The 72,089-nt window shown below is 45.6% G+C and overlaps 1 protein-coding gene across 1 annotated transcript; it reads right to left on the reverse strand.

Moving 5' to 3' along the window:
- Window positions 1-28,238: 28,238 nt before the first annotated feature.
- On the reverse strand, window positions 28,239-28,634 carry LOC307094448 (ribosomal protein uL24-like; the record flags this gene model as incomplete). The annotated part of the gene is made up of 1 exon (XM_079763276.1): window positions 28,239-28,634. The coding sequence occupies one exon, from the start codon at window positions 28,632-28,634 to the stop codon at window positions 28,239-28,241; it is 396 nt and encodes a 131-aa protein (XP_079619402.1).
- Between the last annotated feature and the right edge of the window lie 43,455 nt (window positions 28,635-72,089).

The following is a 72,089-nucleotide window of genomic DNA, read 5'->3' on the forward strand; positions in this document are numbered from 1 at the left end:
CAACCACTGAGCCACACGGGCCAGGCCACTCTTATATAAATTGATCACATATATTTTGAGTACTGTTATGTGCAAAGCCTTTGAATAGGCTCCGAGGAGAGTCAGACAAAGATAAGTAAGTAAGACTAAATGTCCTGGCTTTACTCAGGACCATGGTCTCTGACTTCAGTGACCTTTCTGTGGATGTAGGACTATTTCCTAATTTCTGTAAGAGTTTACTGACGCAATGACCCCTTAGTTTTGTGCCCCCATTCTTCACTCTGAGCATACTAGCTATTTGGCTAGTATCTAGCACTCTGCCTGTTGTTTGGTTGGTTCTCAATAAGTATTTGCTGAATGACAACTAAATGGACCTCTTGGATAGAGCCATAAATATCCCTCTTTCTAGGTCCTGGGAGGAGGGTCCCTATTGGTCAGTTGCTTGAGCACCTATCATGTGTGAGCCACTGTGCTCGATGACTTAGATACATCAGCTCTACCCTTTACAACAATGCTGCCTGGTGCATCAGTTTGCAGATGAGAGAAGGGCAAGCAGAGAAGGTAACAAATTGTTCTAGGGGCACAGAACCAGGAAGGGGCACTCCAGGATTCAAAACCACCTTTTTCAGTCTTCGGAGCCATGGTGTTTCCCCCACTGTTGATGACCAGGTGCGACGATCTGACCATTGGGCCAGTGTTTCTACCCACTGGTGAGAATATAAGAAAAGTCAAACAGTGGAGGTGAAGTCACAGGCCAGAAGCCTGCTGGAACGGGGAGATCTCCATGATGCTTTGGGTCACTGCTGAGGAGAGTTTGGGGCTCTGGGTCCGACCAGGGCTCCTCTCTTCCGCTATGGCCCTGGGTAACCCTCAAGCCAAGAGCTCCCATTACCTTCTCGGGGATCACAGGTGCAAACAGCATAGAAACAGGCCTGCAAGCTCTCTACTTGCAGGTGGGCCCAGCCTTAACTTGGAACTCCGATTCCGATGTGTCCCAAGGATCCTGGACATTCTCCCTAAGAGCAATGACTTTCAGCAGCAGCCGTCCCCTAGGCCTGAAGAGAAGCAGTGACCTCAAGGTGAAAGTCTCCATATCCCATTACCAATCCAATTACCTGGCACTTGCAGGTTAGATGAGAACTGCCAGACCGTAACCCCACCATGGATCATTTAGTTCTGTGTCTTGTCTCTGACAGTAGTCAGGCCTGAGAGTCCCACTCAGACGCTTCGTGTCATCAGTCTGCAGATTCAGCAGCAGGCTTTTCTTTAAATGAAGGAGTAGAGCGAGTCGTGGAAATGGTGAGCAGCACAGAAACCCACTGTATTACTGCACTCGCACCAGTTCCAGCTCTGATACCCATATTCGCAAGTTTATTGAATGAATATTTATTGAGCAGCTACTATATGCTAGGCAATGCTAGATGCTGGGCATACAATGGTGAGAGATTTCTGTTCTCATGGGCTTTCATTGTAATGGGGGAATACAGGCAATAAGCAATTAAACAGATGGATATATATATTATGATAATTGTTTCAAGTCATATGGAAAATAAACAACATAGCATGATAAAGAGGTTGGATAGTGATGGAGAATTGGTACCCTGACTATCAGTGGCCAGGGAAGGTCTCTCCAACAAGGTGACATTTCAACAGAGTCTTGAAGGCATTGCAGGGGCATGAGGAGGCTTTTTGAAGGAAGATATGTGGGAGATATCTGCCTTTTGTCTTCTATATTGAGGGTTGGAGAGGTCTTGGTGCTAGAAGCAGAAAAAGAACCAAGTGCAAAATAGAAATATATTTGGTTGCTTGAGGAATAAAAAGGTGGCAGATGTAGTTGGGGAGGAGGACGTGAAGAGAGAGGTAGAGATGATTTCAGGAAGATTGTAGGGATCCAGATCACGGAGGCTCTATGGACCATGACATGACTTTGGCTTTTCTTCTGAGTGACTCGGGAAGCCATTTGGAGGGTTGTGAGCAGTATAGTTACTAAGCATCCATTAAGCAGGTCTTCAGACAAATATTTGTTGAATGAATATATGAGATACTTGTTGGACGACAGAGAGAACAAATATCACTGAATTACACAAGTAACTACTCAGACACAAAGGGTTTCTAGAATAACATACTATGTCCATATTTGCTCAGGAGAAATGTCTTCCCTCTGAAAAAGTGATTAGCTGTCGGCTACTTTGCCCCTTATCCTCAAGTGGAGGGCGGATCTTGTTGCTAAGGGCTGAAAAGCAACAGCATAGAGGGCAGGCCATGAAGTCCATTATCTCTTGGGTATCAGCGATTCTCCTGCCTTCTCAGGAGTAGCAGCCCCTCCCCACCCCAATGATGCTTTCTCTTGAGGATGCTCCTCACTGAGCTTGATTTGAGGCATCCTTTCTGTCTCTGCCCAAGTACCTACCTTGTCTCAGGGCTTGGCATTCTGCATCACAGTCCCACCCTTTTTTAAAAAAAGTATTTTTTTATTGATTTCAGAGGAATGGAGAGGGAGAGAGAGAGAGATAGAAACATCAATGATGAGAGAGAATCATTGATTGGCTGCCTCCTGCATGCCTCACACTGGGGATAAAGCCTGCAACCCAGGCATGTGTCTTGACCAGGAATCTCACCGTGACCTCCTGGTTCATAGGTCAATGCTCAACCACTGAGCAACACTGGCCCGGCCCAACCCTACTTGAGTCTTAAAACAAGTTCATTCTTTCAGAGTCTTCCTCAAACAGAAGGGGCAGCTTAATCCCTTACTTGGGCATTCCCTGTTTGCACTGTCTCCTGTTCGAATGTCACCTGGCCAAAGATGCCTTTCTTTACTCTTCTCCCTGACTCTTTTTCTTGCAGGATCAAAAACTTCCCTCTTCCCTGATTCACAGTTTGACTGAGGTGCCTGAGCCATGGTTTTGCACTCATTGCTCTTCCAGAAGCAAAGTTTCTTGATGCCAAGAACATGATTTTCATCTTCGTCTTTAGCACCCAGCCCGGTGCCTGCACACGGTGCTCACATAAATTTTTTCTTTCACGTCCTTCTTTCCTTTTTATGCTTCTTCCCTCCTTTTATCCTTGTTTTATTCTTTTTAAAATTGATTTTAGGAAGAGAGAAAGGGAGAGGAATAGAGAGATAGGAACATTAATGAAAGATAAGCATCATCCATTGGCTGCCTCCCGCACACCCCCTACTGGGGATCAAGTCTGAAACTCAACATGTGCCTTGATCAGGTATAAACCAGTGACCTCTTGGTTCATGGGTCAATGCTCAACCACTGAGTCACACCAGCTGCGCTCTTGCTTTTGTTGTTAATTAGTCTTTGGGCACGTCACATACGTGCCAGGTTCCAATCAGATGATTAGATTTTTTAAAAAGCTTTTGTTTTTGTTTATTATACAGGTAACACATGATCACCATCAAACAATGACAAAATATAGGTAAGCCCTCTGGGTATAAAAATCAGCTCTATTTTACCATCCCTAGAAAACTGTTAATATTTTGATGGCTATCTTTCTGAGCACTTTTTCTAAAATGTAGGCTTTTTAGAGGCCTTGATTGCTGGGCTGCTTGCAAAAACCAGGGAAGAGGAGGAGGGTGGGGTTGAGGGCATGTGTTTGGGGGAAGGGCAGATGTGGTAGGATGGCATTGATGAGGCTGCCTACAGTCTGACTCTGATCCACCCATGGCATTTCTTTTCCTTGTCAGACCTAAGGCCCAGGCTCACCACCCATCACCATCTATCTTGTGGGATAGAGCTGTCAAAGCCACCAGCAGTGTGGCATTCTCACGTCAAACACTGGCACCTCTGAACTCCCCTTTCCCTTCTACCCCCCTTGCATGTCACCTCCTGTCCCAGACTTCCCGGGGCCTTCTGTGCCTGCCCTGGACGGTCCCAGGCATCTTGCCTACACATCTGACATCCCTCAGTCACAGAATGCAACATGTATCCGCCTGCACCGGGGACTTCCTGGGCTTGCCTCATTTTCCCACCTGAATGTTACTACTTAATTGACTGAACCCACAGAAAACAAACATGTGCTGATCGATAGAGAAATAATTTTGCAAATTGTGGGCATAAATCTTTAGAGATCTGTGTGCACTGCCATTTGTTAACATGCTGAAAAGGTAATTCAATTTTCTTTATTAAAACACAATTGCTTTATCTATTACTGGTCTAGGCAGAGGCCAGCAGGCAGGGTGTGGGGAGGAGTCGGGGAGGAGGTTTGGAATACTTTTTTTGCCTCTTCATGCAGCAGTCATTCGTTAGTCTAACCAGGGTCAAGTGTTGGGAGGAGATGAGAGTTTCCAGTCTGGCAAATGCTTTCATGTTAGAAGAAAGAAGTGGCCATGGGCTGGTGTGACCATGTAGGAAAGACCAACTTGAGATTGTGGAAGGGGCATTAGACAGAAAACAAGAAATCTTTTATCTTCATCATTCTAGATGGTCTTAGGCGACCCTGCTAGCGGTTCTCAACCTGCTGTAGAGCCTAAGACCATTGGAAAACACAGATATTTACATTACGATTCATTAACAGTAGCAAAATTACAGTTATGAAGTAGCAACGAAATAATTTTATGGTTGGGGGTCACCACAACATGAGGAACTGTATTAAAGGGTCGCGGCATTAGAAAGGTTGAGAACCACTGTATCTAGACGGTATCAGCCAGGGTAAGTTAGATTTATGCTGTGGTAACAAATTCAACACCTCAGTGGCTTCGGATAGTTTTATTTCTTGCTTATACTACATAGCATTGTTTGTCAGTGGCTTCAAATAAAGTTTTATTTCTTGCTTACACTGTATAGCGTTGTTTGTCAGAGGGGACCAGGCTGATGAAGGATCCCCTTCTCAAATTTGGCTCTTTCACATAGCAGATAAAGACAGATGTCAATCACATTTTGGCGACATTAGTTTCTTCTGCTCTCATTTCATTGGCCAAGGAAATGGGGCTGAGGAAGCGCCATCTCATCACATGCCCTGATGGTGGAGAGGCAGAGCACTTGTGAGTGGTTCGAATGACAGCCTGCAACCTGGGACCTCTGGCTTAAGGTGCCTTACAGTGCATGGTGATGTTGTGTCACCTCGTCTGTGAGCACTGGGTGGATACTACTTTTTAAAAATATATATATTTTTATTGATTTCAGAGAGGAAGGGAGAGAAAGAGAGATATAGAAATATCAACGATGAGAGAGAATCATTGATTGGCTGCCTCCTGCATGCCCCCTACAGGGGATTGAGCTTGCAACCTGGGCATGTGCCCTTGACCGGAATTGAACCTGGGACCCTTCAGTCTGCAGGCCAGTGCTCTATCCACTGAGCCAAACCAGCTAGGGCTGCGGTTTCTTCTTTGGATTTGATATGACAAAAGGACAGAAACAAAGATTCAGAGGACCGGGGGACACTGTGTGCTGTGGTGGACCAGGGCATGGGAAGGGGGGCAGTTCGTCCATTGCCAAGTCCCGGCTGTCCTCAAGGTCCCTCAGACAAGCATGGGCACGCTCCCACTTCTCAGTAACTCACTGTGTGCCAGGAGCTCTTCTCAGCTTATTTCATTTAATCCTCTCACCATCAACACTTTGCAAAAGAGAAAACCGAGGAACAGGGCATTTAAGGAACGTGTCTAAACACACACAGGCAAAAGCAACAGAGCCAGAACGTGCACCAAGGCGGTGACTTCACACCCTCCACACATATTTGTAATCTCGTTGGGGCCGGAACACTTGGAAAGTCACATAAGATCGTGGGGTGCCCACGTAGTAATATCAAAACAGCACACAGAAGCCACCAGGAGGTGATTTCCAACCCCCGGGCCCCAGTGGCCTGCTGCAGCGATTTCTCTGGCTCATATGATTGCAGGGCCCTCTTCCCTGAGGTCCTGGCAGGCAGGAACTGTCTCCATCATTTCTGTTTCCCAGCATTCAATCACCCCCTGCATCTGGTACATACTAGGGGCTCGTTAACTATTTGCTGAGAGAATAAGCATGGTGAGATCTGGACTCTCTCTTTTATAAAGGATTTGAAAAATCTGGGGCTAGGTCACTAGGTAATTTAAAGAATGGGAACTAAAATTCCAAAATTTGAGGTGGCTTGGAGTAAAATATAGTTTGATTTTTTTAAAACCAAAATATATATATATTTCAAATGTATTTTTATTGATTTTAGAGATAGAGAGGAAGAGAGAAAAACATCCATGTGAGAGAGAAACATTGATTGGCTGCATCCTGCATGCCCTCTACTGGGGATCCAGCCTGCAATTTGGGCAGGTGCCCTGACCAGCAATCAAACCAGAGACCTTTTGGTGCATGGGACAATGCTCAACCAACTGAGCCACACTGTCCAGGGCTAAATATATTTTTTATTGATTGATTATTTTAGGGAAAGAGAGAGGATGTGGGGGGGAGAGAGAAACATTGATTTTTGTTATTCTACTTATTTATGCATTTATTGGTTTCTTCTTATATGTGCCCTGACTGGGGATCAAACTTGCAACCTTGGTCAGGGCCAGTCTGATTTTTTTTTAACCAAGAAAAGAAGGCTGGGAGATGTAAGAATGGATGTACCTTCAGAGCTTTTACAGCAAGCATGTCAAACTCAAAGCCTAACATGGGCCAAGTAAACAAAGTTTAAGTATGTGGGCCGCAAAAAAACCAAAAGCTTCAATTTTCATAGAAACATAGGTTTATTTCAATAGAGACATGCTGAATACAAAGAGCTGAAATAAATGAGTAATCATTAACATAAAATAATAGAACATTTTAATAAAAATTAATGTTTTTTCTTGAACGTTAACTTACCAGACACTGAATAACTGCACAAATTAATAAGTGAAACGCAAATAAACCTATTTTTCTTGTTCTCCAAAAGCGAAATATTTCCTGTTGTGCACACCAAGTAAGTCAGTCCAAGACTAATGACGTGGCAATCAGCTACTAAAATATTCACTGCTAGTATTAGTGGAGAGAAATGGTGCACCTGCTCATAAGGCACGTAGAGAAATGAATGCAACAGGATTATGGTATCAGTCATTAACGAAGGTTGTAGTTCGTTATTAATAACTAGGGGCCCAGGGCATGAATTCATGAACCTTGAAAGGAACTGTGGGCCTCGAGGCTGTGGTGAGCATAGGGGCAGGTCTCAGCCCATCCTCTGTGCCCCCGCTGGGCCCCTCCCACTGCAGCCCCCCAGTCCCTTGTCTGCCAGCAGCCCCACTCCCTCTGCTGCTCCCATGTGCTGATGGTGCCAGCCCCACTTGCACCCACTGACGGCATGGAGCGATTGGGGCCGGTGCCAGCAGCGGGTGCGGACGGGGCCAGCACTGTCAGTGGGTGCGAGCAGCAGCTGCTGCCCCAATTGCCCCTCAGGAGCAGAGGGAGGTGGAGAAGCCCTCAGGGGCGATCGGACCGGCACTGGGTGCCAGCAGCGGGTGTGAGCGATGGGCGGGACTGCAGCATGTGGGAGCAAAGAATTTTCAATAACCACCAGAGGCTCACCCTGATGACAGCAAACCGGTGCCCTGCCTTGGTCTGGCACCCCCGCTCACCTGCTCCACCATCCAGCCATGGCCGACGCTTGCCACGTTCCATGCGTGCCCCCTGGTGGCTGGCGCATGTCATAGCGATGGGTTGTGTTCCACTTTGGTCTATTTGCATATTGGGGTTTTATATATATAGATGATGTATAACAGGATATTGTAAAAATTAAGTTACACAATTTTTATTAAAACGTTGCTTACATACCATTATATTGGCTGGGCCACAAATATATTTGTTGTGGGCTACGAGTTTGACATGCTTGTTTTACAGAATTTTGACCTGGTGGACAAATTTCCCGAGCACTCACTGTGTGTGGAGCTCTGCTGTACGCCCGGCGGCTATGGGCTGCAGAACAAAGACCCACCATCCTGCAGCATGCCCTGTGCTCTTGCCCTGTGCCTGGCACAGGAGGGAGCGTGGTCTGCAAGGGTCTGGGACTCTCCTGGCCCTTGCCCTGAGTGTAATGAACAGGGAAACATCCCCAGGACCTGGAGTCTTTAAACATGGGAGATGTCTTTTTTTAGGGCCCTGCTCAGAGAGGAGAGGAACTCACTTATATATAATATAGCTAATGAAATCAAGTTTGTTTTTAAAAAATTCTGTTCTGTTTTTTTTTTTCCAGCCGTTTTTAAAATATATTTTTTATTGACTTCAGAGAGGAAGGGAGAGGGAGAGAGAGAGAGAGAAACATCAATGATGAGAGAGAATCATTGATTGGCTGCTTCCTGCACACCCCACACTGGAGATGGAGCCAGCATGTGTCCTGAGCAGGAATCGAACCAACGACATCTTGGTTCCTAGGTTGACACTCAACCGCTGAGCCACACTGGCCAGGCTCAGCAGTTTTAAATGGAATCCCCGGGTTCTGTGGGGCTGCTGGAGCTGGGGAGAGGGGGAGGTGTTAAGAAGGGAAGGCTTAGAGAGAAGTTCAAGATTCCCTATTCACCTTGATTAGAATAGCTCTGTTTTGTTCTGTATATTGAGGGTCCACACAGGAGACCTGCAAATTCTGGCTCTGTTCCTTCTTGCCTGTGTGTTTTTGGACAGGTTCTTAAGCTCTCTGTTCCTCAGTTTTTTCTTGGGAAAAAATAAAAGGATCTGCTCCTTCAAGCCCACAAACACGAATGGCTTAGCAAGTACTGGTGTAGGACTTTGACTTGTTTGTGTCTCCCTCACAAGCATTATGGGAGCTTTGAGGGAGGGAAACTTGCTTCTGGGAAATCGCTTGCTGCATTGATTCCTGAAAGCAAAACATTCTCTACGCAGATGTGCCGAGGACAGCCTCTAGGTGGGCTGAAGGGGAGATCCTGGACTCGTCAGCCAAAGAACTAGGAGCACGTCACGCACAGGCTTGGCGAGGGAGGGGATCAGAGCTTCCCTGTAGACAGTGGCTCTAGATTCTAGAACAAAGGGGAGTGGGTGGGAGAGGCATCAACAGCACACGGTGGCTGCTTGGGGTGGAGGAGGAGGCCAAGGGGATGGCCCCCCCATCCCTCCTAGACTGATGAACAGACAGACAGACATGGTGGGAAACAGCAGGCTCTGAGGCAGGGAACTTGGGTTCAAATCCTAGTTACATGATGTCATGGCTGTGAGATGGCTGACATTCTAAAACGTCTGCATATAGAAGCTGGGCATGTGCGTAAGTATTAACTGGCAGTGTCAATAGAGGTATTGACCACAGGCTCAACACATTTTAGCTGAAATCATTTTGAAGCGAAACAAACAAACCTATTGCAAAGAAAGTCATTGCTAGAAGGACACACTCCTGCCTTGCAGACGTGTGCTTGCTCATGGGACAAGATAGGACAGGAAACGCTGGCATGGAGAGCATGGGTCAGTGCAAGCGTGTGGGGGAGGTGGGTAGAAACGCCCTGGAAAAGCCGCTGTGGGTGAGGGGAATTTGCTCAGAGGCACAAAAGGAGGGAGTTAGGAATTAGGAGGGTCTGGAGGCCTGGTCCCTGGTGTCACGGGAAGCCGTCTGTCTGTCCATCAGCTGTGGCACGAGCATGAGCTCCAATCTCAGAGGCCAGGCTCTGGGTTGGCTGTGAAGAATGGGCCAAGGCTTCGAAGGGCCTTTTTGGAGATGGTCGGCGAGAGGTGATGGAGGGTTCTGAGGGAGTCGGTGGTTCCAGCTGACAAGATGATGGAGTAGTGAATAAAAAAAGAAAGGAGAGGAAGGAGGAAACCCGTGATAAATCCACCTTTGGCAGCCGGTGGAGACAGATAAGCACTCCTCCTCGGCATTAAAGATGGCTTTTCTCCCCTTTGCTTCTTCAAGTTTATTGAAAATGACAGCAGGTGGCTTTTTCCTGCTTGGCCTCCTGTACATGGGACTCTGAGCTTTCCTGCTGGGCCTTCCTCCACCTGGTTTTGTGTCCATGTACATGGATGTGGGGAACTATAGGGAAGAACATCCTGTGCTGGGTAGAACCCGAAGATGCTGCAGGGAGGGTCTCTCCAAGGACCAGCTCAGCCCTTGTCCCTGGTTGGCTTCTTTCAACATGCGAGCCCAGTGTCTACACGAATCACTGGTCTTTCTTCCTCCTTCCCTCCCTTATCCTTTTCTTCTTATCATTTCTTCTGTAAGTACTTAAAATTCAACTTCACTCTTAACGCTTCCTTTATGTGTAAAGTAGCTCTAAATCATTCTCTGCACTGTAGTGATGAGAAACCTAGGATTCAGAGCATTACTGAGGATTAGTAACACAAAACCCCCAATAATAGCTATTATTAAAAAAGAAGGACATTTATTTCACTCTCATTTTAAATAATGTTTGGAAGCTGGCAGTGCATGGGTAGTATGATGACTAATGAAATTGTTATGTATATAGACTCCGCCATTATGAGGTGTGGCCCTCATCCGAATGGGTCCAGGAAGGCCACTAGAAACAACTCCAGGCATTACATATATACTGTCCTGTACTAAGATAGTCTGTCATATATATGTGAAATAGTTCAAGAAGGGGCAAAATCTCACATACAACTTGGTCACACGCCATACCTAGCTTCAAGGGGGACTGGAAAATACCAGGAACTGAATAGTTGGGAAGGCAAGTAGAAGTGTTATCAGAGAAAAACATGTCTTGTCTTCCTCGGTTGTTGCTGGGGGTGTTCCTTGCAGTATCCCGAGAAAAGAAATTTTCTGACACTTACACAGGAGAAGAGGTGATTTTTATTTGCAATGAATTAAATCCCCGCGTTTCCAAAGTCTCATTTCCCTTAATCCAGTCATAGAAGAAGTATAGCTGGGGTTTCAGTAGAGCTAGAATCAGAGCCAGTGTCTGGAGTTTCCAGTCCATGTTGGAGTCAGGTCCAGTCCAGCATTAGACTAGTTGCAGTCCGTTAGTCCATGGTGTGTGTGGGGGGGTCTGCTTGGCCATGGGCCATAGGGGTGGATGAAAGGAAGCAGGAGCTAAAGGGCCCTGCAAGCTAGGAGCTAAGCGCAACCCACCGAGAGTGAACTTCCTCTTTTTGGGTTGTTGTTTTTTAAAAATATATTTTTATTGATGTCAGAGAGGAAGGGAGAGGGAGAGAGAAACATCAATGATGAGAGAGAATCATTGATCGGCTGTCTCCTGCATGCCCCCTACTGTGGACTGAACCCACAACCTGGGCATGTGCTCTGACTGGGAATTGAACCATGACCTCCTGGTTCATAGGTTGATACTCAACCACTGAGTCACACCTGCTGGTAAAGAAAGTGAACTTCTTTGTTCAGGGGATTAAATATTCCAATTTCTGTGTGCTTGCAGTGGCCACGCCCATTATGGCCAACCATCTCTGTCCCCAGGTGTGATTGACAGGCAAGTATCTTCCCTATATCATAACAACTTTACTGGGCATGCATCTATCTTCCTTGTCCAGTACTCTTCCCCCAGTGTTTTACAGAGAACATGCCTATAATGTCTGGCCTCCCCTTTGCTCCTTTCCTATCCTATATCCTACCTAATAAAAGAGTAATGTGCTAATTGACCGTACCTTCGCTATGCCCACAGCCAATCAGGGCGCTATGCAAATTAACCCAGCAAAGATGGCGGCCCCCACGCACTGCCCGCCCCCATCACACAAGTCCCGCCGCCTGTGCCTCCCACCTCCCGATCTGCCGCTGCTGAGGGGGGACCAATTGAGGGGGGACCGATTGGGCCGGCGAGAGGCGCGGGCGGCAGGACTTGGGGCAGCTGATCGGGCTGGTGGGAGGCAGGGTCCTCCCACTGCTCCGATTGGAGGGTGGCCAGAGCCAAGGCCTGGGTCCCTGGTGCCGGAGGAAAACTGGTGCTGGCAGCCAGGTGAAGGAAGGTCTATTGCACGAATCTTCGTGCAACGGGCCTCTAGCAGAATATAAGAATAATGTGCAAATTGACCCTAACAGCAGAACGACCAGTCGCTATGATGTGCACTGACCACCAGGGGGCAGACGCTCAACACAGGGGCTGCCACCTGTTGGTCAATGCGCTCCCACAGGGGGAGCTCTGCTCACCTGCAAGCCTGGCTGACAGCTATGAGCGCAGCAGTGTGGCTGGAGCCTCTCCTGCCTTCTCAGCAGTGCTAAGGATGTCCCTTGGGGAGCGGGCCTAAGCCGCAGTCAGACATCCCCCGAGGGCTCCTGGGAGCGGGCCTAAGCCAGCAGGTGGACATCCCCAGAGGGATCACGGACTGCGAGGAGGGCACAGGTCAGGCTGAGGGACCCCTCAAGTGCATGAATTTTTATGCACTGAGCCTCTAGTAATTAATAACTAGCTAATTATAATAGTACCATTAGGACATCTAAACTGTCCTGTACTAAGAGATGCACATTTGGGTTTTAGGTGTACAGGCTGTGTCCTGGGGGAGGAGTGTCAATTCTTGGAAGTCAATGCCTAGGAATTTCTGGCTGGATAGGGAGGTGGCTCAGAGATGGTGGCAGTTAGGAGGAGGTAAAGGCGAGAGTCCCTGATTCATCCCTAATAATTCCTAAAGCAGAAATCTGACCTCTGGAGAAAGGCTGCCCGAGTCTCCGAGAAGGTCAACTTCCACCTCAGCTTTCTCTTCCTGAAAACTGGGCTTGCTATTTGATAAATAAATCATGCAATCTTTCCTTCACACCCTGCCCCAAATGAAAACATTCGCCACTTCACAACTGGTCACTGTGAGCCCCTGACAATCAATTACCCAGCGGAGATGAAATTATTGTTTAATGGCTCCTGGAATGGTCTCCCACTCAGACATTCATCACAATCAATAATGCATCAGCAGGGACAAAAGAAATTACCTGCCTCCTGCTAAGTGAAAGAGCCCATTTATATGCAGCCTGGCCCCTTCGTGCCTCCTGAGCAGGCCACCACAGGTGGGTTTCCACATTGTGGGGCTCCTCACTCCAGGGAGATGGGAAGTAGGCTCTTGGGTGAGTATGTATGCAGCGACCAACTCAGGCTGGACAAAGTCAAGGCAGGTCTCGTGGGCAGGCCAGAGATGGGGATGGTGAACGCCCTCTAATGCCTGGTTGAATTACTATTGGGTGCTGACTATTGGCCAGGTGCTATGTGAGGCCCTGGAAATACACAGATAAATGAACCAGTTACCGCTTCCCCTCCCCATACTTCTTCAATGTACATTATGTCTCTATGATTTTTCTATAGAGATGGACAGGAAATATTTTCTTTTTTTAAAATATATTTTTATTGATTTCAGAGAGGAAAGGAGAGAGAGATAGAAATATCAATGATGAGAGAGAACCATTGCTTGGCTGCCTCCTGCATGCCCCCTCTCCCCCCAACCCGCCCCCCCCCCCCCGCCACTAGGGACTGAGCCTGCAACCTTGGCACGTGCCCTTGACCGGAATCGAACTTGGGACCCTTCAGTCCTCAGGCTGATGCTCTATCCACTGAACCAAACCAGCTCGGGCAGAAATCATTTTCTTATAGATATTTTGTAGGCCACTAGGTTGGCTCCTGATGAATTGTGGCTCTGCAGAGTGACCATTCCTTAGGAATAACCATGGATGACATTTTTACCTCTTAGATCTGAGTTTCCTCACCCATAACATGGGCTTAAAACACTGACCTTAGAGGATTGTTAGAGGATTAAATGAAAGACCTTATGTGATGTCCATAATAGACATTTCTTTCCCTTTCCACCCATGTTTGGGAAAATATTCTATTGAGAGTGTGATTTATCCTGATATTGCTGGTGAACCAAATTAATTTAAACAAGAGAAGATTAAGAGAGGAATCATATTTAAATGTCAAGTCCCCAAATCTTGCAGAACTTTCATGCTATTTTGATGTTTATATATCGGCAAATAACATGAAGATATCAGTTCTATGATTAGATCAGCTCAGAGGCATTTTAACCAAACCAGAACCCAAGATACAAAATTTCTCCTCCTTCCCTCCCTCTGTTCATTCATCCATCTATTTGCTTGCTCGTTAATCAAATTGCTATTGGGTGCTGACTGTTGGCCAGGTGCTACGTGAGGCCCTGGAAATACACAGATAAAAATACACCACCTCCCAGATCGCTCAAAAAGCTTGCAGCATGGCGGAGAAAAGGAGTTCTAATAAGTCATCCCGGAGTAGAACAGTGAGAACCAAGTCTCTGGATAGGCATGGAAGGCTTCTGTGAGGCGGGGAAGGCTGAGCTCTCTCACCGGAGGGCAGGACTTTGCTGCCGCACAAGGTAGGGAGGGCCTGAGAAGGGTGTGTGTGTGTTTCTGCCTGCTTGCTCATGATTTCCCTCATCAGTCCCTTATTTTTCCCCCCAATCTCAACATTTTGTGCTGTGCCCACTTCACAGATGGGTAAACTAATCCCAGGGAAGCCAGTGATTTGTCTGAAGTCATGGAGAGGTTGGTCATAGAGCTGGAACTGGAATTCACTTTTCCTGATTCCCAGCCTGGAGCTTTGCACCCTTTGCTGTGCCTGTGGATTGCCTTAGAGAGAAGGAGCAGGTTTATTTAACAGGCATTGGCCCTCATCAGGATTCGTACCTGCTAAGCTATGGGGAGAAAGGGCTGACATAACCATGAGCACGCTCTCAACATAAGACATGCAAATAAATGATAGCAGTGCCGTGGAGTGGGCGTTTAGTAGAAGGAGTATCCTAACGTAGTAAGGATGCATGAAGAAAGGAACAGTCAACTTTACAGGGTGAGGAGAAAGCTTTCCAGATACGCTGGCCTCTGAGAAGTTAGTAACAGCTGTCTTTACTGGGATACACATCGCCCCACTCCCAGTGGCCTGGAAGTAACAGCACATTCTAAGATTATGTAATGTCAACATCACACCTGTTTGTTAACCAGCTGCCTCGCCTTCTTGCCACGTGGGCTTCCTGGCTAGAACTTAAATTTATTTCTTCAACTACACGTGTAATCTGTCCCTGTCTGAGGTTCCTTTGGAGCCGAGTCTGGGTGCTTGGCAATAGTGAAGCGACTAGGCCTGCGTACATGCAGCGCTCTCTGCCAGTGTAGGAGTGTTTTATTATGATTAAAAAAACGTTATTCCTTAGAACAACAATCTATACTGGTAATTATGTGCTGAGGCCCATCAGCTCTGTGCTCTGAAGGGTGCAACATTATTGTCGAGAGCGCTCGATTGCTTGCCTCTTGCTTTACAATCTGGTTTGCACGTTAGGCTCCATCCTAAATATTAATGGAGAAAGCAAGAGTGAGACGGGGGTAAATCCAGAAGCACGGATGGGCTCCCCCTGCAGATCCCTGCTTCCCAGCAGACATGGGCAAGGCGAGCCCCGACCACAGCAGCTGCAGGCACCTCCCCCTGACAATGAACCCCATGAAAGGCGAGGCTTCTGAACAGAGAGGGAGACGCAGGGAGAGGCCGCCACAGCCAGGGCAGAGCCTCCGGCCTTTGATCATGTTGGATGCCTCCCCGCCAACTTGATCTTGAATTTATTTTCCCATTGGCTAACCGTCCTGAGCACTCATTACTTTCAGTTAACGAGACCTCCTTCTTGCTTATTCCCTTTCTTTCCGACTCCCCTGTCTCCTGCTCCCTCTCTCCCTGACTCCTTTTCAACACAAACACGGGGACTTATTTCCGTCATAGTTTTACAAAACCCAAATCAAGGAAGTACATTTCTCTGTGACTTGTTTTTCTCTTAACAATGTATCACAGAAATTCCTCTGGGTCGATAGATATAGATCGAGCAAGAACACATTCGTTTTAGTCGTTGAAAAATGTTTTGCGGTGTGAGTTCTACCGGGCGCTTCACCGTCCCCCCTGGAGGGCGTTCCGTTTCTTTCCACTCAGCGTCCCCACAAACGACGCTGCAGTGCATGTCTTCGTACATACACTCTCTAGCTCTCCGCTTTCATTCTTAGATTTCAGTGCTAATAAGTGTGATTTATGGGCAAAGTATATGTATATTTTGAATTTTAATGGCTCTTGATCTTGCCAGATCATTATAGCTATTCACATCCCCACCAGCAATGTTTGAGAGCACCTTACTTCTGGGATTTTTATCAGGTTAAAATCTCTTTTTTAAAATGCAACTACTCTGAATTAAATAGAACCAGAGGCATGGATACAGACTGCTGGATATCAGAGGGGCGGGGGTGGAGGATTGGATAAAATAAGGTGAAGAGAGTAGTCAAAGATCGTATATGCGTAGCCCATGGACCCAGTCAATAGTGTGGTGATGGCCAGGGGAGGGGTGGCAGGGACTGGGTGGAGGTGGGCAAAGAGGGATTGAAATGGGGGACATCTGTAATAGTGACAACAATGAAAAAAGAATTGGAGGACTGATAAAATATAATAAAGTAATTTAACCACCCCCTAAAAATTGCAAATACTCTGGAAAGGTGTTTAACTAGTAGTCAAAATAACAATGCCTACAGTTTATATAATCTTTCTGCAGTTTATGAAGTGTTTTTATCACAATTATTGTCTCACCCAACCCCCATAGGAGTCCTTCTGGATGGTTTTTATAGAAGCAAGAACTCCAGGATTGGAGTGCAGTAACCTTCCCAGACCAGATGATTGGTTGATGTCAGAGGGACATCAGAGCCAGACCGGGTGACTACAGGGCACTCTTCCTATACACAGCTCTGTCTCTCCAGGTAAGTGGATCAGTTAACCTCAAGGTGCAATGAAAAGAGTTCTGTGTCTGTGCTCGTGGCCTGGCCCTGCGACTGACTACCTGGCCAGCTTTGGGCAAATTATTTCACTTCCTGTGCCACCAGTGACTTATCTGCAGAATGAGGGGTCAAGTGAGACGCTCTCCCAGGTCCCTTCTGCCTCTAACAACAATGGCTCTGACAGGACTGACAGGGTACAGAGGCCCAAGGAAAGGGGAATGAAATCTAAGGGTACAGCAGGGAAAAGGAGGAAGGAATTCTTAGAACATGCAGAAAAAAAAATCATAGAACATGGTACAAGTTACAAGTCTTTGCATATCATGGATTAAGGCCATCGAGTTTGAAATGTCTAGCGCAGTAGTCGGCAAACTGCGGCTTGTGAGCCACATGCAGCTCTTTGGCCCCTTGAGTGTGGCTCTTCCACAAAATAACACGTGCGGGCGCGCACGTACAGCGCGATTGAAACTTCGCGGCCCATGCGCAGAAGTCGGTTTTCGGCTCTCAAAAGAAATTTCAGTCGTTGTACTGTTGATATTTGGCTCTGTTGACTAATGAGTTTGCCGACCACTGGTCTAGCGCCGTGGTCGGCAAACTGCGGCTCGCGAGCCACATGCGGCTCTTTGGCCCCTTGAGTGTGGCTCTTCCACAAAATACCACAGCCTGGGCGAGTCTATTTTGAAGAAGTGGCGTTAGAAGAAGTTTAAGTTTAAAAAATTTGGCTCTCAAAAGAAATTTCAATCGTTGTACTGTTTACTTGACTCTGTTGACTAATGAGTTTGCCGACCACTGGTCTAGCGTAACGCCTGGACCACAGCACCTGGCACTTGGGATTGTTGATACTATTTACAGTGGAGCTGGTAAGAGCCAGAAATGGGAAACACTTGGTTTCTTCTTTCAGCGACTTGGGGAAAATACATAAATGATCTTGGAGCACGTGTGCACAGTTACTTATAAATCCTGGCATTTAAAGACATATACCTGCCAGACGGAGCATTAGGAGCTTGAAATACATCGAGCTATTTTCCCTGGAGATGGTCACATTCCCATTCTGTCCAAGGGAGTTTCTGGCAAATTCTTTAGGACAGATAGACTTCCACCTGCTCAGTTGACTGTGGAGGTGACTTTTAGAAGCCGCATCTTGAGGTGAGGGCTTTTTCATACAACCCACTGTAGGTCCAGTGTCACCCATTCTGTTGATCATGTTTTTCTGAGTATAGAAGTAAGACATAATAATTATCAAGGTCAAAGTTACCATCAACAGGAGCATAAATAGCCTCTAAGTCATTAAAAACAGTTTTTTAAGACATAGTTGAGCCCGGCCAGCGTTGCTCAGCGGTTGAGCATCAACCTATGAACCAGGAGATCATGGTTCAGTTTCCAGTTGGGGCATATGCCTGGGTTGTGGGCTCAATCCCCAGTGGGGGGTGTGCAGAAGGCAGCTGATCAATGATTCTCATCATTGATGTTTCTATCATTCTCCCTCTCCCTTCCTCTCTGAAATCAATAAAAAGATATTAAACATACAGTTGAGGTCATCCTGTGTGTATACTTGTGTGTATAATTTTAAGTCCTATTTCTCCAACTAACATTATAACATCAGCATTTCTTTTTTTTTTTTACTCCCCCAACCTAGATAAGATTTTCTATCCAGCTTCTTCCATCATGGGCAGGTAGAGAAGCTGGGAGGGGAAATATGTTTACAGCTGCCCATTGTCTTTCAAGGCAATGACTGCCCTTTCACTGTTGAAACCAGGTTCCCTTGGATCCAGCCTGTGAACAATCAAATGAGGGGCAGAGCTGAGGGAGGGCAGATGGGAGTGGGCCCTGGATTGAGGCTGGTCTGGGGAAAAGGGCCCAAGAGTGCCCACTCCCTGCAACACGTGTCCCTTATTGTCTTGGAGAAGACAACGTGATGCAATGGAGACTGTTGGGTACAGATGCTTTGATTTGGTTTATTTCCCTATGAAAAATATATCAAGATATAGGAGGATTGGGCTGAAGAGGCATCTTTTAAAATGTCTGCATATTTACGCAATTGAATTTTAACTTTGCACTCGCTTGCTTTTTTCGATTCCTTTATTCTACTGCTAACCGAGTCACACTCGACATCCGAGTGCAAAGGGTTAAAACTGTATGTGAAAATAGTTTAAAACTGTAAAGTGACACCTGAATAACACTAAAATCATCATTGCCATTCAATTTAACTTTGTTGTTTGGGGACCTCATGTTTAGTCTGTATTTTAAATACTTGTGAATGTTGATTAGGTCACATCTGTTTCTTTATCTGTAAAATTAGTAGGATTATTAATGCCTACTTTTTTTTATTTTTTGAGGACCCAATAAAATAATGTAGATAAAATGCTTTGTAAATTATAAAGTAGTAATCAGATGTCAGTAATAATAATAATACGTTATTATTAACTTAGCTGTCCTTTCTACCTTTCCATTATCTGAAACTATTCAAGCAAGCCTTCTGTATCTCCAATCAATTTATACTGATGAGTATTGGAGATGCCCGCACAATGAAAGAATAGGCCTGGTTGTGTGGTTCACGCTGACTCCTTATACATTGCTTGATGGGTAAAGTGGAGGGACTAATGCCATCTCTGGACACTTCATGACTTTATGGCTCTGACACTTAGAATATGTATTATTGTATATGTATAATGTATATTATATGTTTAAGTGTATTGATTAAGTGGTATAATGCTTGCCATATCACCATGGCTTACTAATGATTATTGTTAGTTGAAGGTCACCTTTCGCTCCATGATAAAAGGCCAATTATCACATGTTTTGGCTGACCAAAGAGGACAGGTTCTGATTGGCTAGTGGAGAAACCTGGGGCTGCTAACGCATGTTTCTCTAGAAAAGCCTAATGGAGTGAATGATAGTAAGATTGCTAAAACACTTCTAAATATGATTACCTTTATTAATAATCATGCAACTGAGAAAATGCTGAGCCCGTGGATTAGATTATGGGACTCAGATTTTTAAACTCAACATAGCAGGCCAAGCATCTGCTCTCAAGTCATTTGAGGGAAAACTAAGGCAAGGAGCAGGTTTTTGGTTCGGGTTCTGTCTCATATGCACAGTGTGGGGGAGGAGCAGGCATCTTACCCCCCCCCCCCCCCACTTGCATGGAGCTGGCATTGAACTTGGGATTCACCTCACAGTGCACTCCTGGGCTGTTATCCCACTCAGCCTGCTGCAGACTGGGGGGTGGGGAGCGGGGGGGGGGGGGGGCTGCTCTGCTACCGCAGGAGGGCTCTCCAGGCAGGGGGTTTAGTTAAGTCTGGGGGAGGGAAGTTCCATTTGAGGTCAGGCTTCTTACAGACAAGATGCGGAGCCTTGGGAATTGAAGCCATGTTTCTGAGCAACGCTGGCAAATGAAGCTGGGGATGGAGGGGTGGAGCTGAGCAGGCACCGAGGTCAAACCTGGGAAAGGAGAAGAAAGAGAGCGAGGCAAATAGAAATAGCACTGTGCCTGTGTGTCGCTGTAATCTAACATGACTTTCCCCTCTGTCGGCGAAGGGGGGCACATGATGTTAACATTCATTATCATGTCATATTCGATTGACTGCCAGAATTTATTATACTTTCTGCTGTTACGCACAGAATACTGACAAAACCCATTCCCTTGCCCAAGAAAGGTCTCTGCTTTCTAATCTTCACAGAATAACAGGGAGGTGGAAGGCCATCAATACCAGAGTAATGAGTGTCGGAGTGAGGCCGGGCCCGCAGCACCTTCATTCCAGAAGCAGAGGAAAAGGAGGGAAGAAGAGGCGATGGAGGATGTGTGTCTGCCGCGGGATAATAAAGCACGCAGGTGGGGCTGGGTGTTTAACCAGGTGCAGAGCTGCCGCTGATGGGGTCATTGGCTGTGGGTGTGTCGGTGCGGAGGGTCAACCATGTGGCTCAAACCATGTTCCAGTGAGAGCTGAGGACAGCGATACAGGAAGGAGGAGAAGCCATTCCCACCGTGACTGTAATCCAGTTTACCGGTGTACGTGCATTTGGCTTAAGTTCATTAATTAGCTCAAAAATTATTTATTGAGCATCCCTCCTGGGCCAGGCATTGTGCCAAGCTCCCCGGGAAACAGGAATAGACAGACACAATTCTTCAAATGTAACAGTCTCATGGGGCCCGGGGACAGACAATCTAACAGCTATTGGACAACGTGCTAAATGGGGTAATGGAGTTTCCGGGAGTCACTCAAATACTTATTAAAACGATTTGTTTAAGACACTGAGCTAGACGCTGGAAATATGGGAATACATAAACAGGCTCTCTGTCCTCTGGGACTGCGCGGGGAGTGCTGGGAGCACAAGCAGGGAGGCCCTAGCACAGATCCCACCTGAAGGGGAATGACACAGGAGCAGTGCTGGCGTGGACTCTTGGCTGGTAACTAACAACCAGGTAGATGTGGGATGGCAAGGGTTCAGGAAGAGGGACCCGTGTGTCAAAGGCTCAGAGAAATGTCTGGTTGAGAAGCTTCAGCAAGTACGGGGCGTGCTGGAGCACAGGGTGAGTGAGCAGAGGTGGCTGGCGAGTCACCAGGCCCACCCTGCAGAGGGCCATCAGCGGAAGGTGTATGGCCTTGGGGAAGTCACTTTTTCAGGCAGCATTTGCTTTCTGGCCTGTCCATTGCCCCCTATTTAGGGTTCCTTTGCCTATTTCCACCCTGCTCCCTCTCCACCTCATCCTACAGTTCATTTCTTTAAAAAAATTTTTTTTAATTGATTTCAGAGAGAAAGAGAGAGATAGAAACATCAGTGATGAGAGAGAATCATTGATTGGCTGCCTCCTCCACGCCTCCCACTGGGGATCGAGCCTGCAACCCAGACATGTGCCCTTGACTGGAATTGAACCTAGGACCCTTCAGTCTGCGGGCTGATGCTCTATCCACTGAGCCAAACCAGCTAGGGCCTTACAGTGCATTTCAATCAGCGTTTTCATCTGAGATAAATATTAGGTGACAAAACCTGATGAGCCCAAGGGGGCTTACATTTTAATGGAGGCACTACATCTTGGTCAGGCTCCAGACCGTAGGCCCCAGAGAACTGAGTGGGAGGAAGGGGGCGGCCCTAGTTTTCCCAGCACCTCTCAAATGAAGCTTCCTGCTCATAACCCTCATCTGCGTATGGGAGGTGAGAACAGAGAAAGTGAATCCTGGGTGCCCAAAGTTCAGGTAAATCTGTGATTAAAGAAATCAGGCTGCTAAAGGCCAGAGCTGTGTGGGGGCCTGAATCCCCAAGGACAGTACACAGGCATAGATTCTTGCCTTATTGTTTGGAGACAGAAAACTTCCTGAGAGGTTTTGTTTTGTACGTTTATCTTAGTCCTGAGGAACAGCATGAGGAGTCTAAATATCCTCGGGGGGTGGGGGGCAGAGACTCAATGTTGTAAATGCTAAAGGGGTAGCTCTCAGATGGACAACTGGGGTTATTTATATTAGGGTGATTCAGATTTGCTGGAGCCCTAAGGGTGGGTCAACTGAGGTAAAGTAATTTTACCAGTTTCCTGTAAACCTACGGATATATTTGCATCTTTGTTTGTATAAATTAGAATGATCATTTACATATACATTTGCATACTGTATAAACTCTGTGTACATAAGATGAAATTAATTCTTTGCTCTGATATGTAAGTTGTAGCTGACAAGTACAGCAATGAGGTATTGTGGAAATGGCTCAGGCTTTGAAGCCTCTTCCTGCATCCACCATTTATTAACTATATGACTTCTCTTGGAGTCTCTGTGTTTTGTTTTGTTTTGTTTTGTTTTGTTTTCATAAATAAAAATAGATAAAATTATATTCACCTTACCTACCTATAGTTTAATGCTCAGAGACTTGAATAATAGAGACAGGTGCCTAGCACAATGCCTGCACAAGGAAAGTGTGCACTATAAATTTGTTCTTTTGACCTCTCAGGATTGTGGCCCAAAGTGAGAAGAGCATGAAGAATAGTCTTCAGCAGCAGCCCCTGTCTTCCCTAGTCTAGTTCTCCAAGAAAGGGGCAGGGGGTTGTGAGATAAAAAATAAGCCTGCCTGACTGCATGGCTTGACTCCCCCACCATTTTAGGAAACATCCCCATCCTCAGGGTCTCATTCCTCTTCTTAACCAGTGTGGATTCCATGTGCAAGATGAATCTGCATATGCCGGGAACTCTCCATTTCTTTGCTCCTCTATTATTTCTTCATGCTCACCTGGGAGAGTCTGTCCCGAGCTCACTTCATGTGTGGATCATGACTGAAGCTACTGAAGAAGCCTGGAGGAGAAGACTCATGACCATGGGGTGGTAGGTGGAACTTCTCAGAAGCAGATGCCCAATGGAGTTTGAAGTGGGCAGGGGAAAGGGTAACCCATCTGAAAGATAAAGCTGAAGAGGGACCAGGGTGGTCAAGGAAAACTTTCAGAATGAGGTGAATTGGATACACGTGAGAGAGGAGGGAGGGCCTTGGATTCTGCCGCAATTCTGAGAAAGTCTTGGCCAGCCCAATGAGGAGCACGGTGCAGAGCAGTCCCATGAGGAGACCTTTCTCTGTGCTCAGTTATGGGCTAGGATCTGCCAAGAAGAGCATGGCTTTGACTCAAATGCCTGTCAGATCCCACTGCACAGGGAGGCTGTTAGCTAATTGCCCTCCTCCAGCTGACTCAAGTTCTCTCTTGAAAGGGGGTCTGAGTTACATACCTCCCATGGCTACTGCACAGACTACTGGGGTTCCTTTAAATTGAGACCAAAAATATCAAATGGATATTTAGCACTGCTGGCCAATCCTACAATTCCCTTAGTCCAGTGGTCGGCAAACTCAGTCAACAGAGCGGCAAACCGCGGCTCGCGAGCTGCAGTTTGCTGACCACTGCCTTAGTTGATCAGTTTTCCCACATCTTCATTTCTCGCCTAAAGTAACAAAACTCCCTCTTCTACCCTCAGATAATTTTATACTTTTTTCACTGAGACAATAGCAGTACTCAGAAATAATCCAGCACTCTAACCCTATCACAATCCCTTCATCTGCACCCACATATTCTGCCTTTGTTCCCATTAGAGTTGATGAGCTTTGTGCTTGCCCCATCTAAAGCAGACCCTCCCACTTGTGTACTAGATTTCCCTCCTGCTTCAGTGCTCAAGACCCTTGCTCCTCACACCTCATCACCCAGCAGGGATGTCTAGTTAGCATCTTACTTCTGCATTCCTCTCAGTAATACTCCTTGAGATGGTTGTCTGTACTCCATTTCTTTATTTCCAGATTTTTATTGATCTCAATCTACTGAAGATTTTGTTGTCTCCACCCCACGAGTGAAATTGTTTTGTCAAGGTTATCCATCTCACGTTACATCTTACTTCTCATCCACATTTTGCCGTGTTATTTTGCTCCTCCTTCTTGGAAAACTTTCTTCACTTGGTTTCACAGACTCCGCTCTTGGTTTCCTCCTTCTCCTTGGTCATGCCTGAGTTTCCACTCCTAGTATCTCCTAATCACCGCAATCTCTTAAATCGGAATGCTGCATGGCTAAGTTTTCATACCTCTGTCCTACCTAAATTTACTTCCTACTTCCATGGCTTTAAATAACAACTATTTACTGATGTCTTCCATCTCTATCCCTGTCCTACTACTTAGAAATGCCTCCTCTCACCTGGCCAGGCCTCTCACTCCCTGTAACCCACACGATTACTCTTCATAGCCCTAGGAATCACCTGGCCTATGTAACCTAGGTAACCTATGGTTTGATTATTCTTCATCTTTACACTGGAATGAATTTTTTTGTTTTTGTTGTTTTTTGTTTCTTTGCTCACCACTGAACCTCCAGCTCCTAGAATAGTGAAGAACACTTAGAAAGGCCTCAGAAAATGTTAAATGTTGAGGAAATCAAGTAACTTCTTTGTCTTCAAGGAGCTTAGAAGTCACATGTGGAGACCAGGTAGCTATATACAGTAGTTTGTTTTATCCTTTCAGGAACCTTGTTAAAAATGGCTTGATTTGACTTGTATTTATTTGCTCTAGTTACACGTGGGAATCAAGGGAAAAGAAAGTCCCAAATGTAGTGATAGGAAAGAGTCTCCAGAGGGCTTCCTTCCAATCACTGAAGCTGGCAGACCCCAGTGCTTTCTGTTTGGCTTAAGTAGATCAGTATAGTCAAAAGCATATGGAGAGGGGGAGAGTACTGGGTTTGCAAATGCTCTTGTCTTGCAGTGGTGGTGTGTGGGTTGAGGTAGAGTGTTCAGTCATAGCGAACACTTCTTCCTGAGAATTCGATGATAAAAATGAGTTTGAAATATCATGGCTCTACCAGCAGATTGTTTTATTCTTTATTAAATTTCCAGCACAGAGCCTAATGCCTGTCACACGGTAGGCACCCAATATATATCAGCAAAATAATCAATTCTATTGTGTATTACACATGCGGCTTCTGTTGAAGACAAATAGTACATTAGCCTCTGTTGAGGCTAATGCTACAGATGGGAATCCTGGCCAAGTCTGGGTAGGGCTGTCGGCAACGTGTAAAGGTGTGTTCTGGAGAAGTCTTATCGCCCCTCCTGCCTATACCTCTCTAAGATGGCTAAGACCGCTGTGGTTGAAAACAGCAGAGACCTAATAAGAACTGGCTGAAGCAAAGTGGCCACCCTGATGTAAGTACCTTGGGGTATCTTATGGGATTCGTGGAGTCTGAATAGCAAAGCAGATCTGGAAAGGCAAAGAGGCAGCTGTGTCTCTGGAGGAAGCATAGCTGGTACTTGAAATGCTGGCAGGAGCCTCTTCATCTTGCATATCAGTTTTTCCCTGCTGTGGGTTGGCATCTTTGTCTCATGTTGGATATCAATTTCTACATATGGCAAAAAACATGGCCACCTGTAACACTCAAGATTTATGGCTTTAGTGAAATGAAGGAGGCCCATATGAATCTCTCATAAACTCCAGTAATCGAGGAGAAGGGAACTGTTGGTCCAACTGGTTATATGTGTAGCATCCTGAGCAAATCAACTGTGGTTAGAAGGTGGACTTGGACATGAACGCAGTAGCTCACATGGAACTGGAAAATTTGGGGGATGGGGATGTGGTTCTCAAAGAAGGGCAGTCACATACCTGTTAGCCTCATCCACCTTTTAGGTGAAGCTAATCCACATTTAATCCCTCTGAAGGACAGTAGCTGTGTTTTTCTCCAGGTGGCCACTCCTATCTATTGCTGATTGGCCTTTGCCCAAGGGCAACACATCCATATTCTTGATAACTTTGCACTAGTTCAGAAGGAAATGTGTGTTTGATTAGTTTATTTTCTAGGTAACTTGAGGTTGGTAAACTTGGAGATTGAAGGAGATAGTGATGGAGGCAGAAGCTGACAGGGTGCATTGGGAGATGACACAAGGTAGATGTGAGCTCAGAAGATGGCAAAAGCCACGTGCTGCTCAGTTATAAGGGCGCAAAGCCATGTGCGAGCAAAGGAAGGTGCCCAGTGACAGAAGACTGGAACTGATGCGCAGGCAGAAGCTGATTGCCATGACAGAGGTGGAGGTGGGATGGGTGAGAGATGTGATCCTCAGAGAAGGACTAACAGCTGGTTCCCAGAGCTTCCTAGGTTCTTATTGACATCCCAGTCTCAGTTTCGGTCTTCCCATCATATTAGAGTGAACTCTTTTATAGAAGTAAGCTTGGCCTCTGGTTCTCAAACAGAAGACTTTTGAAGGAAAAGTTTGTCCTTATGGTTTTCCATCCCCACGTCACTGGTGGTGTGCTCTGTCCCCCGGCTCAGGCCAGTTCTGGAGAACAGATAAGGAATTCAAGGGACTGGGTATTTATGGTGAAAGTTAAGAAGAGAAAGAGGACTTCCCCCCATTTTATAGATGAGGCAACTCTAAGAGTATGAGATGGTGATACAGTTAACACTTGGCTAGAGGATAGTCAGTGAGTGAAGGATTCCAACTCCAGTGACTTCCATCACAGTGGCCTCCCCTTTGGTTACTTGCACTAAAACGGTTACTGTCTTAAGACTCTACCTGATCTAATAGATAACATTGACAAGAAAAACTCTAAAAAGACAGTGCACTTTTATTTAGGCAACTTAAGCATCCTGCATTATGAAGTTTACATGTTTACCTGTTATGTGCCACACACACGCACACACACACACACACACACACACACCCTCAAGTAGAGAAAAACAACACAGTTCTACATTAGACCATTATTGCCCTCTGAAAATATGTTTTGATTAAGATATATATTTTTCCACAGTGATTGACTAACTTTAATGAACACTATTGAGGATACCCTTTTTAAAGATGATCTTAACTAAATTTTACTACTTAATTTAAATTTAACAATAATTGCTTAATCAACACCTCCAGTGGGTTGGATTCTGTCTACTTGCTCTACGACCCCCCACAAAAAAGGTATTGTTTACATCCTCATCCCTAGAATCTGTGAATGTGACCTTATTTGGGAAAAGTGTCTTTGCATATGTAACAGTTGAAGATCTGATATGCTAGTATCTGGGTGGACCCTTGATCCAAAGGCAGTATCCTTATAAGAGATGGAAGAGGAGAGGACATCACACAGAGAGCAGGAGGCTGTGTGAAGACAGAGGCAGAAATTGGAGTTAAGTGGTCACAAACCAAGGAACACCTAGAGCTCTCGGAAGGGGGAAGAGGCAGGAAGATTCTCCCCCAGAGGCTTCCAAAGGAGCCAGAGCCTGTGGACACTTTGATTTTGAACTTCTGAACTTCAGAACTGCGGGGGAATTAATGTCTGTTGTTTTAAGTCACAGAGTGTGCGCTAATTTGGTACTGCAGCCACAATATTAATACAGTGCACTTCCCTTTGCTTTTAAGAAAATCTTTCATTTCTTTTGCCTCTACTTTCTCGGGCTAATTCACAATATTTATTTTATGATTTGGCCATTTTTTTTAAAGCATGTATTAAGTATTTACTATGTGTCAGGCATCATGTCAAGTGCTTTATAGGATTATCTCCTTTAAAATTCACTATGAACTTATAAATGTACCAGAGGCCTGGTGCATGAAATTCGTGCTTGCACTCTCTCGCCATCTGGGACCTTTGGGACATCCCTCTCACAATCCAGGACCGCTGGCTCCTAACCACTGGCCTGCCTGCATGATCGCCCCTAACCACTCTGCCTGTCTTCCTGATGGCCCCTAACCACTCGCCTGCCTGCCTGATTTCACCCCTAAAACTCAAGCTTCTTTTTTTTATTTTTAATATTTATGTTTCTTCTTTATTTTTTATTTTAAAATTCAAGCTTCTTGAGAACATGAGGCATTTAATATTATTCCATATTCCTTACAGAGAGCTAAGCATGGTAAACATAGCAAATACTTAATACTTATGGGCTTCTATACAAACACTTTCCAACCAGGAATATTTTATTTATTTATTTATTTATTTATTTATTTATTTACTTACTTACTTACTTTTTTTATTTTTGAATTAAGAAACATTTCCAATTTTTATTCATAAAATTAATCCAAGCAGCAACAATAGATATACAGAGCCACATATCAATAACCAGGAAGGAAACAATATTCCAGAGACATTTTGAACAATTTTAAAGGAATACATACCAGGCTAAAAACCTATAGCTAAATTGTCATTATACGACAGGTTACATTTATTCCTGCATTTTCTCAGTAAGTTCTTCCTTATATTTACCTTTCTCTTTTTCCAACTTGTCGAGATTTGGCTTTGCGTTCAAGAATTTTTTTCCAATCTTTGTCCAGTTTTAGCCTGGTGATAACCATCTTGCCGGGGTGAATGCCCACATGGACAGGTGTGCCGTTAGCCTTTTCACGCTGCACCCGCTCGATGCAGATGACATGTTTCTTTCTGTACTCCTGTACTACCTTGCCGACTTGCTGACCTTTGTCATGTCTTCGAACATGCTCATCGTCCTTGCGGATGGGCATGGAGCAGACATTGTACTTGTGCTGCAGCTCCTTGGAGAGCAGGGGAGACATGATCTTGCGGTGCATGTGGGAGGGGGCATTGAAGTGGCCTTTGCAGTTTTGGCTGCGGTCCGAGGTCACAAAGGGGTTGAACTTCATGGTGAGCGTCTGGCGCCGGAAGTGCTCCCCAACCAGGAATGTTTTAATAGGCAGTCTCCAAAAACTTGAACTGGAAAACCTAAAAGTAGAGTGCTCAGATTTCAGGCATCAGGTGCTGTTAGCAGGATTTCTATCCCAATGAAACTCTAATTCTGAGCTCTCAACAGCCTGGACAAACTGCCCTTCACTATCTCCAAAGTTTCTTATTCATCACTATCCCATTTTCCTCTGCTTCAAACCAAGATCAGAAACCTTTAATTCTGATCGTCCTCGCCGCAAGGGAACAGCAAACCTCAATCGAAATAATTTCCCACCAGAAGTCACGTCCAAATACTGCCAGACTGAGGACTACAGGGCTGACTACGCACATGCGCAATAACAGGTTCACGTTCTAGCGGTGGGCGCCCAGGTGTCCCCCACAATCCCACAATCCTCCGGTCGTACACTTCCGGTTCTTCTAGCTCCTCCTCAAGTGGTGTTTCCTTCAGTCCCGTTGCAAGTCCAGGGCCTCTAGTTGGAGAGGATTTTTCTGTTCTTTGGCGTTGACAGCTGTTTGCTATTTGCAATCAGTGAAGTTTTGGGGGTACTGCCGCTACATGAACATGTGGGTCCCAAGCGCCCTCATGAAGCAGCCGCCCCTTCAGTCCACGGCTGGCGCCGTCCTGGTTCGCAATGAGGAAGGTACTGTGATGAGCCCTTTTCTAATCTGCTCTTCTTCTTCCTTCCCCAGCACACTCCAAACCTACTCGGGCCGCCCACCCCAACCCTGCAGATCCTTAAGACCTTCCCCCCTATTTCTTCGACTTTCCCTCATCAAACTTGCACCCTATCCCGTTGCCTAGGGGCGCCTCTAACTGCTCCCTGGGGGGGGGGGGGGGGGGGCAGGCCAGCCTGGGCAAGGGGCTTGGTGTTCTGGTCTCTGGTCGTTCCAGTCGTTATGGTAGCTGGCGTTTTATATTTTATATATAGATAGCATTATTACCTTCTTTTATGTGCAGGAAACCTTAGTTAGAAAGACTAAACTATTTTCCAGCAATCACAAAGCTGGGAAGTGCAATGATCAAGATTTGAACCCAGGCCATCTGAGTCAAGAGCCCACAGTTGTACCCTCCAGGAATGACTTTGGAATCTAAAGACCTGTTTTGGCTGCTTTAAGCATTTAGAGACCTAGGCATTTCAGAAAACTCTGCTTCTTTGGCTAGTTACTTAATTGCCTGAACTAATCTGTATAGGATGTCACCTGCTACCTGTCCCTGGCATCCAGGTGCCTCCCTTGCAAAATAAATAAATAAATAAAAGCTGCCTCCCTCCATGCACGTTCTCTTAGCATTTCAGCCCACTTTAAGCTCTCTTCTGTGTCCTATGCCTTTATTCTAAAATTACACAAGAGGTAGATGCAGAGATGGTTCCAATGTGACATACCCTCAACACCTCTTCTCCATTACACTGAAGATATAATAAAATGACCAGTCTTCTCATCTCTCAATTGGCAGATGGAGTTATTATTCTTATTTTTTTCATGTAATAGTAGAAATCATCCTTTAGATTTTCCAGTGAAGGACTTCTGGCACTTGTATGAAAGGGTTAGGGCTAAGCTTGCTTTTTCTCTCTCTTAAATTTACTGAACATTTAACATAGAATTTGAATATGGGAAACTTTTGTCAAACGTGCTTACACAGCAGTTTTCTTACATCAAACATGGCCGGTTAGGATGAATCCTTAACTTGATTGTTTTCTTGGCATAAGCCATTATCTCTGGTTCTAAGTAGATAGGAAACTGAGCAAAGCACTTAAACTTTACCACCCCTTCCCTGGGATTCTACCATGTTTGTTATTATTTGTGATATCTAAACCCCCTGGCTATCCTGATCACTTACAGTCCCCTTTCTACCTATACCCTTACAAGTGATACAAAGGGTATTTGAAGACAACCTAACAACCTCCTAAGACATTGAAGAAGCAGGAGAGTAAAGTGGGCATCATGGTTAAATACCACTCCCCCTCACATCACACACAGGCACACACATGCACGCACATACACACGTGTGTGCACACACGTGCGTATATATAACTCCGAAATATTACACACATACACATACTCACACTCACACCAGAAATTAAAAAATGTATATCTAGTCAGGATTATTTATGTAAATGCTTTAAAGAATGTGCCTAAAGATTTTTTTTTCTCAGCAGCCTTTTGAGCAGTCTCTATCTTTTTCATCTGTTTTCATCTAAGCAGTACTTTAATGTCTTTTAACTGTATAGTTTTACGTGTCACCACTGATGTTAGTCATCAGATAAGCACAGCGGAGTGCTGGCATCGATCTTCTTTATAGGGCATATATATACAAAGTTGCTTCCACATTTGTACATGTGCTCCATATTTTTGGGACCTGAAACTGACAGGAGAAATAATAAACCAACTTTGTAAAGTAACAGATTCCCAATAGTTTAAGGCATTGAGGAAATCTTGACAACCCTCTTTATTATGATGTATAGGCCACATTCATACAGCAGCAGACATTTATTTTGTTGCTACCAAGTTCTAGGCACTCTGATAGGCATTGGGGATACCACCGTGATTAAAATATGGGTTCTGCTGGAGACTTTTAGAGTCCTGAGAGGCAGGCCTGGGGATAAATGAGATGAAACAAAACAATGCAATGATTTAAATGGAGCATCGTGGGAGCAGAGAGGAGAGAGCAACCAACATTTTGCAAGAGTAGGGTCAGCGAAAGCTTCAGAGCATAAGCACATTCGGTGGCTTCCTAAGAACAAAGAGTTAACCAAGGTAGATTCAGAGCTGAAAATAGCATTTATTCTACTTGAAAAAATAGGACAGTAAGTGCGTGACAAATTGCTCCATGTTTATTTCTTCCTTAAGAAATGGAAATATTACAAGTCACTGTGAACAATTTTTCCTGCTTGCCAAGGTCTGACCCTATCTCATGTGGGAGAGGAAAATAATGAAAAGGAGCTATGATAGCTGCCTTCAAATATTTGAGGTGCTGTCATGTGGAGAAGAAATAACACTTGCTCAGGGATCCTCCAGAGGGCCATGGTTGGGACCCAAAGGCAAAAATTATGAGGAGGGAGATTTTAACTTCACGCGAGAAAGAACTCTCTCTCATGGAACTGGCTGTCTTGTGAGTCAGTGAGCTCCCCGTCACCTGAAGGTTTCAACCAGAGCCAGAAGAAATAACCAAGCCCAGGTTTCTTCTCTGTAATTGATTTCAGAGAGAAAGGGAGAGGGAGATAAAGATAGAAATATCAATGATGAGAGAGAATCATTGATTGGTTGCCTCCTGCATGCTCCCCAATGGGGATCGAGCCTGCAAGCCGGGCATGTGCCCTGACCAGGAATTGAACCATGACCTCCTGATTCATAGATCAACGCTCAACCACTGAGCCATGCCGGCCGTGCTAACCCAATGCTTTTATCATTGGATACATGGATTTGTGCTTGATTGGGGAGTAGAAGAGGTTTTGGGAGAAAGGGTGAGGCAAGAAGGCACAGAGGTGGTGTTTAGAACAAAGGATTCTCACTTCTTTCTCAAGACCTTCAAGTGGAATAATTCTACCTTAATATCCACTCAAACTCCTTTACATTTCTGGATGGTAAGAGGTATGGGTATTATCGCTCCGATCCTATAGAGCAGGAAGCCTCTGAAACGCAGCAAGGATAACATCTACCTTCCATTAAGCTAGGAGCAGGGGACTTATTTCATTCTGAGATGGCGCTGCCTGCAGATTCTCAGAAGAAAGGAAGGCAGAAGGGCAAGGTAGTGTTTACTTCTAAAGCCCGATTTTCCATACAGGGCCCGCCAAGGATTCAGTGCCGCGCTTCAAGTGAATAAATCCCTCCAGTGTCAGAGACATAAGACGTTGTCAAGCTGCCTGTGAGACAATGTGATCATAAAGTCTCAGAACTGAAAACCCCCCAGTCACCTTGGTAAGAAAATAATCCTCTCTCAAGTGATGCTTTGTAGTTTAATGGAGTTGCTCCCTATCTGGGAAATGAAATCTGGGGTTGCGCTGCGGGAGGGGCTGGGCAGCCGAGGAAGGATGCTTCCTGCTTCCTCTCTCACTCCCGGGCCTCCCTGGGCTGACCCCAATCTGCTTTTATAGCCCCAGTTCCCATAACTGTCCTATACGAAACACATGCCGCAGCCAAACTGTATATGCAGCCTGCCCAGGAAGGCCGTGGAGAACAGTTCCAGCCAAGAAAACGGCTCCAGTGAGCCAGGGAGGGGCCCACCTCTTAAACGTGGCCTTGGCTGTGTAGGCAGGGTAAAGTTAAAAGGAAGGCCAGGCTGAGCTTGGTTAGATAGCCAGAGAGGGACCTAGTGATCGTACATGCACCTGGAAGGTGACTAGGGGCAGGAACCCAGCGGCAATGCCCCTTTCTTGGCAATGCGAACCTGGCCATTGTCCTAGGGCCGTGGTCGGCAAACTGCGGCTCTCGAGCCACATGCGGCTCTTTGGTCCCTTGAGTGTGGCTCTTCCACAAAATACCACGGCCTGGGCGAGTCTATTTTGAAGAAGTGGCGTTAGAAGAAGTTTAAGTTTAAAAAATTTGGCTCTCAAAAGAAATTTCAATCATTGTACTGTTGATATTTGGCTCTGTTGACTAATGAGTTTGCTGACCACTGGCCTCCGGAGTCCGTGTGAGTATGGAGAATGGAGCAGGAAGAGGATGGTGATTAGGCTGAGGCCAGGAGAGGAGTCTCAGGGCAGGAGATGGGGTATCAGCCAGTCCAGGTCCTCCCTACAGAGGGAGGGGTTTCCCTGAAGGAGGCTTGCAACAAAAGCCACTTCGGTGTGGGATCACACTGGAGAGGACTGATTGAGACAACCCTGTGCAGAAGTGGTGGGCACACCTGGTCCCGTTGTGCTGCGTGCTGGAATCTTAACGCTAGTCATCAGGAAGGATCTGACCTCAAGGACCTGGCAGTTCCATATTACAATGGCCAGAGAAATGCTCTACGTGGAGCTGTGTGAAGGCAACAAAAGGATTTAAGTGTGACAGCACTCACAACATGTAATGAGAACTGTCTACAGTCCATTTTCCACTGCAACGCTGAGCAAAGGAAGTGCAGGCTTTCAGCTGCTTTTCAATAAGGAATTGCTGATAATCCCTACGGTGGTTAACCCATTTGGTTCTGATTAGTCCAGGTACTCCTTTAGTATCTCCCATATTGCTCTTAACTCAACATACCTGCGATAGTGTAAGCATTTCTTGCTAAAGACGCTTATTTGCTGATGCACTTTTTTTCAAAGAACAGTTTTTAAGCCCTGAGTCGTTATTATTAGCTGATTTCTATGGAAAGCTATACTTCTCCCTAATATGCTCCTCAAATAGCTGGTTGTGCTGACATGTCTGTGAGGTACACTCCAGCCTGAGCACCCTGACTTTTATCTGGGGTGGATGAGGCCAGGTAGATAGACAGGAATCAGATCAGAAAGGGCTGGTCATATGTGTTGAAAGCCTAGCCTTGAGCTTTATACTGTGGGCTGTGTGTGTGTGTGTGTGTGTGTGTGTGTGTGTGTGTGTGGGTGTGTGTGTGGGTGTTGTCATTAAAAGGCTATTAAATAGGACAATAGATGAGTCTAGAAGTAAAACATTGAGAGTGGATGGCAGTGAAGCTAAATCCTCAAAACCTGTGGGCTTGTTATCGGGTTTATCTCTGGAGGCTAGATGTCCTCCAACAGGCAGCCCATCTCCCAGGTAGAGCTAACTGCTCATTGTTCCCACAGCACATGGACACAAAGAGATTTTTGAATACTTGTACTTAGAGATACAGGGTACAAATGAACGAAAATAAAAAAGATAGAGTTAGAGGATATAGTGGCACTTGGTGATGAAAATTGAGTTAACTTTATTTTTGGAAGGTTAGATTAGAAGAAATTACTAGAGAATCGAACCTGTCCTTTATTTATCTGGGAATGGATGCTTTTTTGACTTGAATCCAGTATAACTCTTTGGCCTTCGGAAGCCTGTGAGACCACATTTCTAGGAGGTTTGTCAGTGGCTGGGCCACCTCCGTAGGGGAGGTGACTCACATACAGAGCTCAGCTCTTCTGTTGTGTGAAGGTCCAGGTGACCTCTTTTAAGAGGAGCCTCCCAGTGGTGGGTGGAGTAACACGGGAAGCTTCTTCAAGGCCTTTGGTCCTTTCTGCCTGTCAGGATAAAAATTTAGGGTTGGTGACTGAAGTTGCAGTGAAGACAAAGTCCTATCAAAACTAGAACCCAAGTGGGGTCTCTGCAAAGGTGATGGGGTGCGTTAGCTTATGGAGGTGGAATGCTTCTTGGATAAATAAGCAGAGTCCCTTGGTCAGAAGAAAGCAGGGCATTTTATGAATGTTGCAATGACTATAAAACTGTTATTGCTAACCCTGATATGGGTGGTGTCAGTGATAAAACACACCAACCAGGAAACGGGGTCAATTAGGTTGGGCAAAGATTGGAGAATATTTTCAGAATTCCTAGTTCCTCCTTTGGCACAAACAGATCTGGTGCAGATATCGCTATACTTTGGTATCTTCTTGATAAATAATCACCAAATTTCTGTGGCTGAAACCTAGCAAGGAATTGTGTTGATAATAAGTTAACTCTAAAATATTCCTAAGAAAGAGAATACTATGTTTGCCAGCCCAAGAGCAGGAAATGCCATTTTGTTTTCAGCACGTTGAAGGTATAACACAGTAGAGGAAGAGGAATCCTAAGAAACAGGTTCGTGAAAATTCTTGTAGGCCATTTTAAAAGATTTAAAGTGAAGTCCATTAATAAATTTAAAACTGGAGTATAAAGTAACATGTTCATACTTGGAGTTCAGGCAGGTAATCATGATATGAAAGGTTTGAGGTAGAGAGACTTGTTAAATGACAAGGGAATGATACAGACAAAGGATAATGAATATCTAACTAAGGCCTTGGCTTGAAAGCATGAAGCAGATGAAAAGAATTAAAAAACTAGAAAGTACAATTGGTTTGACTTCGTGATTGTATTCGTCAGGGTTCTCTAGAGAAACAGAACCAATAGGATAAAATCCTATATATAAACTGGCCTCAGTGATTTGTTATGGAAATTAGGTAATTGATTATGGAGATCGAAAAGTCCCATGATCTGCATCTACAAGCTGGAAAATCAGGACAGCCAGTGATGTAATTGGGCCTGGGTCTGAAGGTCTGAGAACCTGGGGCCATGGGATAAGTCCCAGCTGAGTCTGAAAGCCTGAGAACAAGGAGCACCTTCATCCAGTGTCTGAATGTCTCAGCTCAAATGAATGAACTCTTCCTCTGCTTTTTCTGTTCTACCTTGGCCCTCAATGGATTGGGTGATGCCAGCCCACATTGGTGAGGACAGTCCACTCAGGCTACTGATTCAAATGCTAAATCTTTTCCAGACACATGTCACAGACACACCCAGAAATCATGCTTACCAGCTACCTGGGCATCCCCTAGCCCAGTAAAGATGGGACATAAAATGAACCATCACAGTGATAAGTTAATATGAAAAGTGACTTAGAGGGAAGAGAAAAAGGTCACTGTCAGGTTTCTGGTTTGGATGGTGGGCCTGTCAAAGTAGATGGTGGAACAATCAATTATGACAAGACACTTAGGCAGAGGAGAAGGTTTTGGGGAACGGAGGGCACCTTTTAGATATGCTGAGTATGAAGGTATTGTGAGACAAGCAAGAAAAATGATCTGTCTGAAGCTCTGGTAAGAAGTCAAGGTGGAAATTTGGAACTAGGAGACATTAACTTATGGGTAGCAATTAAGATAATGAAAGTGGATATGCTGGCTTAGGGAAAGCCATAAGCATACATGAGGTAGAACACATTGGGCCTATGGGGATCAGGTGTTCTGGCCTGGAGATTCATTCCTCCCTATTTTGACAGCTCAGCAAGATGCCAAGTAGGCAGGCCTGACTTAGCTCAGTGGAACAGCTGGACTCCAGAGCCTGTCCCTCTTTCTAGTACTGCCATGTTTTTTGAAAAGGAAGTTCCCACTGTTAAATTGTTGACTGGATTCCCCTGCCCCTTCTCAACTCTCCTGTACTACATGTGTAGTGGGACACGAGTTTTTACAAAGTGACAGGGTCTCTCTCAGGGCCCTTCCCAGGGTGCATGTAGCCATGTCCGGCCTACACAGAGCTCTTAGTGGGTGAGCTCTCAAGGCTGCATGTTCTCTGCCACTCCTCTCTCACAGGTTCTCCCCAATATATATATATATATATATATATATATATATATATATATATATATATATATATATATATATTTTTTTTTTTTTTTTTACATTTCCAATGCATAACCCTGGTGTGGTGGTGGTCATGGTGGGTGTGTTTCTGTGCCCTTGTCCATGACCTCTGTCCTTACCTGACTTGAGGGAAGTAGACCTGGATCAATGAAATGACCTGAAAGCAAGGTTCTTGCTAACATACCTAGACTCTCCCTGGAAATTAGCTAGAAAGATAGGTGCATGTAATTTATTCCAATCAGAAGTCAGCGCAGGATTTTATGCAAGAGAATGACATGACTTTCAGTTCTCCTTTGGAGTATTAGCATAAAATTTCGTAATAAAATTAAAAACCAGACCCTTTCAGACTGCCTTTGAAAGTAGAATCTCAGAGTAGAGAAGGGGTCCTGGACTCCGGACTCTGGTTCTTTCTCTAGAAGTGCCTTAGTATAACTTCTTTCTAGCTCCTGTTTTGGCCAATTCAGCACAATGGGAACATTTTTACTCTAAGACCCTTCCTTTTAGACCCTTTCAGTATCCCGCTGCAAAGCCCAGTGTTTTCACTCTATTTCAACATTTTATAAATACTTACTCAAATGAGACTTTACTAAAATCAAGGAGTTCTTTAAATGACAAATATTTTATAGCAAATAAGTATGGAGTGTTTACTCCATGCAGGGGGTTGTCTAGAGTGCATTACACACAAAAACATATTTGATCCCCACAGCAACTCCGTGAGGTAAGCCCTGTGATTATTCCCAGGGCTTCATTAAAGAGAATGAAGAAAGGTAGTCAGAGAGTCAACAGCTTTCCCAAGATTACTCAGCTAATCAGTGGTGGAGTCAGGATGTGACTGAGGACAGTTGGCCTCCATGGCTCTTGCTGGAAATGCTCTGATCTGATGCCTCTTCATAGTAAACAGAAAGTAACACTCCTCTAAGTAGCCTTGCAGTCTATGGCCTACCCTCTCAGCTTCAGAGTCCTCACCATAAGTACTTCATGGCATGTAGAGAGTAATTTCTCCCTTTTGGCTCCTAGACTAGTCCTTTGTTCCAGACATCAGTTCAGCACCCAGTGCCCAGGGGTCCACACTTGAACCTCTCCCACAGAAAACCCAGGCCCTAGGGATCTACAACCAAAGAGGGAGGTGAAAGGAATCCTTTCCTCTCTAAGCCCACTTTCCATAGTTGAGAGTTCTGGCTGAGGCATCTGCTCTGTCTGGGAGATTGGCAACGGGAATTCTGTCCTTTATCTGTCTTGGCCCCACCTCCACTAGGGAGCAGGCCTCAGCTTTGTATTTCATGAACAGAGAAACTCAAAATACAAACAGGAACCGCCCACTTGTTCCACCCTTGTGTAGGTTGCTGTGTGGGGTAGTTGGCAATTTCTTGATTCCTCTAGAACTCACCTCTCTCCCTCTGTCTCTATCTTTATTTCTGTTTCTGTCTCGCTCTCTCTGGTTCCCATTGTGACCTGCCTCTGATTTAATTAATCACTAGCTTGCTGCTTTCCCCTCTGGCTAGTCTGTAGGTGCCCTGGCACAGCGATTTGCCCTTTGTTCTTGTGGCACCTCTTACTTGCACATGGCTGGTTCATACAAATATGCGTTTGATGGATGAATGAATTAACTTAATGGAGTCCAATCCTATTTTTCAGCACCCAGTCTCCTTCCCTCAGATTCCTCTCTCAAAAGGCCTTCTGAATTGTTTAATTTGTTGAATATTAAAAACAAAACAAAACCAGATCATGCAGTTCAGTGGTAACTTAATATATTCCTCCAGAATCTTCTATTAATTAACTTAGTGATTTAACAACACAGGACTTTGTCATTTTATAGTGCTTTGCTAATACTTCATTTTTATTCTTATCTTATTTCCCCACCCACTAAGCTGAGATAATTTTTACTCTCTCCCATGCAACACTTTTTATCCCTCATAATCAATATTAATTTCATTCCCAGATCATATTTTGAGAGGGAGCTGTTTTCTTGGTTCAGGTTTGGAGATCAAGAGGTAGTTTGTAGAGTCTGTGTTTTCAAAGAAAATTTCTTATTAAGATCATTATCTGGCAGGCTGGCAAGATGATTTCAATCTGGTTGGTGCAGAACTCACACACTGATGTGTTGCTGCTTCAAGGTGACTGGGCCATGCTTCAAGGTGGGTTGCCACAGCTTGGGTGAAGTGGGCATGGCAGGTGCGAGGGAAGGGAGCCAGTAAGCAGGTGGTGCTCGCCCCGTCGCCCTGGATGCCTGTGCAGTTGGCACGGCGGGGCTTGGCGTGGGAAGACACCTCTCCAAGCTCTCAGCGGCATTTGACACTGTATGGAATGAAGGTTCTAGGAACGAAGCCATCAGTGGGAGTGGGCCAGCAGGAAAAAGGTGGGGAAGCCAGTGAGCAGATATCAAAAAGTAACTTTGAGGAGAACTTGCAAGCGATCGGAGAACACATCTCTGGATATTGGTGGGGAATTTTTGCTCCATGTTCCAGGCACTTTGTTAATTCAAGGCATTTCATTTGTCATAACACAAGGGTTTTGGTAGGATTTTGTTTTTTATTCGGGCGAATAATAGGATTTACTTGTTCATCATTTAAAAAGCCAAGAAGTTGCTATACAATTGCAGAATGGGAACAAAATAAGAAATCACTTTTGTTCTTTTTGGAATCAGCATCCTGAAAATTCAGAATGAGCCTTTATTTTCTTGGCTTGTTTTTTTTCGTCAGGAGAATGTTATCAACTGAGTAATTATGCAGCGGTTCACATGGGGGAAACAAGACAATGGAGGTAGCTTTTTAAACAAAGGGAAGGAGAGAGCATCAGTGCTCATTCAAAAAGGAGGCCATCTGATTCATAACTAGATCCATGAGATGAGGGAACTGGAGGCAGAGCACATCCAGAGGGTGGGAATGAAGCCTTTGTATTTTCTTTACATGCACACATTACTCTGTTTCGTTTTCCCACTCTCTATTTTAAATGGCTAAGTGAAAACTCTCCTAGCACCATTTCCCTTTCTCCCCCTTCCTTGCCAATTTTCTTCTGTTCCCTCTCTCCCTTTATATTCTCCTTCTCTCTCATTCTTCTTTTTCTCCTGTTCAACATTTTCTCCAAATTTCTCTCTCAGATACCCCCCAAGAATACATGCTCAGTTTAAAAAATGACCATTCTTGCCTGGCTGGCATGGCTCAGCAGTTGAGTATCAGCTTATGAACCAGGAGGTCATGGTTCGATTCCTGGTCAGGGCACATGCCAGGGTTGTGGGTTCAATCCCCAGTGTGGGGTGTGCAGTAGGCAGCCTATCAATGATTTTCTCTCATCATTGATGTTTCTCTCTCTCCCTCTCCCTTTCTTTCTAAAACCAATAAAAATATATTTTAAAAGAAATCAATACTGACCACTCTTTTCTTCAGGTGTTCCTTTGGGGTGGGCTTACATACTTGACGGCTCCTACTCAGAGCAGCAGGTCCCCGATACACACATTTCAATCGTTTCTTTGCTACTAAGGTCCTACTACGGTACGTTTTGTATTTTCATTTTCCTGCTTTCATTTAATCTTCAAAAGCACCTGGAAGGAGGCAAGAAAGTATCTTCCCAGTTTTGCAGATGAAAGAAGAAAACCAAACCAAGACAATTCCCATGCTCAGGCTGCCTTAACTAGTAAGACAGGCTTCAGAGCCAAAGCATGTTTATTGCTTTATTCCAAGCCCGTTGCTCTTCCTCCCTCTCCAGCTTTTCGGGAGCGCTGCAGCACTCTCCTAACTTGTCTCGAGTTCTCTCCTGCCACTCTGCATTGTGTTCTTCAAGTAGAAGCTCAAGTGGTCCTTTCCAAGTGCAGATCTTGCCGTATCATGCCGTCCATGGCTTCCCTTTGTTCATGGGATCAAGAGTAATACATTTCACGTACCCACAGGTCAGGCGTGGCCCACCTGTCTCTGGGCTTCATCTGGCCTCTGCTTCCCAGGATCTCCCCTCTCCAGGCACATTGCTCTTCTCCAGCCACTTGCTTTGCTTGGCCCCTGCCACCACAGCCTCTTGTTCTGCTCTTCCTGTTCCTGCCTTCAGGTTTTGGCTCCAGCATCCATTCTTTGAGTAACCCTCCTTGAATACCTTTCTTGCCCATTCCACCCAGATCAGATCCTTTTCTTCTGTCTTCTCAGGGCACAGTAGAAATTTTACACTCATGTGTATGAAATGTTGCATATACTTTACAGATACCTGATTAACATTTATCTCCTCCAATAGACGTTAAGCTCCATGAAACCAGAGGCTGTGTCTTTATTAGCTCACAATTATAATCAATAGGTGCCCCAAAACATTCATTGAACCATGTCAGTGATAATAAAATTGTGATTTTATTATCAAGAAAATAGGATTGTACTATGTGTCTTGTCCTGGGACGGTGTGATTTTGGGGCCTGGCCAACATAACTGTTTCTTTGGGGATTGGGTGGAACCAAATGGTCAAATATGAAAATTAAAGGCAGTTCAGGATATCCTTGAAAGGTAACAGAAACTATTAAAGGAGGTGGTAAGTAGTACACAATTCTCTAAGTGTAGCGTCAAATGCCACATCTTTGGTGAAGTCTTTCTCGATCACCTTAGGTCCAGTGGATATTTCCAGCTCTTTTTCCCTGCACACCTAATACAGTCTTAAATGTTTAAATACATGGATCTCCAACTCTCTCATGGCAAGGATCATCTATTTCTATTTGCTTGTCTACCTCATCACATGATTTCTAAAACGCAGGAGTTTAATATTTGTGGAATCAGTGAACTTGCAATTACTAGGAAAGCCAGACCATACCCATCTACAATTAGAAAGAACTGACTGAACTAGTGTTACGCCGAGTTAAAAGGGTAATATTGGATCACAAGCCAATGAGGAGTCATTTCCAGCTTTCTTTGTTTTCCCTCCCACCCCTACATCTGCTTCACTGAAGAATGATGAGAAATAGATGATATGAATCTTGTCCTCCTGGTTATCATCCCAGATTTATTATATCTCTTCCACGGGACACTTGTGGTTTGGTGGGGAAATGGTGGGCTTTATTGTCATACACACCCTGGATCTAATTTTGTCATCTGTAAGGTTTGTGACCTTAGACAACTCGCTTGGGCTTCCTATCTCTCACCACGGAGTAGAGATTAATATCTTCTTCTCGAGGTTGTCACGTGGCTTTTGAGACAGGTACCCATTTCACCAGCCTGTGCGCACTCCCAGCCTCCCCTTCCTGCACCCCGGGAGCCCTGGCCCCCCTAGGAACTGTTTTGTCTATCAGAAGCCTCCACAGTTTCCTTCGCTTCCTCCTAATGAGAACTTGGTCTTTGACAGCTAGTTCTTCATTTTTTTTTTTGTGTGTGTGTGTGTGATGCAGAATCAAACAAATGAATAAAAAGAGTCATGACAGGAGAAGTGGGAGGTAACAGAGAAAGGAATAAAAGAGCAGGGCCTCATGGGGAGAGACTGGAGGGTATTCAGAGAGGGCTCCGTAGGAGCTCTGGGGCAGGGCAGCAGTAGAGTGGAGAGTCACTGTGTTATGATTGTTTGTTAGTGTTAAGGAAATATTGCTCTGGTTTTTTTTTTGTTTTGTTTTTTTAACTGGATTCTCTTTATATAGTTTAAGAGAGTTAAACTTGCAATTTCTTTTAAACTTAGTTATGACTTCCATCTGTGGTCCTTTGCATGAAACACTACTCCAGGATTGCACCACATGGAGGCCCAGCTCTCCTTGAGTGCAGACCTAGAGGATGCCCGGAACCTAATGGGCACTTACTAAACTACTTCCATTCTTCCTACATCCTACGGTCTTACTGACACCATCTGGGTCAGGTAGACAAAGTGAAAAGGCAGATGAAGGAAGTTATTGATGTAGGTCCCCCCGAAGCCTCCTTCGCTTCAGTTATTTGAGTGTTTCTGGGAGAAATGTGTTTGAAGCTCAAATTACTCACATAATTGATCTGAGTCTCCGCTTCACTTGCCCCCGAGTCAGAAAGCACTGTAGTTGCAAAGTTGGCTTCTGGGGTTCACTTTTCTTTCCTAGGTTGTTTGTTGAAAATGGTGAATAACATCTGATGCTCTCAAGCCAGCTGCCAATCACAAGTGAGATGCTTGGGTCCAACTGGCTAGATGTGAGTTGGCAGGCAGGTCAGCCTCTGGGGCCGGGCTGTGTGATGATTCAAACCGCCAGAGCCCGGCGACCTTTCCAATTGACGTGGGCAGGTTCAGGGCTCTGGAGGGAGGACAAAGGCTCTGAATGGCAGTTTAAAAAAAAAGAAATAAAAAAAAACAAATAAAACCCAAGTAGAGAAAGGAGATTTCAGCATCAAAGGAAATACATGTTATGAAAGATGGAGAGAAGTTTCTGATGATTTAAACCTCATTGGCTCCTGCCTCTCCCTCTTGACTCTCTTGTCTGCGTTCTGGGGAAAATGGAAAGAAACATTCTTACTGATTTTTGTCAAGTGAAAGATGCTTAATATGGAAATCAGCCCCTCCTGAGGACAGCGTGTGTGGCAGCTCGCAGCCCCAGCAGCAATGATTATGCAGCCCCAAATTGTCTCCGGTCTTGGCTGAGACCACAAAGGTGAAGGAGAGAGGGGGGAACCAAAAGAGGACATTTTAATCATGCATCGAGGGACATTCTGGGCTTCTCAAATCATGGGGAGCAAAGCTGGTAGTGGGGGAGGCTATACAAATCCTGCCTAGTTTTAACCTGGACACTCACTGAACCTGGGTTTTGGTCATTACTTCTGTCTTTAATTTCCATCGCTTCGTCCCCCCTGCAGGGACTGGGCACTTGCTTAGGAACCTGTGCTGAATCCTAATCGGCTTCTGTTCTCACATGCCCGCCGACCTTGACATCAAAGGGTGTGAGGGACAGCCGTGGACCAGGCGGACCCGCTCCTTTAGCCTAGCTCCCCTGACTGGACAGCAGTGGCTGCTGCTCTCCCATTCAGTAGTGGTTTATGGTGTTCTCAAGGCCCATCAAAACAAGCTTTTACCCTCAAGGAGTTTTGGGGGGAGTCCCTTTAGAGCAAGCCTTGCTAAGGAGCCCTGTCATGGTCTCTTGCTGTACATCCATCACCTGCCCATTCAGCCCTTTACGTGGAGGCAACATGACACGATGAAAACGTGAGCTTTGGAGCCAATGACCTGCTTGCTCAGTTACCTGCCAGTTGTACCACCTTGGGAAGGGGTGGGATCACCATGCAGAGTATAGACCAGTCAGGAGAGGTAGAAAGACACAGAGACGGAGCAATGGAAAGAGAGTGGCAGGAGCTAGCTCACTGCCTGGCTTGTCGCAGGCCCTCAGGCCAGGGCAGGCGAGCTCAGCCTTCCTGCAGACAGGGAACTGGCTCTCTGCCTGCCACTGAGCTGGGTACCAGGGTCACAAGAGGGAAAACATCCATCCCACAGAGAACTATTTGGGAATCTAAGATTATTTTCAATCGCTGGCATAAAGAAACTACAGACTACACCACAATCTTTGAGGCTGCGGCAGCCACGCCTGAAGATCGCTGTGCAGTACAAATACCAGGCAGGCATTCTGACATGTTAATGATATCTCCCACCAGAAGCCACCTCAGCGTGCCTCTGGGCTGGTTCACATCACTGGTGATTAAGGAAACAAACACAAGGGCTTATAATAAACATTGAGAGAGCTGCTGCTGCTGTGGACTATGAAAAACGCCCCGTGGGTGAGAAACAAAGGCCTCAGGGAAAATCTCACCTTCTCAGTCACAAGGTGCCGAGGAAGTTTGTGGACTCCCGGAGAGGGGCAGGCACTCACTCTGAGGTCCAAGCCCCAGGTAATGAGGGCTAAACTATAATTTGCTAGGCTCTGTCCCCAGTGCCTGCAGAAGTGGGGCCCTATTGTAATAAGGGCTCTATAGTGCAAGCTCTTAAAAATTTTTTTTTCTCTTAATTGATTCATGTATTCATTGCACGCCTCTCTAGCAGAGCTTCAGGAAGGAGATATTTGGGGATGGGAGAGGAGATAGGATCTCTAGTGAGTCCCATAGCCCAGGGCCTCTGAACCATTTTTGTACAGGGATTACTCAGGAATTTCACTGATTTGGGGAAAAGCCTGAGAATCTGAATTTTTAAGGATCCGGGATATTGCTAGTCCTCGGACCACACTCTGAGGCACGAGGTATAACCTTTCCACCGTCATCTCTGCCCCTACACTGAGGGCCAGGAGCACTGGGCCTCAGTCAGAGCCAGGAGGGGCCTGACTCAATCGATTTCCCTCTTGGGCCACATTTTACACCCCGCTGGTTCTGCTGCACCTGAGGATCACACTGGATTTATCAGGTGCATCCCCCAGCCTCCTGGAGACCCCTCGAAAGTCAAACACCCGCTGCACGACTTCCAGGGAATGAGCCAGCAAGAATTCTACCTCTGATGGCTGCCGCTCTTCCCAGGTTTCGCGCGATGATAATTAAAGGCCCACATGTTTCCAGCTAAGTGTTGGTGATCGGCTGGCAGGCTTGAACCCAGCAGCTTCCTCGGAGGTCGATAAGCATTGGGGAAATATTTGTCATGCTGAGCAGGGCGCCACAAATTGCCTGGCATCTGGAACAAATTGCTGTCTGGGTACCTGGGCTGCAGAGGAGCAGGCGAGAAAAGGTGATTAAAGGAGAGAAGCAGAGGCTCCTGGCTCTGCAGGCAGGAGAGGGGGCCTGCAGGACCATGGGGATGCTGTGCAGCCTCCGTGTTCAGTGGTGGGGAGCAGCATACACCTGGGAGAGCCGGGGAGCAAGTCCACTCGCTAGCAACCAAGAGAATGGGGTTTGCAGAGAGTGTTGAGAAAGGTGGGCTCTTGAGAGAAGGAGGCACTCACTAAGGATGGAGTGTCAGGTCACACTGAGGTCCAAGTCCCAGACCCAGGCAATGAGGGCTAATCTATCACCTGCTGTGCTCTGTCCCAAACGCATTACTCCGTGAATCCTCCTAACTACCCTTTGAGGTAGGTAGGTTCTTTTTTTTATTTTTTTAAACATATTTTATTGATTTCAGAGAGGAAGGCAGAGGGACAGAGAGAGAGAGAGAGAGAGAGAGACAGAGAGGGAGAGAGAGAGAGAAACATCAATGATGAGAGAGAATCATTGATTGGCTGCCTGCTGCACACCCCACACTGGGGATGGAGCCCACAACCCAGACATGTGCCCTGACCGGGAATCAAACCATGACCTCCTGGTTCATAGGTCAACACTCAACCACTGAGCCATGCCAGCAAGGAGAGGTAGGTAGGTTCTTTTTTAGTTCCATTTTATTGGTGAAAAAATTGAGGCTCAGCAAGGAGAAGCAAATTGTCTGAGAACACACCCCTGGAAGGTGGAGTCGTGGTGACTGAGGAAAGTGGGCAGCAGCCTGTGGAGACGCTGATTGCAGACTGAAAAAAACAGGCCAGGGTGCTACCAGCAGTCTCTCCCCTCCTGTCGGTGCCAACCTCCTGGCCCTGGGCACTCCTGCAGGGCAGAATTCCATCTGCTCCTGACCTCTCCGCCCACTGCAGCCCCAAGTCCAAGTCCGCATCACACTCATTCCTGCCCCAGTCCCTTCCTCTTGGCAATACCATCCTGATTGCCACTGGAACTCTGCATGTCCCACCTTCATCGCCTCTTATCCGTGTCCTCTGAAATGACCAAGATGACAGGGGGCAGGGCTGACAAACCTCACCCACGCTGGCCTGGCACTGGGAGTGGGCTGGCGCTAGTAGCCCCACTGTGCCATTCTCCCCACAGAGGGCACCTACAGCTTCGAGGCTGGCAGCACACTGCCCAGCAGAAGCTTAGCCCTGAGTTCATGACCCACAACTGCTCCCACCTGGGCCCACAGGTGGAAGGAAATGACACATTAACCTGGCAGCCATGAAGATTCATGCCCTGGAACTTAGCACGACTCACCAGTGTTCTCACTTGTCCTCGGCCAGTTCCACCCCTGATGCTTCCCACCTTTGAACTGTTCTCTAATAGTTTCTCTCTTCCCACTTCTTGAACTATTTCTTCCCTTTAATTTCTTCTCCTCTCTCTCTGGAAGTATGCTGCTTCCCCCGAACAGGCTGACAAAAGGCCATTCCAAACATATACTCACTTTCTAAATCCTGGAACCTGTGGCTGTCACGTTAGGTGGCAAAAGATGGGATTAAGTTAAATATTTGAAGGAAGAAGTTTATCCTGGGTTCTCATGATAGGCCCTGCATTCAATCATAAGTGACTTTATAAGAGAGAGATGGGAAGTTTTGAAACAGATACACAGAGGGGCAAAAACAAAGACAATTGTACTAGTCAGGATTATATATATATATATGAATATGATTATACATGTATATGTGATTATATACTATAGATATATGAGAATCCATGGAGAGAGAGAGAGAGAGAGAGAGAGAGAGAGAGAGAGAGAGAGAGAGAGATTGAGCGGGGAGTTACTATGAAGCACTGGCTAACATGATGATGGAGGCCGAGGAGCCTCACATGATCTGCTGTCCACAGCTGGGCAGCCAGGGAAACTGCTAGCGCAGTTCCATTGGGGTCAAAGGCCAAGGACCAGGAGGGCCGATGGAGTGGGTCTCAGTCTAGGGCAGGAGGGGGCCCATGCTCCTACTCAAGGGTCAGGGGAGAGAGCAATCTCCCTTTTGCCTTTCTCTTCTGTGCAAGCCTCCTGGGGTTGGAGGAGGCCACCCACACGGAGAGGAGGGTCTGCTCTACTCAGTTCAGGATCCAAATGCTAATCCCACCAGGAGCACCCTCCAGGTACTCCCGGAAGTAATGTTTAGGCAAATACCTGGGCACCCTGGGACTCAGTGAAGTTGAGGCATAAAATGAGCCTCCACGATGTGGGAGTGGAGCAGCCACAAGTCAGGGACTGCCAACAGCCCCAGAACCTGGAAGAGGCAGGGACCAGGATGTCTCGCAGAGCCTTTGGGCGGAGTGCAGCCCTGCCCACACGTTGATTTGGGACTTCTGGCCTCCTGTTCTGTGAGAGAACACGTTTCTAGTGTCTTAAGCCACCCAGTTTGTGGACATCGGTTGCAGCAGCTCCAGAAATGACTATACCCCATTGAATAAAATCATCCTTTTAAACACTGTCTCTCCCCAGCAACTTTTGGATTTCTTTCCCACCCTTATTATCCCAGTTTAACAGTCTGTACTCTTTCCACCTCCTCACTCTGTGTACTTCCCCTCATTGCCCTGAAATCAGGCTCACTGGCCCTAAATAGGTCGCCAGTAACCTCTCCGAGGTCTGGCCCGTTGGCCCGGCCTGCTGTGTTCCCGCTTCCTGCCTCTCTGACATCACATGGGCTTTGTCCATCCTTTCTGTGCGGCTGCGCCTTCCTTTGAGGCTTCCCTTCCTCTGCCTGTCTTTGAAACACTGTCTCTCATCGGGATGCTCTCCTTGGTTCACCTCTTCTCTCAGTCCACTCGCCCTACCCCCAAGGGTCCATGGCCATTTGGGAGGATTCTGCTCAAACCTCATTTCAAACCTCAATCACGGCTCCCAAGCTAAGCTGGCTGTAACTCCTCTGGGTTTGCTAGGATCACAAATAGCCATCACCCATTGCCACTAAACCCAAAGGGTATTAAATTTATCAGAAGAGGCCACTGACACTGCAGGATTCGCACACACAGGCTTTAATCAGAGCCCGTGTGGTCAGCTGTCCTTGCTTTCCAAACATCCCTTGTCTTGCTCTGTGATGGCACCGCCTGAGGGGGAGTGGAAATAGCTTCTCTGCAGCTGGGGGTCATGCAGGCCTCAACCTTTGCACCAGGCAATTCCATCACAGGTTGTTTTTTATTTTTGTTTCTTTTAAGCTCATTTAATAGTTTCAGGGGAAAAATGGGAGGCCATCATTTGGCTTGAGCCGAGCCCACTTGCCACTGGCTCATCTGACCATGTGATACAGTCACTCTTCCAGTTGCTATCACACGAGAAAGGATCAGCAAAAGGCCTTGGTGAGGAATAAGTAAAGGGGTTGGTGGCTGCCTAGCTCAGCTGGAGAGGTGGCCCAAGGTGCTGGTAAGTACAGTGGTTTGTACTAGGCTAGGCCTGGGCCTTTATATTTTGAGGAACAGCCAACAGCTCTGAAATCAGGTCATTTTCCTGATGACAGTTTCTCAGGCAGAAGTATTTTCAGCTTTTAGACACGCTTCTCTGAGAATCAAGCTGCCGGGTCGGTGTGGACAACCCCCACCTTCTCCTCTACCCTAGGCTACTCCTCTGCTTTGTCTTGGCATCAGCCTGGATGTAATTATCGCCTTGGAGTCCCACGTACACCTCACACTCAGATTCCAAACTGAATGTGTTAACTTTTCCCTCTTACATTTAAATTTTTCAGTTGCCCTTCTAAATCTTTCTTGAATCTTCCCCCTCTCCTTCATCCTGAAACTCCCTTGATTGTACCGCCTTGGACAAGCTCTTGACCTCCTCGGACTTAATTTGCTCTTCTGTTAAATATAAATTTTAATAGTGCTTTCCTAATAGAATTACTGTAAAAATTAAATATGTAATACTTTGAATTGGAATGAGGTCTGGCACATAACAAGCCCTCAATAAATATTAGCTCTATTGTTATTGGTGAAGATCTCCATCATCTTCTCTACATAAAATGATGGTGTTATTGACTAAGAGGCTTTCTTATTTTGTCCTGCTCAACACTTATTCTTTCCAGAGCTCCCGAGTGACTGATGATTTGACACACAAATCTAAGTGTATCATTTCTCTTTTAAACTCTTCAATGCTTCCCCATTACCTACAGGATGAGACAAGAGTTTCTTAAGAAGGTAAATGAGCTCCTCCGTGACACAGCTCCTGCCTAACTCTCCAGCCTTGCCCCTGGCATTTTCTGACTCATATTTTATTTTCTGTCAATATTAAACTGTGCAGATAATAACTTCATCCGGAGATGGAGGAGTGGGTGTCTGTGCTCATGTTATTCTTTTTCTCTGACGCGCCCTGCCCCCACATTGAACCCACCTCTTTGTTCACATGGCCAACCCTAGTCGATTTAAGACTTAGTCTATGTATCCCTTTGCCACCACCTTTACAGATGGTGTACATACCGAACTCACAGACTCTGTACATGCCTAGATCATAGAACTGAAAAACCCGAACCTGTGCTTGTGTTTCTCTCCTCCACACCTTTTTCTTCTTCGCGTTCACCACGTATGGCATAGCACGCAGTAATGTCTGATAGTGCTCGCTGTGCTTGTTGTCCCTCTGTGGAGTCCAGACCTGCTCTACATGGGTAGGTGGAAAGCATTGCTTTGCACGTCTGGTGAAGTGGGAAGGTGGGGGAGAAGGCCCCCACCATTCGGAGGATTCCCGTTTGGTAGAATAAACATGGATGGTGTCTCTTGAAGCCGTGCAGCACATGAGAGGCCATTGCAAAGTGAATATAACCACGAGGAAGTGATTGCTCTGAACACACAATTAACACATAACATTTGAAGCCAGTTGAGGCAACAGGGCTGGCTATAAGATGCAGAAGACTAAAACACCAGGTTGAGACGGGTCTAGGAGAGTGAAAAGGCTGGGGGTGGCCACATGCACAGTCCTTGAAGTGGCCCCCTCCTGAGGCAGGCTGAGCAGGTAGAGGGGGTTTTAGTTGGGTTGCCTGTCACTTAAGGGAACTCTTCTGCCCCTGGGCAAGCATATGGGGCCAGTCCCCCAGGCCAGGAAGGACCAGGAACCAGAGCGAGCAGGTGTCAATGCCTCTCCATAGCCACACGGGGCATGGGGAGCTGGTTCAAGTTCTGCCATGAAGGATGCTTGGCCAGACCAAGGTGAGGGGACTGAGGCAGGATCCAGTCGTCTGAGCACAGCATGACAGGGAGAGGGGCGGGGTAGACGGTGACAGTCACGGTGCGGATGCCCAGTGCGTCCTTGGCACTGTTTCGCGGAAGAGAGTGGCAGCTGGAAGCCCTCTGGAGCAGAGGCTCCTCCGGCCTCTGGGCCCAGGTGCCGGGTCCTGGTGAGGAAGGTGTTCATTGCCAACTTCCTGGGTCTTGCTGGCCGCACAGTGTGCCGTCGTTTCTCATTCTTCGATGCAGCACCGGCTCAGTGGCAGCGTGCTTCATCGTTGTAAAAGCGCACACTTCCACCGGCAACAAGCACAGGGATTGGGAGAGGTGTCTCAATTTCAGAAATAGTAAAAAAAAGAAGAAGAAGAAGAAGAAAAGGAAAAAAGGAAGAAGCTTCTGCAGAGAGGAGCAGTTTTCATTAGCTCTCTGAGGACCCTCTCTGGAAGGGGGCACGACCAGTCCCACAGGGAGGTGTGGGCAGAGTAGGCAACCTGGGAAACAGGATGCCAAGACTGGGGGGCGGGGTGCTCAGGTTACAGTGGGGGAGGGGCAGGGAACCCTCTCCCGCCTCTGAGACCTCCTGCCAGCTACACCCAGGCCCCAGTGCTCCATTGTCAGGCCACAGAGGCCCAGAGGGCTTCCCTGTCCCTCCTTCCACCCCTCAGAGGAGCAGGCTGGCCCCATTCTCCCTTTGCAGGCTGTCTTCCAGGATTTCTTAGAAGATCCCAGCTCCTCAGTCTCCTGTCCAAGGGCTCTGCGTCCTTCTCTGTCATGGAAATGCTGCCCCATTCCCCCCCACCCGCCCCAGCCCCTGCCCCGACCACAGGGCAGGTTGGGTTCTCTCATCTGAGGAGCCAAGGAGCAGCTGTCTGTCCCTCTTGCGGGGGGTTTTGTGCTGGTTCTTCATCTTTTCCTGGGATTGCCGCCCCAGATGATGGATATTCCATATGCGCCCTCTTCACCTCCTGTGCACTGGCAAGAAGCAATTTATCACTGAATTTTTAAAATCCTCATTAAGGCAAATTAAGGCAGCAAAGCTGGCAACAGAGGGTTTTTGAAAAAAAAATAGTGTTCATGAAATATTTATTAAAACAGCCATTGTAATAAATATTTGAAAAGCAGTTATTAACGTTAAATCATATCAGTGTCAAGCATACGTTAGACACCGTCTGTTCTGCTAATTGAGTGTCAGGGTCAGACGAGCGGGTCGGCGTGGCAGCGTGTTCCTGCGCTCTGCTGGCTCCAGGGGTCTCCAGCCAAGGCCACTCCAGAACCGAGGTCACCCCGACCTGGGGCTCCCCCAGAACCGAGATCACCCTGACCTGGAGGGGCTCCCCCAGAACCAAGATTGCCCCGACCTGGAGGAGCTCCCCCCCAGAACCGAGGTCACCAGACCTGGAGGAGCTCCTGGGAGCACGGCCTCTAACAGCTCCTGGTCCAGCGGGAGAAAAAGACAGGAGGTTGGAGCAGAGGGAACTTGGCGAATCAGCCGCAGGAGGGAACTGCGAGGTCCCTGAAACTGGGAAGCGATCTGCCCAAGTTAAAGATGTCTTCGGAGATGAGAGCAGTAGACTCACCATTCGTTAATCCCAGGAAGTACTGGTGGGCCCTGGAATAAGGCCTGAGCCTGGCCAGTGTCGGCTTCCCTGCGCCATGCTGTTTTTGTTTCTGTTTGTTTTGCTTTCCCTCTTCACAGATGCAATCTGTCTGTCCATCTGTGACCCCGCGCGACCCAGCGCCTCCAAATCCCACATCTCCCCATGACATGCACTGGATATATTCACGAGGGACACAGCACATGCCCGCCTGTGTGACCGCAATTCAGACTTCTCCCTAAATCATCCTCTGCATGTCCTGCTCTTGATTTCGCCGGCCTCCATCCTGGCACATGTTTTCCCATTCCCATCCCTACCTCCTCGTTGGCTACCAATTCGTCTTTTTCTTTAATACAAAGAAATTGTAAAGGAGGAAATGCAGACAGTTCATAAACTCTTCACCCAGAACCAGCGCTGCCACCTGACCCTGCTCTTTGGGCCTCATTGGTGGGGCTGCTGGCTCCTCCGTTCTGGCCACTGTCCCATGTGCCCCACCTTCTGCAGGGACATTGGCTCTTCTTCAGTTCCCAGGGCTCTCCGAGCTCATTCTGGCCAGGAGGCTGCTGTGTATGCTATTCCCTAGGCCTGGAATGCTTTTCTTGACATCTTAGTAATAAGCTACCTTTTCCTCCTTCTTCAGTTCTCTGCTTAAATGCCTCCTCCTAGGATTCTGTTCTTATGATGAGTTTTGGTAGCTCCTCCTACCTGTCCTCAAACCTCATCCCAGCTGTCGTTTTCTGTCTGAGGGACGATTGGACCCATGCCTGCTTTTCCAACCTGCTCTGAGATCCATGAAGAGAAAGATGTCTGAGCCCACTTGAAATGTTAGCACCTGGCACAGAGCCTGGCCATCCACAGAGCAGCACAGAGCAGGTGCTAAATAAATATTTGTTGAGTGAATACATTAAGGAGGAAATGAATAGGTGGATCTCCTCACAACTGTGTTGCAAAAACTCTTACATGTTGACTTCATCTAAACACATATTTATAGATAACTACATTTATGAACCACTCTACATGATGCCGTTTATTTAACACAGCGACCAAACCATAGGCATATTCCCATGCTCTTGTTCTTGTGAAAACAGGACTCAGAGGAGTTAGGTAATGTGTTTAGGGCCGCACAACTACTACAGAGTAGGTCCTGGGCTCATTGACTTCTGATTTCATTCTCTCTCCAGTACATCTTGCAGCTTCCTCTAAAGCTTAGCTTCCTCGTGAAATATTCCAGCGCATAAACCACAGCGAATATATGAATATAAAGGTTTGCTTTCTTGGTGCTATCATATCCTCCAGTCATTCCCTGTGACCACTACCCAAGAAAGAAACCTTATATTTGGGCCTAAGGTGGGTCCCGTGCATCAATACAAACACACGCACAAGGCAGTGGTAAAAATTGGATCTGGGAAGTGGAGCATCGGTGTGCTTAGTGCTGCCGTTCCAAGCAGACAGGTTCTGAGAAGGCTGGGAGCGGGGGCCTCACTAAATGGATTCAGGTTACTGAGTCCCTAACAGTCCAAAGCCTGCAAGATGATATCAGCGTACCAGCAAACATAAAAATAATAGAGCTGTTCAAACCTGATGAGGGTGCAAAGCCAATTATTATTTTTCAATACAGTATAAGCAGAATGATTTGCCAATGGGGCAGGAGACTTATCCCATGAATTCCCGAGAGAATAGAGTAAATGTTAATTCTATAAACTACAATCTCATGCAAAGCAAAGCAAGAAAATAAATCTGAATGTCAGGATAATAACAGACACAGTAAAATCAATATTGATTATTTTGAGAAAAAGGCAGTAAAAATGTTAAGTTCTAAGGCTAAAATTATACTAAAAGGCTGGAGTTTAAGCACAGGGCATGGCTCAGGGATGCATATAAAGCATTATGTGAGCATCAATACGATATTTTATTTCTCGTGTCAGCACGCTCTGCTTTATGGGAGGCTGCGGCTGCGTGTCTAGGGCCCTCAGAAGTGGAAGGTGGGGAGAGGCCCAGCGGTTGCTATTAATTAGGATCTTGTGGGGCCTATAAATCTCTCGCCTTTGTGTTTGGCCCTGTCATACGTCCCCATGGCTGTGGGGAGAATGATGGAGATCTATGTGTCCTTCACACTCAGGTGAGTGAAAAGAAGAAACCCAGAGCAGAAACAGCCAGGCAAAGAGTAAACTGGGCTCCTCTGTGAGATGATGTATCACACCAGGCGGTCACATGCTCAGCTCAGCTCTGGTCTCTGAAATGAGGTCTCGGCCGCCAGGATGAGGAAACCCTTTCCCCCCGGAGACCGGCTGGCCCAGGGAGAGGAAACTGAACACCAAGCAGAAGTAAAATGCAAGATCATTTCGTTTATTTTGAAAGAGAAAGTGGCCAAAGCAGATGAGGCAACGAGAAAACACGTTTCAATGAAGTCAGGCGGCACCATGTTCCCTGGGAGGTGTGTTCTCTGTTCTTCACCCTGCAGTTCAGCGAAGGGGGTCGGGGAAAGGCGGAGGAAGAGCAAAGGGTGTAAAGGGAGCATTTACAGGGGAAGGATAAACACGGACCTGGGAGACGAGAAAGCAAGAGAGAGATGCTTAAACAGTGGGAGCCCCAGAGAAGTGGGCTGGCAAGGTGAGTCCTGCCCCTGCTTCTGAGTAGTTTCCTGACCCCAGGCAGCCCATTACTCACCCTGCTCCCCAGCTTCCTCTGTAAAGGAAGGGAGGGAGGAAGGGAGGGAGGACGCCTGCCAGCTCCTCCACCCCAAGGCCCAGGAGGCTAAGATGCTCTGGAACCACCATGATCTGCCCTCACCTGGGCTCTGGACCTCAGTGATGTTCCCCTTTATTAAATCTGCTTTTAATGTTGTAAATTAAATTTCTACCAAGAGACTAGATGCTTGTGATAATAAACCGAACAGCATAGAGCAGCTGACGATGCAAATAAACCATCCCTGGCCCCACCCTCAGCAGCTTCTAGTCCCCATCCCACCTTAGCCCCTTCAGGCCAATGGACTTGAAAAAAATCTCAGAGCTTCAGTCTCACTCATCCCCAGGGAATGACAGCCTAGTCTCTGGGGTGGGTCTGGGGTGGGACCGGACACCCCCCTTCTCCAAAGCTCCCCACATCTCTGTGACATGAAGCCAAGGTGGAGGCCGTGTTTTAATTTAGGGCCTAACAGCAGCCTAGGAAATCAACTGAAACCTCCATTTCTTGATTTTTAAATTTTAGTCAATATCCATGTAATATGACTTCAATATTATGAATGGTGAGAATTTAAATTATTAATGCTCCCTTCTCTCACACGCAAGATCTCTCAATATTTGAATTTTTTTTATTGTTTTAAAAATATCCTATTTGATTACATTACATAGACTCACATCCTTATTTTTGCAGCAGCAACTTCTGATGGTATCTCCTGCATATTCTCTGGTGATGGTGAGGGTATTAAAGCCCGAATTTGCTATTTTTCCTTTCCTCCCCTTCTCTGTCCTGCCCCTTCTCTCACATCCACACGGCTAATACATCATGTCCAGCCTGGTCTGCGGTGCAAACAAGGCTTCTATTTTTTGTCCACGGGTTTTTCTTTAAAAGTTTAAGACTAGCACTAGCCGGTTTGGCTCAGTGGATAGAGCGTCAGCCTGCAGACTGAAGGGTCCCAGGTTTGATTCCAGTTAAGGGCACATGTGGGCTCGATCCCCAGTGTGGGGTGTGCAGGAGGGAGCCCATCAATGATTCTCTTTCATCATTGATGTTTCTATCTCTCTCTCCCTCCCCCTTCCTCTGTGAAACCAATAAAAATATGTATTTAAAAAGTTGAAGACAAATACTAGTAAATAGCATTTACATTATTGTAACCATGAAAAATATTACTCAGTGCCTGGCAAAGGAGAGGCCTGGGCTTCCATTTCCCTCTCTGTGGGAGCACCCTCTGAGAGACTGTTCCCAGAGTCCCAGTCAAATAGACTCTTTTCTCAGACCCTGTCACTTGCTTAAAATCATACCTCGTTTTGCATTGTTTCTTATGTAGAACGTGAATTTCTTGTACAATATTTTTTTCCATGGGGAATTAATTACCTTTCTCTTGGACCATTGCCTTTGCCATGCCTTCAATTATTTTTCAAACTCTCAATTACACCTTCTACCCTCAGAAGTCCCCGTTTCTTCCTGCTCACCTTCATTCCAGAGCTTCATCCTCCATCCTCCAATCTCAATGCGGGACTTTTTACACTTCACACACCACAGAGGTCATGATATGTCCTCTACTGCTCTCTTCAATGAAATCCTGTCTCTTGGCTCACACATTTTCCTCCTCTGGGGTTATGGGGTACATCTTAAAATATTTTCCTAACAAACAATGGTCTAGAAGTAAATTTTTTAGCTCTTACATTTTTAAAAATATATTTTTATTTAGTTCAGAGAGGAAGGGAGAGGGAGAGATAGAAACATCAATGATGAGAGAGAATCATTGATTGGTTGCCTCCTTCATGCCCCCTACTGAGGATGGAGTCCCCAATCCGGACATTTGACCTGACCAGGAATGGAACTGGCGGCCTTTTGGTGCATGGGACAATGCACAACCAAGTGAGCCACACTGGCGGCCAGGGCTGGGAGCTCATTCTTATGCAAAAATGGAGAAAGTATCTTCTTGCATCTCTCTCAGATGATGATGATGATGATGATGATGATGATGATGATGATGAAAGTTATTTTCTGTTTTCAAAATCATGTCTTTTTCTTCCAGGGTCCTTTACTTTGTTTGATTATCTAACCTGTTCACTTTCCTGCTTCTGGTTCTCATATTTCCAGCAATCCTTATTTGTATATTAATATTTAAGAAGGAATTATTGAGAATTCTGACCTTGGGTTCTGGGTGGTATGGGGCAGAACCATACAAAGAGTACCAACATGCTTAACTAAAAGTTTTAACTTTCCACAATTTGTTCCACTTCTTTAGAAGACATTTCTCCCCTTTGTTTTCAGTTTGACTTTTCATTTCCTCCCTTTGCGGTGCCTGTCACTCCCAGCCCACACCTCATTGGGCTCCACGGGGCACGCAGGATCTCCCACCTCATCTGTTAGCCCCTCGGAGGGCTATTGCTTTCTGTCTCCAAGCAATGCATTAAAGTGCCTGTTTGTAAGCAACACCCACATATCCAAGCTCTCTTCTCATTGCTTTTACATATTATCTTTTTCCTTTCTATACTTCTATTTTAGTTGTTTCTTAGGAGGAAGCGGAGGCAAATGTGCGTGCTTCTAATCTGCCATTTTAACCCTACCAGAGTACTTTAAGATGCTAAGTTATTGCTAGATAAAAGGTCCTCGGCTTCAATTTATCCTTCAGTCTTCTGAATTTATGTTCTGGATAAGACAACTATCTGAGCAAGAAAACATTTTCTGGACTCAATAGTTAGGGATCCAAAGAATATTATCCTAAGCTAGATAAAACCCAGTCAAGGACTGGTGGTTTATATCCTCTGTGATAGGCACACTGGTCATAAAACCCCGGTATCAGAGAGCCAGGCAGAATCTGATGCACCTCTCAGATGATCTGGTAATAGCTACTCATTTCAACAATGAGGAAGCGGCAGCTCAGAGAAATGAACCTGCCCAAATCATTCAGCTGATAAACCTAAAGCTCCTCTTATTACATTGTTCTTCACATAATTCCACCCTTAATTTTCATTAAATTGGTGTTGATTAGAATATAATTCAGATCTTTTAAGGCATAGTTAAAAGGCTATAATGAGTAGACATAGCTCAAAAAGGACAAATGTGATCAGACCCGAGAACCACAACACCTAGCAGCAACTTCAGAATGAAGCTTACGCTATTTCAAGACGTTTCTGTGAGGACCACATGGTGGACTCAAGATGACCATGTTTTGTACATGGAATATTGGGGACCCGGTCCTGCAGAGTTAGTACTGGTGATGGTCCCACTGGAGCAAAGCCGTGTGGCCCAGAGGTCCTGGCTATGTCAGGGGGAGCACCGTGCCTGAAAAATGACCCAAGGGGGTGCCTCCACAAGCAGGTGGCTGGTCACATCATGCCATGGGTGCCAAGTATCCCGGGAGGTTTGCTCTAAGGGAAAGTGAATGTGTGTTATTTACAAAGCAAATGATCTGAGTCGGTTGGAGATTATATTTCTTCTTAAGTCAAAGAAAAAAAGAGAGAAAGAAAAAAGACGATAATGAAGCCCAGCCCAGGCCTGGCTCCCATAAAAGCTGATGTAAAACAGATTTACGACGGGGCACCGCTGGGCTTTTATGTGCGGCTGAGCTTCAGAGGGGGGCACATCCATCTCGGAGGAAGCCGGAGTGAGTGAGATTTAAAAGGCAGCCTTTCTTTGTTCCATAATAGGTTGAACACTTCAGAGTAAAAAGAATCAAAAGGTGTTAAGCGTGATATTTATAACGGCAACATTGCACACCTATTTTGGTAATAAGCTTTAAGTACTCAAGACATAGAATCATCTTATATTTCACATGCTAGGCTGTGTCTCGTTCTTTGTAAATGTGTCACACGGGATGGATGTCAATGCAGCCGGCACACAAATGGTTGTGGAACCTGAGCGATGATGTCCAGGGCCTTAGTTAGCTTAGTGTTCAAAAGGTCTTCAATTCCCGGGATGGTCCGGAAGGCATGTAAATGGATTATTTCACAGAAGAGAGGAGTTTATCTACATAATGGGAAAGCCCTGGGTAGTAATTACCATGTTTATTTCGCCTTCCAGAAGTTTAGTCTATCTGTCATGAAATATTCAGAAATCGAACACATCCAAAGAATCCTCCTCCTCACCTGTGTTTTGCTAATCATGCCAGCGGAGTCAGAAACATCCCTGAGAGTTTTTGCAAGGAGGGCATTGTTTTATAGGTGCAGTTAGGAGTTTTTAGGGAGTTCACAAGGTCTTGGGAGAGTTGTCACCAACACCTTTGGACAACATGGTTTGCATCCAGATGACTGGGAAGAGAGAAGGGGCGTTTGAGTGCAGCCAGAGAAATGGAGAAGTTTCACTAGTGTGACCAGGTGGGAGGAGAGCCCCAACATTGCACCAACATCAGGAAAGAAGGCAAGGGGCTTCCCATGTGAATCTACGTGAGGAGCTGCCGCAGACGCTAAAGGCAGGTTATGCCGGAGGAGGTGAGAATGTGTTCCAGAGTCAGGTGAGGACAGTGGAGCTTTGTAGAGAAAGTTGAAATGAGAACAATGTCTCCGACCATATCGAGTGCAAAATAATTAGGTGAGACAGCGGAGGAGAGAGAAGAAGACGTGCAGAGAGGGAAAGTTGATTAATTTCCCCACTTCTGGTGTGAAAAGTTCATCAACTGAAAAGCCAAGAGTGCATGAATAGCTAGGTAACAATGCGCCTCACTGTCACAGTGGCTTCCTTAATTCATTCCTCCCCACCTCCTCCCGGCTCCTGTCTTAGGTGTATAATAGGAATGTACATATTTTTTGCATCTCCGTGGATCTCAGAGTTCCTTTTTGAACTCCCTGGGAGGGTCAGTGGCAAGTTCCCACTGTTAGATAGAAGAACTTAGCACAGAGCATCAGGCCAGGCTTTCCTGGGCTTGCGCTGCCCCCCCCCCCCCCCCCACCAGGGCAGAACCATCTACGGGCTCCAAGGTCAACTTGAGGGCCTCAGTGAGTGATCTCTGCACACCCGAGAGGGAATATGAGTTAATATTTTCTGCTTTTTTTTTTCCTGTAAGAATCTTCAGTGCACTAAGCTTTCGGTTTTCAACAAGAACCACACATGTATATTAATAAATATGTATGCTTAAAATTTTGCATAAATTTCATGCCCTCTTCCTTCCTTGTCAGTCATGGACCCAGTAATAGCAGCAGTGAGTATAAGAACAACGTATGCATTTTTATGGTCACATCCTCGTTTTCTGGAAGATTTCTGAGTAGGGAAGAGAGCTGTTAGCTCTCAATTTATGTGTATGTTTCTCCAGGGTGAGCCAAGTCCAGATGTTCATAACACCAAGCTGAGTACACATTTGGCAGCTATCTGGATTTTGTTCGGTGGGCACAGCCCTGACCCTAAGGAACCTGAGACGCTTTGCTCTATTCTTGTCCAGTTCCAGTCCTGAATTTCTCACCCAGTCACCCTCAGGGCTCACCCTCCTCAGTTCACGACTCGTCTCTATTTTGCTCTGTGCTGTGTAAGTGATCTCCTGCTTAAGTTGTCCCCACCCCCTCCCCAGTCTCCCAGAAGCCTCCCTGCACACTCTCTGCAGTGTAAATGACAGGGGGAATTTCATTAGAGCGATGGAATTTAATTATCCATTTTTAGAATTGAGCGAGGATGCAAGGCTAACAGCTCAACACTTGCCAGAGGCGCCTGGGGGACCATCTTCTGAAGACGAGTGTGCTCGGTGGTGTTCAGAGCCTGGGTTTTCATGCTTCCTCTGCAGCCCTTCAGAGACGCTGCTCCGTCCCCCTACTGCCAAGCTCACCTCAGACCCTGCTGGGTTCTGAGCCCGGATCCTACGCAGAGAATCCCAATCATTAGATCTCACAAAAGGCTTTATTTTGATCATGTTTCCATTTATCTTGTTTTTTGTCACTTACTCTTTATTCCCTATCGTACATGCGACCCGGCCAGTTTATTGCCTTCTTCAATCACTGAGTGCTGTGCCTCTTTGAGTTATTTTTTAAAGTTGGATTAGCCAGTGGGAGGAGGGAAAGAGAACCATTTCAGTTTTGCCCCCGTTTGAACCTAGTGCCTCCGCACCTCCCTCCCCCTGAAGAAGTGGGAGGATGTGTGCTGTGCGAAGCCACCTTCAGGCATGGGCCCCTGGCTGCGGATGCCGCTCTTGGAAGCCTTTCCCCCCAACTTCCTGGATGACATGTGCGGGGCCCCCTGGGTTGAATAATACATGATACGTAGGCACAAGGGGCATTTAAATGTGAGGAAACGTGTCCAGGTTTTCTTGGTTTGCTCATTTCTCCTTGACATCTGGTTTGATTTACCTAATGTTTAAGCTTTGTAATATTCCAGGACTCAGGGGGAAAAAAAGAACCTTGGAATTTTCCAGAATCTCTTTTGCAAATATCTTCCCTCTCCCTTCTGACAGTTGGGATAACTTGCAGCTTTATAGCTCAACATCCTAAACTCTCTCCTGAAGTCCAGGTGTGTCTCTCTCAGCTTCGAACCGACATGCCTATTTGAGTGCATAAAGGCCTCTCAAATTAAACATTTCTCAGCATCTTGATTCCCACCCCCCAAACCTATTTCTGCCCCAGTCTTTCTTATTTTAAGTGATGAAAACACCATTGATTTAGTTGCCCAAGCCACTATATTTAATTACTTAATTGAGGCTGTTTCCTTGCTTCCCCTTTTTTCTTAATTGCATCACCCTAAAAATAAACTCTAACAGCAAGTTCTATCAACTCTATAGCAAAAAAAAAAAAAAAAAAAAAGCATCTTCTTTTAAGTTCTACTGCTACCCTTCTACTCTCAGCTACCATAAACTTTTATTGGACTTCTTCAAGAACCTCTCATCTCTCTTGCTCACTCATCTATCAATCACTTATCTACCTAAATTTAAAATAGGGTATAAAAGAACATTTTCTTATGGGATAATAAAGAATAAAAGAGCATACAATAAAAAGTGCACTTCACAATATGGTACCACATCTATAACAAATAGCAAATAAAAAACAAAAAACTAAATAACCTTTAGGCCAAACCATATGCAGTTGCCAATGTTTTTTTAAATCATTTTGACCTCCGAAAGTGGTGCTTTAATATGGTTTGGCCTATTGGGTTCTTAGTTCTTATAAGCTTTTTTAAATATTTTGCAATGTATATGCATGCAAATAAATACAAAAAACTAACTTTTGCACACCTCCTCCAAACCCCCATTTTACACAAAAAGCAACAACCTTTATTATCTGGTTTGTACCTACTCCTCTTTTCCCATTTAATAATATATTTTGAAGATATTTTGTTGACTGTAAGTAAAGAGTGTCTTTAATTTTAATGACGGTTTAACAGTCCTATTATATGGATAGACCCTTCCCAATTCACCTTCTCTGCTCTTGACAGACATTTGGGTTGTTTTCAATATTTTTTCATTCTACAATGCTACAATGAATAGCCTTGTACACACCTTGCTTCATAAGCACTAAACTCTTAGCTAAGTTATTTTCTGTTACTCTACCCTTTCACTAATCCTTTCTTTAACAATGAAGGTGATCTTTTTAAAACATAATTCATGCCTGGTGGGTGTGGCTCAATTGGTTGAGGGTCATCCCGTGTACCAAGAGGTTGCCAATTCAATTCCCAGTCAGGGTACATGCCTAGGTTGCTGGTTCAATCCCCAATGGGGTGGGGATCAGGGGGTGCAGGAGGCAGCTGATCAATGATTCTCTCTCATCATTGATGTTTCTATCTCTCTTTCCCTCTCCCATCCTCTCTCTCTAAAAAAGTCAATAAAAACGTAGTAAAAAAACATAATTCAAATGATGCCATCCTTACGCTTAAGATCCTTCAATTACTTTTTGTTTAAAATAAAATCCCCAGTGTCACGAGAAGTGTCCAGGGCCCTAAGTGATTCAGCTTCTGCCGAAGTCTCCACACTCAATCTGTGTCCCGCTCCCCCATCTCACCAGACTCCAGCCTCCTCTGTGCTCCCTGAATCTACCTTGCAGGGCCTCTGCCTGCTCCCTCTTGGACCTTCACATTGCAGTCCCTCTGCATTTAGGCTTTAGATTCACGCAGTGGTGTGCTGATGAGTGTTCACTAGCCAGCTCTCTGGAGGAAAAGAAGCCACTGTGATACTATGCAGCAGTTGCTAATTGGTGTAAATATTCTGCCCCCGCCTACTTAAAGCTGCTAATGTGACACCAAAGTGCTCGAAAAATTGTGTAAATCTTAACACACTGTTCTGAATTGGTAGCCAGCTCTCCCATCACAGTGCTTCAGAGATTGCTCTTCCTAAACACCTAATTTAAAGTAGGCCCCATCACTCTTAAATCCTCTTTTCTCTTCCACTTCAACCATTATCACTACCAATCTCATCTTTTCTTGTTCAATTACTTATTCGAGCGGAGTTCCAGGAAAGCAGAGACCTTGTTTGTCTTCATCAAAGCGCCTATTTCCTGTGTTAAGATTGGTACCTGGAAAATAATATGCACTCAGAAAATGTTTGTAGAATGGATGTGTGAATGGATGGGTTCCAATCACTGATTAATTTCCCAGCTTAACTTTGACTCCAAAACTTTAAACATTGTTCTTCCTAGTTTCCTACCTCAGTGTGTTCCAAAACTGAGGTGACTCTCTCATATGACCAGCCACAGTTCAGTTTTGTTGGTGTGTGGTAACTGGTTCCTTGATTGCTTAAACTGCAAACCTTCCTGACTCTGACTCCACTGCAGCCTCTGACCCAGGTACCACCTCCAACTAGGAGCCATTTTGGTTCCCATTTCTGTGCCTTTGCATGTAATACTCACCTACTCCTACTTGAATATTTCCTCTTTCCTCCCTTTTTAATTATCAGTTCTTCACAGTCCAATTCAAATCCCACTTGTTTCTTGAAGACTCCTCCTTGCTCTTCAACCCTTAGAGATATTTTCCTGCCTGAACTTCTATTGTATCTACAGTTGAGAAAAATGTCAACCCTTGACCTAAACATAGAGGGTGCACTTACATATCCACTGTATACCTGGTGATGTTAATAAATTAATGTTAATTTTCTTATGGGCTATATAGAATGTTTTTCTTTTTGGAAGGAATATGTTAGAAATACTTAAGAATGAAATGTAATGATGCCTACAATTTACTTGCAAGTTATCTTTGATAGGGTGTGAGAAAGAGAGAGAGAAATCGAGAGAGAAAGAATGGGGGGAAATGTTAATAATTGTTGCTTCTAAATGAAGAGTGTGTAGGTGTTCATTGTTACATTATTTTCTGCTATTTCCATATGTTTGAAATTTTCAAAATAAAAAGTTGAGAGATAAATGATGCATTGGAAATACAAATTAGGCTTCAACACATACAGTTGTCTGGACCCCACCCATGACGACCTACAGATTCTGAGTCAGCAGATCTAGGTGTCTAGGTCCAGGCGCAGGTATTTTTGTAGAATTCCACGGATGACTCTGATGTGCAGTGTCTTAGGTCTGGCTTCCTGGAAGTCTGGCTGAGGCCACGCACTTCACTGGGGAACAGCCCTCGAACAACCCTGAAAGTAGGACAGGGCAGTGGACAAAACCTGCGCAAAGATGTGTGCTCAGCTGGAGACTGACTTCAGGCTGAGTTACCCACCAACACTTTGTCAGGGGCCCATGAGCACCATCTAACGGGGGACCCGGGCAGGACACCTTCAGGCCTACTGCATGCAGCCTGAGTGTTGAGAAGAACCACGCCTTTGAAAGCAGCCCAGGTTAGAAATGTATTGCTTCTTACTTTGTGTGTCTTACCTCAGTAACTTGAGGACAGGGATCATGTCTTCTACAGAGATTAGTGCAGTGTTAGGCACATTATAAACAACTGATAAATTCTTGCTGGCTAATTGACGTGGCCTATCTCCATACTCTTATACAGTGGTCGGCAAACTCATTAGTCAACAGAGCCAAATATCAACAGTACAACGATTGAAATTTCTTTTGAGAGCCAAATTTTTTAAACTTAAACTTCTTCTAACGCCACTTCTTCAAAATAGACTTGCCCAGGCCGTGGTATTTTGTGGAAGAGCCACACTCAAGGGGCCAAAGAGCCGCATGTGGCTCGAGAGCCACAGTTTGCCGACCACGGCTCTAATAAAAGCACCTACCAGGCCACTACAGAACTTTGCTTCGGAGAGAGGATTCTTTGACTCTGGTGAGGAGAATGTAGGATGAACTGTAGAGGATTAAGGGAAATGGTTTATCATTTACACAAGACTTCCACGTATAGCTGCCAGCTCTCTTTTATTCTCTGCTCTGTATCAAACACTGTATTTAGAGCAATACCTATTATCTTAGTTGGTGTCTCCTCAAAAGCAAACCTAAAGAATTCAAGTGCAAGTACATAGTTTATTTGGGAGGTGATTTCAAGACACTTCCATAGGACAGTGGGGACAGAGATGGGAAAAGGAACACAGCCAATACTTGAAATCATCAGGAAGTTAGCACCATGGATGCCCACAGCTTGGACCCCTGTGAAATGTTGGGCTCATTGTGGAATTTGCTTTTTTAAATCCAAAAGGTAGGGAGTTAAGATATTTATATGCTAATAACATCAGTCATTGCTTGAGGGCTATTCTTGTGGGATTGGGAGGCCTTGATTCCCTGGCTTCTCCTGCCAGCCCTTGGTGAAGGCAGAGCAGTCTCCAGCCACAAAAGAAGGCCCGCAGGCAAAGCAACACAGAAACCTAACCCTGGTGAGGGGGAGCACCTGTACTCATCTCATCTCATATCTGTATGACATCCCTTCAAGAGAAGCAATGATGTCCTCATTTGTAGACAGGAAAGGGAGACTGGGAAAGGTCCAGCAGCTTCCAAGCATTGCCTATTTAGTAGCTGGCAAAGCAGAATTTGAACATAGATGCCCTGTCCCAATGGTCTGTGTTCTTACATCTGCCCGAAACAGTCCCAGGACGTGGAGCGGCAACGTGGATGCTCATAGAGACTTGAGTCAATGGTTATCACATGATTGCTCCTGCTGAGAGTGGCTGGTCTAGGATATTGGCAGCTCTCTTTTTTTTTTCTTTTTCTTTTTTTAAAATATATTTTATTGATTTTTCACAGAGGGGAAGGGAGAGGGACAGAGAGCTAGAAACATCGATGAGAGAGAAACATCGACCAGCTGCCTCCTGCACGCTCCCCACCGGGGATGTGCCCACAACCAATGTACATGCCCTTGACCGGAATCGAACCCGGGACCTTCCAGTCCGCAGACCGACGCTCTATCCACTGAGCCAAACCGGTTTCGGCGGCAGCTCTCTTTAATCCAGAGCTCAATGGTGAATAAAAATCCACCAGGGGTGAGTAATTTGGAAATGGGCTTAGAGGAGCATGCACCCTACTAACTAACAAAGGTCAGCCTATCTAGAGAACCATCCGTGCAGTAGCCAGCTGCACTGAGTGATTTTTCTGGAACACCATAGGCTCTAAGAACACCTGTCATTTCCCTGTCGGTCACAGCTCTAGCCTGGGTGAGTTTCCAGTGACTGCCTCCCCAACCTCACATCAGTGAAGTCCCTAGCTCACCTCGCTCTGCATCTCCACCAGCTCTCCGCTGGTGCCCTGACAGTTCTCTTCCAGAGGGCCAGCTCGCTCAGCTGTGCTGATGGAAGGCTTGTGCAATTCATTAGCACAAGAAAGAAACCCAAGGTGGAGGGACTGAGGTTGGAAAGGGAAAGCAGCCTTCAAGTTAGTCGATCAGCCTAGCAGCACTGGCTGCAGAGCATTTCCATTGCAGGGCCTTCTGTGCTCACAAGAGTGTTCGCGAGGCAGTGACTCTCCTGATTACCTTGTGCTGGTTCCCCAGGTATATATGCCCAGCCACCATGTGGGCCAGTCCCAGGGCACATTCTCATGAAAGGCTATGTCCAATACATCCATCCCATTCTGTGTTTGCCCAGTCATCTGGGTGCATAGCACCTCACTGGGGCTAGAGCTGGGATAGGCAGATCTGAGTCAGAAAAAAAATGGTTGATGTCTCCATTGCCATGAAGTAGTGGCAGAGAGAACCACCTGGAAAGCTGTAAACTCAGAGTGCTTAAGACAAGGTTGGCCCAGCTGGTGTGGTTCAATGGTTGAGTGTCGACCTATGAACCAGGAGGTCATGGTTTGATTCTGGGACAGGGCACATGCCTGGGTTTTGTGGGCTTGATCCCCAGTAGGGAGTGTGCGGGAGGAAGTTGATGTTTTTATCTCTCTCTCCCTCTCCTTTCCTCTCTGAAATCAACCATATATATATATATATATATATATATATATATATATATATACACACACACACACACACACACACACACACACACACACACTCTAGTATATAGGCCTTGAGGTTAATCCTTGCCAGGGAGGGTAGGAACAGGAATTTGGATTATAAGTTATCTAAAATTTCTTCCCAATTTTATGGTTCTACAATTCTATATAGCTCAAGACAAAGAATGATTTTTATCCCTATATGTAAAATAAATTTGAGAAACACCCTATATATTTTTATATATTCATTTATAAATTATGTTTTATTGTACTAACGTGTTGCTTACATTATAAAACTCATACATACAGATTTTCAAAGGGAGACATTACTTATAAATAGACAAGCTAATATTTTCTTCTAGGTTCCTGTTGGGTAAACTTACACCCCCCTTGAGTGTAAGCTTGATAGTTTGGAGACCTCTGCTATACACACAACGCTTCCTGTCTCTGTTTCACCCAGTACAGCTTTGCAGGACCAAAGGGATTTGGACAGAACAAAACCTCCAGGTGGGCAGTTTGCAGAGCCATTCCAAGTACAGGCGCCGTGGAGTCAGAGTCACCGGGTTTAAGTCCTGGCTTCACTAATTTCTAGCCAAGTGACCTCACATCGGTTGCTTTATTATATAAACCTCAGCTTTTTCACTTGTGAAATGAACCTAATTCTAATAATAGTACCCAGCCCAGCCAGTGTGGCCCAATGGTTGAGTGTCGGCCTATGAATAGGAGGTCACTATTAGATTCCCCATCAGGGCACATACCCAGGTTGTGGGCTCAATACCCAGTAGGGGGGTGCATGAGTCGGCCAATCAATGATTCTCTCTGATCACTGATATTTCTATCTCTCTCTTCCTCTTCCTTCCTCTCTGAAATTAATAAAAATATATTTAAAATAATAATAGTGCCCAACTTGCAAGGCTGCTGGGACAAATGGAGATAAAGCATATAAAATGCTCAGTATCATGCACATAACAAGGATTCAATAAACAGCAACTGCCACTGAGATTTGAAGATTGATCTGCGCCTTCCCTGTCAGTCATCTCCTTCCCTGGCATATAGTTAGTTGTGCTTTCGCGAGAGTCCACACATCTCGGTGAGCACTACAGCTCCCAGCTACAAAGCTGGTTGTGCCTGGGCTGAGGTGCCTGCTGCTTCTCCCTGAAGGCCTCAAGGCCCCTGAAAAGTGCCTCTGGGACAAGTTCCCATGGAGGTGCCTTCCAGTGTGGCCTCCTCATGGAATTCAGTGCTATGGAAAGACCTAGGAAAAGATTCCCCTTATAGGAGATGGGCTCAGAAACAGAGAGGAGAGACACAGAGTGCCCCGATTTTGGAGATGGCCTGAGAGGTTCTGTTGCCTCCACGCTCCCCCTCAGAGGCCTCTCTTCCTAGACATAAAGTTGCTTCCTCTCATTATCTTTCTTTTGTTGTTGTGATTTTTAACCCTCACCCAAGGATATTTTTCCATTGATTTTTAGACAGAGTGGAAGGGAGGGAGACACAGAGAGAGAAACATTGATGTGAGAGAAGCACATAGATCGGCTGCCTTATTCACTGAGTCAAACCAGATTGGGCTCTTTTTTTCTTGAGTACAGTGTATTTTAATTTTTTTCGGGAATTTTTCTCCTCGCTGAGATATAAAAAATAAGAGGTGGAACTGTATTAGTTTTGTGACATTGGGGAAATCATTCATCTGAGTATCAATTTATTAATCTGTTCTGAGCATATAAATTAGAATAAAAATGGGTGCTGGAAGGAAAAATGCTTTGTATATATTTCCCTACATATGTAAGGTACTATTTTTGGTGTTTCCTTTCAGGGGAAATGGTATGATAAAATTATGAACAACAAAACAGAAACTCTATTTCAATATTCCATGCCTCTGTTGATCCTATCATTGAAAGATCCTATCATTTAGAGCGCACGCTAAAGCAAGAGCAATGAGGGAGAGAAGGAGAGAGAGAGTTCCCAATGTAATTTAAATAAGCAGACTCAGAATTAGAGGGAAGCAAAATGAAGGGTGAGGAATTTAACTATTATAATTCTGATCTATTGCGCCATCTAAAAAGACATCTATATGAACTCCTGTACAAGCAGCAATTACCTGGAAAATAAATGTAATAAGAATCTCCTAAGTTGGCAGTAAAATTAACATTGCTGAATTTTAATTAATAGTCTAGCCTGGAAGAAATATATTTCTCCTTAGATAAAAAGAATGGCCTTAACCATGGAGCTAGCTCATCTAAATCAGTACTTTCGGTAGTTTTTATTTTTTTTCTTCTTAGCTTCCTGGAGATTTTTGCACTCCCTATATCACTGGGAAAACCTTGAGAGTGTGAGTATTAGAATATAGCAGCTTACTCCATGGAAATGTTGTTGACCACTACCCTCCTTTGTGAGCCTCAGTTTCCTCATTTATAAGATGGTGGAAGGGTGTTGTGGGTGGGGCAGAAGTGGATCCATGACCTCTTGGTTCTTTTTACCTTTAATGCTCTTTGTGCTTTGACCTGGACACACATTCCAGGCTTCTCTGTTTTTTTATTTAAACATGCCCTTAATGGTAGCCATGGCAATAGTACTGGATGGAGGTTCCAGGCACAAAGTGAGGAGCTTTGTGTTATTAATTCTGGTCTTCATGGCAACCCTTTGAGGTAGCCATTATTTATGTGCCCATTTTATAGATGAGGAGACTGATGCTTGGCAAAACCTCACCCTTGGCCATCCAGATGGGGACCAAATGGCCATAACAGAGATGATAAAAATTACGTGAAGTTTTTTCACTGCAACTACTAAGAATCCCAGTGCTGCTTTTGAGAATCAGAGAAATGTCCTACTCATGGGACTCTTAGAGCAGGGCCAAGTCTCTCAGAGGTACATGAACCCCCTAACCTCCCATTCCCCTGTGGATTTGCTGTTCCTCCCAGCCCTGTCAAATGCAATGCAACTCTTTCCTTATTCTAGTACTCCAGACATTTTATGATCACCTTTGGTTATTTCTTTTTCTTTCTCTAGATTCCAGCATCCATCAAATTCCATTTTTCTATTACTTAATTAATTCAGCGATAATGTGTCAGATACTGCATGAGAAACTTAATAATAATGGCTCCTTAATTTATATAGTGCTTGAGAGTTCCAAAGGGCATCCACATGCATTATCTTATCTTTAATCTTCACAGAGGCCCCTTAAGCGGATGATCGGTATTTTACAGATGAAAAGATGGAAGCTCAGAGGGGACCACAGTCAGACAGGACAGAGGAAGATGTCTAATGGAGCCCAGGGCTTCCCCACATTTAAAGTCCAGTGCTCCCCGCAACATGCTTCTCCTCAGGGTCTCCTATATTTCCCTTTCATGTTTTATTTTCACAGTTTCTGCCAAAGTCTAAGTCCCATCAGTTCACCTCCATTTCTGTGACAGCCTCATAGCTGGTGTCCTGGATTTCTGTCTTCTTCCTTCAACCCAGATATAAGCTCTAATTGCTTGTTTTGAACCCTACGTGGATCCCTATTGGCTTAGATCTAAGTTACACTCCTCTATGAATCTTTCCAGGTTCTCCATAATCTACAATTACTCTACAATAGCAAGTGCATGTCTGCCTTCCACTCTTAGCCTGTGGGTCTCCCTATCATCCGCCAAATACAGCAGCCCACTTACTGTAGTGAGCTGTTTATGATGTCCTCACCAGCACCTCTGGTTCATCATTGTGTCTCCAGCACCTGGCACCATGCCATGCAGACGGTAGGTGCTCAACACCTTGAACAAATGGTTATGACCCTTTATATTCTACTAGTAGCCCTGTGCACCAATTCGTGTGCCAGTAGGTCACTGCCGCCCTCCTGTAGCTTCCCCCGCCCCTCCCTCATAGCTTGATGCCCTTCCCCGTCCTGTAGCTCTCCACCTCCCACTTGCTTGCTGCCCTGCCCCCTCCTGTAGATACGTGATCTGGTGATCTGGTCCTTAAACTGTCGGTCATTATGCTTCACAGCGTAACAGATAATTAGCATATTCCTAGCTGATGAATTTGAGGTATCACTTCTTGTCGCAATTTAGTGACTCTCATCACTAAAGTCTCAATTCTTAGAGGCCCAATGTCAGCACATGGGGATAATCCTAAATTCTAGTTAATACTTAGAGTCTATATCTTTGCTATTCAAAGTGTAGACCAGCAAGATAAGCAGCATCACCTGGGAGCTTGTAAGAGATGCAGGATCGCAGGGAACCTCGGGCTTCATTAAGATCTGCATTTTAACGAGGTAGTTGGTATGCACCTTGGGTTCCAAGGAACATCGGACTGCAGGCTCATGATGAAATGGGCCAAGCAGAAGCTTTAATTCATAAATGCCCGGGTTTGAATCCCGGCCCTGCCGCTCATTAGCTATGTGACCGTGAATAAACTTGTAAAATTCACTGGGCCTCTGTTTCCGTAACATAAAATGAGGATCATAATAGTTCACCAAACATGAATGAGGCATTCTGTATGCATTCTTACTCATTATCACAAACGCATAGGCTATTCTTATCCCATTTTAGAGCTCAGAAAACTGAGGCTGCATGGTACTAGCCAAGCAACACCACACATTCTCTGGCAGCATTGCAATTCAGACCCAGTCAGTTTGATGATGCATGCCATTTGTACTCACCCCACCATTCTGTACTCTCTGTCCTCAGGGTAGATCACCTGCTGTGAAGACCAGATGGGATTCAGGTTGTTATGTGCTTGGAGCCCTAGCAAAGCTGCATACGAATGTTATTAGGCATTAATTGCATTACTAGTTGGAATTCTCTATTTGCTTTAAATATTTTGCTTTGTTCCCTGGAAGTTAATAGTGTCCATCTTTATTGTCTGGTAGCTGATGAATTTGAGGTATCACTTCTTGTCGCAAACAAGAAATATCAAATAGACTCTGAATGTACATGTGGA

The sequence above is a fragment of the Cnephaeus nilssonii genome (genome assembly GCF_951640355.1).
Source record: "Cnephaeus nilssonii genome assembly, chromosome: 22".
NCBI lineage: Eukaryota > Metazoa > Chordata > Mammalia > Chiroptera > Vespertilionidae > Cnephaeus > Cnephaeus nilssonii.